The following is a 68,689-nucleotide window of genomic DNA, read 5'->3' as shown; positions in this document are numbered from 1 at the left end:
ACATGCGATAGTTGAACCAATTACCTTAATAGCAACTGGGTTCAAAGAACCCGTTAAAAGATTGTTACATAATCCCTAAGACAAATATTAGCACGCAACTACAAGATTAAACACAATTACACAAACAAAATGTCAAGAACATTTAATTATAGTCTGTGGATCATTCTTTAATGATTTTCGCACGTGATGTTCAGCCAAGACTGAACCAATAGTATGTTAATGTGTGTGTGTTCTTTTTTTCATTCTTTGGGATTGACGGCCTCCTCGACTTTAGTTTTTTTTTTTTTTTTTTTATAAATCCTATCGGCCGATTTGGTTGATTTAGTTAGTATTATCAACAGACAAAGACAAGAAAGCATGTAATGCACGTATTATGGCCCAGGAATAAAGACCCATCCACAATTATATTATGTATTTTAGGTCATACATTACGATGTATGCTGTAATCTAATCTATTAAAACAGATTCCTATTTTGTATCTACTGTTAACAAGTCATACTAAGACCATCTAAAAAAATTACTTAATATGACATATTAGATTATTTCTATTCATAATAAATCAACTACAAATTTTTTTTTTTAATTATAACAAATTCTGTTGAAAAAGAATCTAACAAAATCCTACTAACTTTTTAAATATTTTTATAAAGTAACACTTAATTAATTTCGTAAATAATAATATTATACTATAAATCAATGTTACCTAAAAATTAATTATAAAACAAGAAAATAAAAAATTTATACTATTTCTTATATATTTTTAATTATGTTCTGCATTATATTAAAACATAAGTGCTATATGAATTAAATATGGATAAATTGATCTATTTTATTTTTAAAATAGTTTCATTTAAATAAATTATCACTCTTCATTAAAATGTGTTAAATTCATAAATTATATTATATTTTAAAAAAAAAAAAAATTTCTCAACATAGATTTATTAACATATGTTAAAACTTTATATCTACATCTACATATTATCTTTTTTATTTATTTTGAAACTTTCAAAAATATATTGTTTAAAAATATTTATATACAAAAATATAATAGTTTATAACTAATCTTTAGTTCATATACTATTTAAAAATATGTTATTAGAAAACTATGAAATTTTAATAATTCATTTAAAATATTAATGAAAAATCAAATTTTAATTATAAATTTAATATTTATATTATTATCAAAACATTTCTGAGAAATATATAAAAAATCTTACCAAAATTAAAATTATTTATATAAAATAATGTATTAATTTAGTAACAAAACAAATTCGAAATCATATAATCTTCCACCTCAAATATAGTTGTGTAATTTTCCAAACAATTTTGACAAAACATAAAAAATTAAAATAAATATTTAAACTTTAAATGATAATGTTTCAAAAAATTTAAAAGATAAAATTATAGATAATAAAGAATGACTTCTTGAAATGTAATACGAAAAACAAATTATGTTGTAAAAATTAAAGTAACCTAATATTTTGGGGTCTTAGTTTAATAACAAAAAAAAGAAACTTATCATAACATCCAAAAATATTCTATATCAATAAAATTTACTAGAATAATATGTAGATGCTACTATGTATACAATTTACTAAAACACTAGGTCTATAACATTAAAATTAAAATTATATACTTAAACATTTATAATAATATCAAAAGTATACATTCATAAAATAAAAAATATCTGCACGAATGTGCGGATCAGAATCTAGTATTTATTAAGTAAAGGTATAAAAGCTGATTTAATCGTATCATTAAACCAAGTTTAAGGGGCCTTTTCTGATTTTAGGCTAACCAACGATAATGGAGTTGGATTTTTCCACACTGATTTTAAAGCATAGTCAATAATAATATATTGAGCCATAAAAAAGTAAAAATAAAAATAATAATGAGATAGTAGTAATAGCGGTTTATTTTCGGTGTTAAGTCAAAAATAAGGTGATGATTGTTTGTTGTTTTTACTTTAGTTTTTGGTTTTTGTTTTTGCAAAAACTATTTTTCATTCAATCAAGTTATTGTTTTTATTTTTTGTAAAAACCATTTGAGTTACCAATCAATATTTTTAATAAATAGATTCCCTAAAATTTAGGAAAACTAGTTTTTGAAAAGTGTAACCAATTTACGAAGAAAAACCAAAAACAAACTTTTGTGAGTTTTTATGAAGAAAAACGAATTTTGATTTTTTTTAGGTAGAAACTACTACATTTTAATTAATTAATAATTAAAAAAATAATATTTTCATAAAAATAAAATTATCATATAATTTATTGTACACTAGATATCATTTAAACAATAATGTGAAATATTTTAATTTGTGTTTCATATCTGTAAATAAATTTATATATTTTATAAAGAATATTATTTAATTTTAAAACTTAGTTATTAGTTTCTATAATATAATAATTGAATTATTTATACAATATATTGTATTAATCATGAAAACAAATAGCCATTCAACTTTAAGAAAATATAAATAATTTATATAAGAAAATTTATAATTAGTTTCATAATTTTATGTATTTTTATTTTTGCATAATTTATAATATTTATATAAGAAAACTATTGATATTCAAGTTTTAAAAATTAAAAATAATTTATACAAGAAAAATTTCTAAATAGTTTCAAAATTTGGTATTTTTATTTTGTGTAATTTATATATATATTAAAATTTGTATTTTACAGTAATATATTTTTTTATAAAAATGTAATAATTAAAATGTGTTATTATATTTTATTTTAAAATAATAATCACAGAATTTTGATATATTTTAATTGTAAAAAATAAATATTTATTGCTATTTTGTTGCATTATTTTAAAGTAATATATTAATTATTTTTTGAAAATAAAAAAAAATACAACAAAACCAAAAGCCAAATCTAAATCTAAAAACTAAAATAAAACAACAAAAAATGAAAACCAAAAACCAAAATCTAAAAACCAAAAACTAAAAACCAAAAATTAAAATCTAAAAACCAAAAACTAAAACTAAAAACTACTGAAACAATCATCACCTAAGTAAGACGGAAACGATGTTGTAATAATTCCAGTTTACTTTTGGGCAGAAAAGAGAGATTGTTAATACTCAAGAGAAAATCAAGATCAAAGCTCTCTTTTTGCTTCACTTTATTTTCATTTTGCGGAAATGTGTTCTTTGATTTCGGAAAGTTTGTGGGAGGCCAACCAGAGTAAACATTCATTCTCTCCCATCAGCAATCAACCAATACATCATTATTATCATCATCTCCATAGAACAATAAGTAATATAATGTCACAAAATAATATAGGCATTTGAACTTTCGCAAAAGCATACCCACATGTGAAGGAAAATGTCTAATGCGTGTTAAGGAGTCATGCAAGCAAAAAAGGAATATATATATATATTATATTTGTATAAATAAAATTATACAGACACTAATATTTTATTTTAAGTACTCCGTCTGTTTTTCTAAAATATATACAATCCATAACTAAATTTGATATGAAAAAAAAAGTTTGATCGGTATAAAATGAATTTTCATTGTGATTAAAAACTTATGAAATTTCCAATTTAAAAGGAATATGGGTCATAAATTTTGAATTAACTATAAAGTAGGATATAATCTATTGCATATTATCAACTAAATTTGAATTTCTAGGTATGTAAAGCTTGAAATTGCTTACTTTTTACGATACTCGCGTTAAGGTTGGATAAAAAAGGCTGGATAAATCTATAATATTATGTGAAACGCGTATACTCCCTTTCTTATTAATTGAAAAATATTGGAGAAGAGTAACCTTAATTGTGTACTATATTTACAACACTGTCATTTTGTTGACGTGTCAAGCTTTCAACCTTCCTCAACCAATTTATGTAGAAACCCTTTCATTACTAGAGAATTTACAACTACTGCCACTGGCCTAAATAATTTGGTCCGGCTATATTCCCTAATATGACATTTGACAAAACGACCATTTATTATAACATATAAACTAGATTTTGACCCGCACGCTTGTGCGGGTGTATTTTTTAAAAAAATATAATGTTATTTTCTTTTTATGTCACTATTTAGAGTTGAGCAAAAAACTCGAATTCGAAGAATCAAACCGATCACAATCCGAATAAGTAGTACTAAATCTGAACCGGAATTGATTAAATATCCGAATTATTCAAAATTTTGGTATTTGAAGAACTGGAACCTAATCCGATCCGAACCGAAATATTTTGGGTATCCAAAATAGATTTATATACTTATATATATTAATTATTTTTAGATTTAATGTATATAAAAACATTCAGAATATATATGATACTTTTAAGTTCACATAAATGCTTGAAAATATTTACAAATAGTTAAATGTAAATATCTTAAATAGTTAAAAAAATACTAAAAACTCAAAAAATACTTAAATAATTATTAATTATCTATCCAAATATTTAAACCAAACTTATTTAAATTGGTTATCCAAATCCAAACCAAATCCCAAAAAGACCCGAACTGAATACGAAATCCCAAAAAGACCCGAGAACAAACCCGAACGCCCACCCTTAATCACTATTATATATCCTATATGTGACATCACAGGTTACAAAATATGTGTTATCATATAATTAATTGTATTTTATACGTACCATCAAATAAGTTTTCTTATAATTAATAATATTTTATACGTACAATCATATAAATAATCACATATATTATATTTTAAAATTTAATGTGAAATATAAAAACCATAATTTAAGTTGTTGTTTGAAGTTGAACTTTGTATTGTATTTTTATTATATATATTGAAAACATTTTTATAATAGTTATTGGAAAATATTTTAGTAAAAATCAAATTTTGAATATATATATATATATATATATATATATATATTTATTTATTTTTTTTTGAATGAATTTTTCATATAAATTAATTTTAAATTATTATTTTGATTTGAATATATATATCAAGTAACATAGACCCATTACTTTTTAATATAATGAACTTCCAATTTTTTTAGTAGTATAAGCCCATTTTTTTTTTCTAACTTAGTGCTATCCATGTTTCTAAATAGTACTATTTTTTTTAGCTACTATTCATATTGCCAAACAATCCCAATGTGTACTTCAACTTCAACTTTAATGTTAGCAGGCGCGCGGGTGTATATTTTGAAAAATATGTTGATATTTGTTTTTCATGTAATTATTAGGGTTTTACAAAATGAATCCAAGGAACAGAATCGATACCGATCTGAAAATATAGTACCAAACCCGAACATAAATTGATTAAATATTCAAATTATTCGAAATTTTGTTATTTAGAAAACCAAATCTCATCCGAACCGAAGTATTCGGGTACCCGAATTTATCTAAAAATAGATTTATATACTTATATATATATATATTATTTTTAGATTTAACGTATATAAAACATTAAGAATGATACTTTTAAATTGGTTTAAATACTTGAATATATATATATAGTCAAACGTAAATATCTGCAATAGTTAAAGTATACTCAAATCACCAAAAATACTTAAAATAATTATTGATTTCGTATCCAAAATTTTAAATCAAGCCAATTGATATGTTAAGCTTAGGTATTCTGACATATGTTATTCAAATTTATAGGTAATATATTATTTTATTTATAGATTTTGAGAAATTTAAAATAGATAATGATTTAAAACTTTAAAAATAATTTAAATGGGTTATCCAAACGCGAATCAAACCCGCAAAGATCCGTATCAAACTCAAACCAAAATTTAGAAACATCCTAACAGGGCTTAAATCTTTGACCCTGAAAACCCTAAACACAAACCGATCAGAACCAAACCCGTATTGGTGCCCAAAATCCCATCCCTATTCATTATTATATATCGTATACTGTCATCATATAATTAATCGTATTTTATACGTACCATCATATAAGTAATCATATAATTAATAGTATTTTATACGTACCATCATATAAATAATTACATATATCTATCTTATTAAAACTTAATATGAAATATAAAAACCATAATTTGAGTTGGTATTTCAAATTGGGCTTTGTATTGTATTTTTATTATATATATTGACAACATTTTTTTATAATGGTTATTGAAAAATAGTTTAGTAAAAATCTATTTTTGAATATATGTATTATTTTTTAATCAATTTTTGATATAAATCAAATTTAAATTATTATTTTGATTTGAAATATGTGTATAAATTTTAAATTTTGTTTTATGGTTAGTTTAGAAAAGAAAAAGTTTTAGGCAATTAGATTGACTCATTTTCGTATATTTTAAATCTGGGCCAGATAGATAGTTTCTTATAATATGATGGACTTTTAATTTTTCTTAATAACATAAGCCCATTATTTTTTTTCTTAATACTACTATCTTTGTTTCCAAACAAAATTAATTTTTTAAAAGACTACAATTTATGTTTCCAAACACTCTAAATTTTTTTAATAGTCCTATTCAAGTCTCCAAACACTCCAATTTTGTACTTAAGTTTTAATAAGATAGATTATATTGTCATTTTTATTGAACACACCAACACGTTGACAACGAACGGTTCTTCGGTGCATCCCACATACATTTGTACCTACAAAATGAACATTTTGAGTTATTGTCAATCGTGTTAATTTTCATAATCTAAATGTTTTTATAGGAACATGTTATAAAGCTTGGCCACTCTTTAGAATAACATGTTACAAACTTTACTCGAGTTTCTTTCACCAGTGTTGAGAACAGCCGTGTTATATAACACATTCCACAAAAAAAAAAACTATTGAAAACATATGCCATAGCAAAGGTATATAGGAAACGTATACATTCCTATCAACGATAGTTTCAACATTTTAGATTAGATGTTCAAGTTTTTATTATTGATGTATTACAATGGTGAAACTCGGTTTAATATAATATGGTTTATTCGTGTTGAAAAATGTTTATATACAAAAATATAATAGTTTATAACTAATCTTTAGTTCATATACTATTTAAAAATATGTTATTAGAAAACTATGAAATTTTAATAATTCATTTAAAATATTAATGAAAAATCAAATTTTAATTATAAATTTAATATTTATATTATTATCAAAACATTTCTGAGAAATATATAAAAAATCTTACAAAAATTAAAATTATTTATATAAAATAATATATTAATTTAGTAACAAAACAAATTCGAAATCATATAATCTTCCACCTCAAATATAGTTGTGTAATTTTCCAAACAATTTTGACAAAACATAAAAAATTAAAATAAATATTTAAACTTTAAATGATAATGTTTCAAAAAATTTAAAAGATAAAATTATAGATAATAAAGAATAACTTCTTGAAATGTAATACGAAAAACAAATTATGTTGTAAAAATTAAAGTAACCTAATATTTTGGGGTCTTAGTTTAATAACAAAAAAAAGAAACTTATCATAACATCCAAAAATATTCTATATCAATAAAATTTACTAGAATAATATGTAGATGCTACTATGTATACAATTTACTAAAACACTAGGTCTATAACATTAAAATTAAAATTATATACTTAAACATTTATAATAATATCAAAAGTATACATTCATAAAATAAAAAATATCTGCACGAATGTGCGGATCAGAATCTAGTATTTATTAAGTAAAGGTATAAAAGCTGATTTAATCGTATCATTAAACCAAGTTTAAGGGGCCTTTACTGATTTTAGGCTAACCAACGATAATGGAGTTGGATTTTTCCACACTGATTTTAAAGCATAGTCAATAATAATATATTGAGCCATAAAAAAGTAAAAATAAAAATAATAATGAGATAGTAGTAATAGCGGTTTATTTTCGGTGTTAAGTCAAAAATAAGGTGATGATTGTTTGTTGTTTTTGCTTTAGTTTTTGGTTTTTGTTTTTGCAAAAACTATTTTTCATTCAATCAAGTTATTGTTTTTATTTTTTGTAAAAACCATTTGAGTTACCAATCAATATTTTTAATAAATAGATTCCCTAAAATTTAGGAAAACTAGTTTTTGAAAAGTGTAACCAATTTACGAAGAAAAACCAAAAACAAACTTTTGTGAGTTTTTATGAAGAAAAACGAATTTTGATTTTTTTTAGGTAGAAACTACTACATTTTAATTAATTAATAATTAAAAAATAATATTTTCATAAAAATAAAATTATCATATAATTTATTGTACACTAGATATCATTTAAACAATAATGTGAAATATTTTAATTTGTGTTTCATATCTGTAAATAAATTTATATATTTTATAAAGAATATTATTTAATTTTAAAACTTAGTTATTAGTTTCTATAATATAATAATTGAATTATTTATACAATATATTGTATTAATCATGAAAACAAATAGCCATTCAACTTTAAGAAAATATAAATAATTTATATAAGAAAATTTATAATTAGTTTCATAATTTTATGTATTTTTATTTTTGCATAATTTATAATATTTATATAAGAAAACTATTGATATTCAAGTTTTAAAAATTAAAAATAATTTATACAAGAAAAATTTCTAAATAGTTTCAAAATTTGGTATTTTTATTTTGTGTAATTTATATATATATTAAAATTTGTATTTTACAGTAATATATTTTTTTATAAAAATGTAATAATTAAAATGTGTTATTATATTTTATTTTAAAATAATAATCACAGAATTTTGATATATTTTAATTGTAAAAAATAAATATTTATTGCTATTTTGTTGCATTATTTTAAAGTAATATATTAATTATTTTTTGAAAATAAAAAAAAATACAACAAAACCAAAAGCCAAATCTAAATCTAAAAACTAAAATAAAACAACAAAAAATGAAAACCAAAAACCAAAATCTAAAAACCAAAACTAAAAACCAAAAATTAAAATCTAAAAACCAAAAACTAAAACTAAAAACTACTGAAACAATCATCGCCTAAGTAAGACGGAAACGATGTTGTAATAATTCCAGTTTACTTTTGGGCAGAAAAGAGAGATTGTTAATACTCAAGAGAAAATCAAGATCAAAGCTCTCTTTTTGCTTCACTTTATTTTCATTTTGCGGAAATGTGTTCTTTGATTTCGGAAAGTTTGTGGGAGGCCAACCAGAGTAAACATTCATTCTCTCCCATCAGCAATCAACCAATACATCATTATTATCATCATCTCCATAGAACAATAAGTAATATAATGTCACAAAATAATATAGGCATTTGAACTTTCGCAAAAGCATACCCACATGTGAAGGAAAATGTCTAATGCGTGTTAAGGAGTCATGCAAGCAAAAAAGGAATATATATATATATTATATTTGTATAAATAAAATTATACAGACACTAATATTTTATTTTAAGTACTCCGTCTGTTTTTCTAAAATATATACAATCCATAACTAAATTTGATATGAAAAAAAAAGTTTGATCGGTATAAAATGAATTTTCATTGTGATTAAAAACTTATGAAATTTCCAATTTAAAAGGAATATGGGTCATAAATTTTGAATTAACTATAAAGTAGGATATAATCTATTGCATATTATCAACTAAATTTGAATTTCTAGGTATGTAAAGCTTGAAATTGCTTACTTTTTACGATACTCGCGTTAAGGTTGGATAAAAAAGGCTGGATAAATCTATAATATTATGTGAAACGCGTATACTCCCTTTCTTATTAATTGAAAAATATTGGAGAAGAGTAACCTTAATTGTGTACTATATTTACAACACTGTCATTTTGTTGACGTGTCAAGCTTTCAACCTTCCTCAACCAATTTATGTAGAAACCCTTTCATTACTAGAGAATTTACAACTACTGCCACTGGCCTAAATAATTTGGTCCGGCTATATTCCCTAATATGACATTTGACAAAACGACCATTTATTATAACATATAAATTATATTGTCATTTTTATTGAACACCAACACGTTGACAACGAACGGTTCTTCAATGCATCCCACATACATTTGTACCTACAAAATGAACATTTTGAGTTATTGTCAATCGTGTTAATTTTCATAATCTAAATGTTTTTATAGGAACATGTTATAAAGCTTGGCCACTCTTTAGAATAACATGTTACAAACTTTACTCGAGTTTCTTTCACCAGTGTTGAGAACAGCCGTGTTATATAACACATTCCACAAAAAAAAAACTATTGGAAACATATGCCATAGCAAAGGTATATAGGAAACGTATACATTCCTATCAACGATAGTTTCAACATTTTAGATTAGATGTTCAAGTTTTTATTATTGATGTATTACAATGGTGAAACTCGGTTTAATATAATATGGTTTATTCGTGTTGAAAATTTTACCAAATTCTGGTTTTGATTGATTTGGTTTCTTAATTTTAATTGGCTATTTACTTTGTTTTTACCATGAACTTAGATGATATAACAGCATACATGCAGTTAATATTTATTATTATATATAGGGGGTAAAGGGATTCGTAAATTTCAAAGAAAGGAATGTTAGTATTAATGTTATGGGTGTAGTTTAATGTAATGGGTGTAGTTTAATGTACATTGTTATAACTGGTAATATGAATCAAGAAATTATTCCCCTTTCTACGGTTATAAAACTGAGTAAATTGAGACTTTCTATCGCTTATATATTAAAAGAGGAGCATTACAACATATTTTTGTAGCCATATGTCATCACCACAATCATTCTTAGAATCTTTAGAAAAATATGTTGGTCCATATAAATATATAATAAGCTTTTTATTAAACTAACCATAAATTAATCATGAATGACCTTCATTGTTTCCTTAAATAAAAATCACGTAATTACCTAATGTAGCTAAAGTATATATGACAATTAATGATTCTGAATAATAAAGATATGATAAAAATTAGTCTATTTTCTATCATTTTAAAAAATTTAACTTATTAAAATAAATTAAACAACCACATTAACTATATAATAAAAATTTAAATTTTTTCGTATATGTTATATTTTTAATTTTTTAAAACGACTATAAATGACTAAAGTTGTTAAAAATCTCACATTGAAATTTTTGTGATCCATGGTTTAAAATTTCTGTTATAACAAGATACAAATGATTAGGAAATTACATAAGTAGGAAGTCTCGTTTAATAAATATTATATATATATATATGTATATTGATATTTTTTAAAATAAATTATATACCATATAAAATACATAAGTATTTTAATTTCAAAATTTTCTTTGAATTTTTTTTGATAAATATTTTGAACAAATATTGACAACTTAATATTTAGATTTTAAACTTTGCATTGAATGTTTTTAAAATTATAAATTACTAAAACTATTAAACATCCCAAAAATTTTTTATTGTTATCAGTGATTTAAATTTTTTGTTATAAAGAAATACAAATGATCAAAAATAATATGAGTATAAAATATTTTTTAACAGATATCAATATTAAAAATGCACTATATATCTATGTTAATATCATTTAAACTTAATTTTATACCATATAAAATAGAAAAAATGTTTGTCTACATTAATAAAATTTATTTATGTATTTACACCAATTTAATTATATACGTAATAGTTACTAAATTTTTAATTATTCAATATATATTTATTATTTCATAATATGTAAAAAACATATAATACATAAAATAATTTATATATACTATCTATTCCGCGCAAGGCGCAGATCTTAACCTAGTAGTTATTAATAGAGTAAATTTCCACTTACTATAGTTTTTTTTTTTTTTGACATCAAACAGCCATTTTATTACTTAAGCTTGAGGTTGTCTGGGTAACCAGACCGTAATAGAAGTCCATTTTCACTTACTATAGTTATGTTATCACAAATTGAGCAATTCATATGTAATATCCTACTCAATAATTTTTGAATATATGGTAATGGCATTCACTGAGCACACCATTTATAGTGCCACTACCTATCAGATTTCATTCTACAAACGAAAGCCATATCAACAATTTTGTTTTCATCTCTTATCTTTTTTAACTTTGTTTCCCACTTGAATACATCACAGACACAGCAAGGTCTCAAATATTATTTGGTCTTGCCACACTAGAAATACTTTGGGATCTGATATTAGTTTTAATATATACTAGACCCTGATCTGCGCGCCAGCGCGGATTTGAATTTTCGGTTTTTGGTTATTTATTTAACTAAATAATGTATTTGTAATATTTGATGTATTATATTCACCAAGTAAATATTTTTTTTGCATCTTAAACCATCTATTTACGATGATATTAGATATCATATAAAAAAATTGAACAAATAGACGTAATTAGAGAATTGTAGACGATATATAAAAACAATGGTTATTCATGTAAAAGATGAAGAAATATTATATTATGACTTAGTACGGCATAAAAGATTATAAATTAGTTATACATGTTTAAAGAAAATAAAATAATTTTTAAACTTCTATGAAAAATTTAACATATAAAAAAGGGCGATGAATTAGTCATCAAATTGTAAATAATTTCATAATTTTATTAATAATAAATTATTTATAGTCTTTGTTTTTCGTCAAGATAATTATTAAATGTCCATAACATTAATATGTTAAAAGGCCATATTATGAAAGCCCTTGTTGTAACCGTTTTTTTTCGAGAAGTGTAACAAAAAAAAATTACATTTAACTCTTCGTTTTGTTTAAGTTTGTGTCGGTAAAAGATTAAAAAATTCTCTCTATCTTTTTCAATGTTCAATTTGAAGCTTATTATGCGGAAATCATACGCAAATATAGGCAGTTGGTTGGAATCTCTATATTTTTATATTCTTATAAATTTTAAATTTATTGTTTCCTCTTCTGCAAGCAAATCAATTACCGAAGTAATAGATCAATTGGTTAGAATCAAATCTATTCTTATAATTAGTGTAATTATGATTACAGTTTCTATATTTAATAGGTACATTAAAGATACGACATTGAAGATATTATGTTTTGATTAATAGAAGATATTGGATTTTGAGTTTGTATTTATTGATTTGTTTTTTTATAAAACTTAGAAAATCAATGGGATGATTGGTTGGTTGATACATCCTATAAAGAAAACGAAAACTATAGGTGGTTTGAATATTGTACATCGATCGATGCATGATGTAAGTTGACTATATAAAACTTGAACATGATCATTTCAAACTAAAGTATAGGTAGGTTATATGCATTTGTTATATTGTAGTTAATATATTTTAAATATTACAAAAGTCAAGTGATTCACGTTTTCGTAAAAATAAAATTCAAGTTCATTATTGGGCCGTACTCGTACGTAATAAGCTACGTTAAATATAATGTATTATTAGGTTCATTTAATGACATTAAATTTAAATTTGATTAAGAAAAACTCATTAATTTAACTGAAAAAGACAAGCATTAAAATAGGTAGGTTTATTTAATGACATTAAGTTTAAATTTGATTAAGGAAAACTCATTAATTTAACTGGAAAAGACAAACATTAAAATAGGTAGTTTAATTTAATTCTCAGTGGCATGGAAGTGTAAATAAGTTAGAAAACTTAGGGGTATATTTTAATGTGTACTTCTATTTTAATAATAGAGACTAGCTTCTGATCCGCGTGTCCGCGCGGATGTTTGTTTTTCGATAATTACATATTCAAAACACAACAATTTAATGGTTTCATTTGGTTTGGATCCATTTTCTATTGTTATAAAACCCGAATTGGAACCGAATTATAAATAGATTGAGTTTGGTTAAAGTTTTAAAAACATCTAAAACCTCTAATTAAACCCAAAAAAACTCAGGTAATTGAGGAATTTTGGATATCTTTTACTTATGAATATCCAAAAATCCTGAATTCGGATAATTAATATTTTATCATATTTTTAATATTGAAGTTCCGCTCGGTTTTGGTTTTTCGAATTTAAAGAAATATGAATCAATTGGGTTTGTACATTGGAATCGATTGGGTATTTTTTATGTAGATGATATATAGATGCCGTGAATCATGAATAATACTTCAAACCTATTATGTTAAAGAAAAGTACACAAATTTTTTCATGTGTGATTTTTTAGTTGAATCATTATTTTTAAATTATATTAAATGTATCTAATACTATTAAAACATGAGATATTTTTAAAAATAATATTAAAACAACTTTAAAAAGCGTCCTCCTATCAAAATGCATTTTGAAATGTAAATTAACTAACATTTCAATGTCTAGAATTGTATTTTATTATAATATCAACAAACTTCCTCCTAGCTATCATAATAGATTGTATGACCAAATGTAATACATATAAATTATACATTAACAGAAAGTTATGCATATATCAGTTGAACAACATATATTGCACTACATAAACAAAATTGATTCTTTTTAGGAAAAATCAATAATTTATTCTAATGTATTTTGGTAAAACCGACCTGGTTTATAACTTTATAATAGTTATTTCGTTGGTAGATAAATCAAACCATATCGATCAAAACTAATAGTTTCTAAACATACATATGTGTTGACAAATCCAATGTAGCTTATGGTAAATATGGAGGAGCAATTAATATTTTCTATTAAAAGATAATCCATATACGTTCGGTTCGGTTACCAAACCAGAATTGGTTAATAATTTTATGGATAAAATCAGAAAAAACTAACTACAAAACCGGATGCAAATTAAGAAACCCTATTTAACCGAACTCGTGGCCTTCTCCTAACCAACACAGCCGCAATCTCCTGAGCCACCTCACTCCAGCCAAATCGTGATTCATTCTCAATCGGTCACTCCCGCTGCAACTTACGAAACCACATCGAAGCTTAGTGAAAATCCACTGACGTCTTGACTTGCAATGGAACCCAACCAATCTGAAACCACAAATAACCACGACGGAGAAAGAAATAACTCAATTCCGCAAAACTCCTATCTAGCCTTCTCCTCGACTTGAATCCATCAAACAAAGAGCGTAAAAGAATGAAGAACAAGACTTGGAAGAATGGAGAAAAAAAATGTTCATGGAACAAAAAAAAAAACGGAGAAGAAGACCTTTAAGCCACCGTCTGTAAAACTTATTTAAGGTTAAGTGATGTCAATTAATACAGGGTGGTTAAGGAAAATTTTAAAACGACAATTTATTTAATTCCAGTGGCATAAAATGGTAAATATTGAGTAAAACTCAGGGTTAAATACAAAATGTACTCATGTTTTAATAGTATAAATTTTTTTAAGTGATTTCTGGCACACAGTATTGTTCATTTTTTTCATAGTTGTTGTTTTATAAAATAAACTTTACTGAATCTATACGAACTCTTGAGATTATAGTGTTTTTTTTTTTGAAATCTCTTGAGATTATACGAAGGGATGTGATTTATTGACTTTGTTGTTCCTTCGATTTTTTACAATAGTAAAATGCTCTGTTTGAGTTTGCAGGAGTTGGCCCATCAAAATTTTCAATAGTCTAATTTATATGAATTATAAGTCCAAAAAAAATGTTTTGAAAATCAAACCAGATACCGACTCGGTATAAATAGTGGCTGGACCGGTTTAATCGGTTGAACCAAGATTTCTATTTTATTTTTTTTAAACAAAATATATGTATATATATATATATATGTGTCTAAAGAATATTCCTATAATTCGCTCTCAGTTCTCTTTTCTTAATTAGGAAATAAACAGTAAGCTCTAGCTACATATACAGTAAATAAGTGAATACTATTTAAATTTAATTTAGTAAAATCAAATAATTGACCGTTTAAGTTACCATATTTATTTATTCTTATAACTAAAGTTTTGAATTTTATAAATATAACAAAGTTAGAATAGTATATGAGCCAAAAAGAGATTTTTTACTATGTATTTTTATTTAAAATAAAATTAAAAAGAATCTGAGTTAAATAGTGATACATTAATTATTATAACAACTCAAAATGCATTAATTATATATTGATTTTTTTAGAACAACGTTTTGAAGATGATCCAGATCACCGGTTTTGAACCGGTTTTAGCCGGTTTAACCGATTACTTTCATATCCCGATTTAAACTGAACGGGACTCGGCTTCTTCAACGAGTCATGGTCTGACCTGTTCGATCGACCGGTCCGGTCCGGTTTTCGAAACACTGTCCAAAACAAACGTGAAAATATGAAATGCACCTTCTTTTTAATAGAGATAATTACTATAAATTCTTAACATACATTATCTCATAAATGTTATTTCTTCTATGTATTATGAAAGTAAAATACAAATATGAAATTTATTTTACATCACCGTTACTTAAATTCATCCCGCGTAAAGCGCAAATATTAGCTCAAGTAGATAAAATACAACAACAATCCCTTTTTAATTGTCAACCTTGCGACAGACATCTCATGTTCTTTTATCGTCAGTGACATCTCATGTTTATCCTTGTGTTATAGTCGACTAAACTTTTGATTTACGTAATCTACTTTATAATTTAGTATAAAATTTATTTTAGAAAAAACTTTAAAGTTGTAATTTAAAATGAATAAAACTAGTGGAAACTGGGATGGAATAACTTCTAAGCGAAGAATCACGTCCCGTTCCCCGTTCGCCAAGTGGGTTCTGATATGGAGCCAAATGTCATATTGACAAAGACAACTAATTAAAATATAACACGTGTCTTGCCACGTCATGTTAACGTGCTGTGCAGTTAAGAGAATCCATCTGGTTTGGCACCGTTATAGAAAATCCAACGGAAATTCTTAAGGTTCGAGTGGCAAAACAGTCATTTGAGTAACCTAGCTACAAAGTACCCATCGAAGAAACTAAATAAACGCGCTTTCCACGACGGTAAGCCGTGGTGTGACACCATATCTTCTGGTCAAATTACGGTATTAGGCCTCTCTACTAGTATTCTATATTCAATCTGTTTTTTTTTGTTGTAACGTATTTTTTTATATAATCATTTGAAATCACGAAAAAGTTCAACGTACTCAGAGAAGAGACGCGACTTGTGTGTGTAACCATAAATGGCAAAAAATACAACGGTACAAAAGCTAAACTCGAATCAAAAACGTCTGATACACGTTTTCACATTCAATGCCCCTATTATACACACAAAAGGGATAAAATCAATCATGATGATGAATCTGGGGACCGCAAGTTGAAAGGGTAATCCCGTACACTAAACCAAGACACGTGCCGAGAAGATTACGGTTTTAACCCTATCACGTGTTCAGAGAGTATGTCCCACTAGCGTACTTGCCATTACCCCCGTCGTAGTAGCGCAGATGTAGGCCCACACTCACTCCTCCCTGTACGCTGTATCCAAAGCGCGTGGAGTCCATTTTAAAAGCAGGCGCGTGGAAAGTAGACCTCTCCCCCACCACCACCACTTCATCTTCTTCTCCTACAAAAACCTCTCTCATTCTCTTTCCCTCCTCTGAAACTGGGACCCTTTCGATATCTCTCAATCTCACTACCGAAACTTTACGAAGCAGCCATGGAACCTGCCTGCTTAGTCGACGACGCTGAGTTCTGGCTTCCGACGGAGTTTCTCACTGACGATTTCCTCGTTGAGAAGGAGAACAAAGAGTCGGTGTTCCCGTACGAGCCGAGTCATGGCGACGAAGAGAGCTTCTTAGCCGGATTAAGCCGGAAAATGGTTCAGTCAACTCTTGAAGATGACGACGCCATGGTAACTCTCGACCTTCTATTTCATCATCATCTTCTCTCTGTATCCCTTAGATTTGTGATTTTTAGCTGTTGCTTATGGTGTTTGTTCAGGCGTGGGATATGACTCGGTGTGGAGGTGGATACGGCTGTCAGGCGCGAGTTTCTTCTCAGGCGGCGGCGTGGGATATGTACTGTGCCGCCACAGAGGAACTGGCGATGATGAGTCTGACTGGTTACAACAACCATCATAGTGGCAGAGGACCTCTTGATCATCCCGGAAAACACCCCCTCGCCGCAGCTAAAATCTCTAACCACAACTCCGGCTTCTACAGCCGCCAGTCTCTCCAATACCAGAAGCTTCAAGCTGTTCAAGTAAATCAAATCACATCTCTCTAACCAACGCTTTGTCGACGTTTGTTTTTTATTTTCTGAGTTGATGCTGACTTTTTTTTTTTTTCTCTTCTCGGTGCAGTTTCAGCAGCTGAAGGAGCAGCAGTTGATGAAATACAATCGCCAATTGGCGCAGCAGAGGGTGAATAATCATATAAAAAGTACTGGTCATATGGATTTATCTCCATCTGCATGGTGTACCCAGCCACAGAGGCGTGCTGTTTCCCTCGGTGACCGTACCGGAAAACGTGGTTCAACCGGAACCGGCGTGTTCTTGCCTCGTTCCCCTGTAACCGCCGAGACTCGCAAGAAACCCAGTAAGTTTTACAGACTTTTAATCCTAGCCGTCCAATATTTATTTTGTTTTTGTATATTTTCTGATTGAAATGTTCTCTCTGGGTTTAGCTCTTGGTACGGTTTTGTTTCCGGCTAGAGTGGCGCATGTCCTTAACCTAAACGAATCTGTGGTCCACCAGACACCAGTCCGGTCTTCGGCTAGTTTCAACGGTATAACAAACAAACCCATAATAATTTGGTTTAATACTCTTGCTATTTTAATCAAGTAGTCAAATTTATAATCTATTGTTCCAATTGTTCGGGGTTTAATAAACAGATGCGTCGTGGAGACAGAGGAGTAACAATGGTGGGTACTCGAGCCAGATGATGATAGAGCAGACAGTGAACGAGCCTCGGTTACCTTCGGATTGGGCGTATTGACCACTTTTGGGGGTTTTTAGGGAAAGTTTGAAGAAAAGTGAAAGAGGAATAAAGTTTAAATTTTGAAGACAGGGTGTAGTGAAGTAGCGGCAAAATTAGGGTTATATAGATAAAGGAAGAAGATGTGGACAATTATGACGAGGTTTTGGATCGTTTAACCACCATTGATGATGACTAATAGAAGAACAAAAGGAGCTTTGAGGGAGGATAAGATCTTTTTTTTTTTTTTGTTTTTGGTTTTCTCTGGGAAATTTATTTAATAACTGTCTGTCACTGGGCTGTTGCTTTTCCCCTTCCTCTCTCCCTCCCTTTTGTTCCGACAACCCTTAAGCAATGGAGAAATTACTAGTAAAAATAAAGGATTGTTAAATAATTTTGTTTGCCAATACTATTAGTTGCATTATCTCTATAAAATCTTTGCATGGAGAACCATATTGTTATTTTTAATGTGTGGATAAGAAAAGCTCTCAACGTAAATGTATAAAAGGTATATGCAAACTGTCTTAACATGAGGTTAGACCATCCTAATCATGGCTTACAGTTAGATTCCACACAATAAAATGTATTACTACTAAATTAGCTATGAAAATATCATAAATATAAATATGTTGGTAATAAATAAATTGCCACTTGAGAGACAACTACTGACATAGAGCCAGTAACAGCGGATAAATACAAAAATATGAGAGGCGATTTTATGATGTACAAAAACCTAACTGTTTGGTTCTGGTTAATAACCAGTGGTTATGTTCGCCTAACGAGCCTTTTTATTAGCTCGTGAATAATAATGCCTCCTATCATTGATACTATAGTAGTCGTATTTGGAGAAAGCTGAATTTGTTATGAACAATGTGGATTGGTAGGAACCAAAGGCCAAGACCGAGGCCCATATAAAGAGAGAGAGTCGGCAGCCCAAAGGGAAGAGAGAGTCGGCCGCCCCTTGTCTAGATAATGTTTCCATTTATCTTTCATGTTTATCTTTAGGAGATTTTCTTTTTCACTTTAGGATTATGATTTGGATACTTTCCTTTTATCTATCCCTTGTATCCCCTATATAAGGGAACACTTTGATTCAAAAATAATAAGACAGAGAACACGATTTCATCTCTTGTTCACAACACGTTATCAGCACGATAGCCTCTGAACCCTGAGACCAAAAATCGAAACCAAAAAGTCTAAGCCGGCGATCCAAAACCAAAAACCCTAAACCTAATCTTGTCCCTTGTTCATCAAGAACCCAAAAGATCCATCCTAGCTTCTCAGATCACGTTCCAGATCAGAAGGACCGCAATCCAGCTCGCGATCGAACCCGAACCCCGCGACCGACCCGAGACGATCCAATCCCCGTCCAGCTCGCAGCCGAGACACCTCCAGCCGCGATCGACTCCATCCGCGACCCGATAGGAGGCAGCAGACGTCCGATCATCCCAGCTCAAAGTTCCATCCATTCTCTGGTGGTCCGGTTCATAATCCCCTACGAAACTAAGGTATAAACACAATCTGAGAACCTAGAACAGTAAGAACCCCAATTCCATCATTATGGAAACAATGTCTTGATGAAACCCTAAAAGAAACCATGAGATTAAAATCGACAAGCCTTAGAACTAGAAACATGAATTGATTCCAATTAGAACCTGGTTGTATGTTGATTGATTAAATCTGAAATTGACAAACCCTAATCAAGGAATTGAAAACCCTAAACCCTAAAGGAAACATGTAGCCGATTTTAAGATTGATCTTGATTGCTTGATTTCTGATTGGAATTGAGGTTTAGGATTGTTTAGATTGCTTGAATCAATCTGTCTGAACATACAAATACTTAAGGCCTTGAAACCTTAAACATAAGTTGATAGAACTTTAAAGATTGAAACCCTAGGGATCATAAGAATGTTTTTAAATCGTTTCTGCATGAATCCGAACATGATATTGCATTCACAATTGTTTAAAACAAGATCGGCCAGCATATAGAATCACATGAGCTTAGGTTGTTTGCATTAGAAAACTGACAGGGCCGTGTGGCTCTTGATTGATAGCACCATGGTCGATTAGTATTGCTTGAACATCATAGATGCATAAGATGTGTTGTGGCCGAGCTTGCTTATATCATGCGGCCACGTGATCCCATTATGAATCTAATGTCTTGTGTGATAATGTGGATCAGATGTCAAAAATAGCAAACAGAGACTATGCAGCCCTTAATCTCTCCGGAGACAATTACTTGCAGTGGGCGCTAGACACAAGGATTAGTCTAAAATCCAAGGGACTCGGTGATACTATCATTGAGGACAGTAATGAGAATGAAAAGAATAGATACAGGGCCATATGTTATATGCGCCATCATCTCATAGAAGGTCTTAAGGATCAGTACATGACGATTGAGAATCCATTGGATCTTTGGAATGCTTTAAAGCACAGATATGATCACCAAAAGATGGTGTTACTTCCAAAGGCAAGGCACGATTGGATGCATCTCAGATTCATGGACTTTAAGTCCGTGGATGAGTATAACTCAGCCTTGTTCAAAATCGTCTCAATACTAAGGCTGTGTGGTGAAGAAGTGTCTGATGTGATGATGCTTGAAAAGACCTATACGACTTTCAATCAGTCGAATTCTGTATTGCAGCAGCAATATAGAACAAAAGGTTTTGCCACATACACTGATCTGATCTCCTGTCTACTCTTGGCCGAGGCAAACAATGAGCTTCTCATGAAGAACAGTGGAGCTAGACCGGCCGGGACAGCACCATTACCCGAAGCCCATGATGTTGAAAAGAAAGATCCCAAAGAAACCTACTACGCCCAAGACAACAGGAAACCATACGGTCATGGCCGTGGTGGGTACAGGGGGCGTAGGCGTGACAACCATAACGGTCGAGATAACTACTCAACCGGCCGAAGAGGAAACCACAATAACCGTGGTCGTGGTTCCAATTACGGTCGGGGCCGAGGGAGTTATGGCCGTGGACGAGGTGGCATATCCAAACCATCTTACACGTCCAAGTCATTGTGTCACAGATGCGGGATGGACAATCATTGGGCCAAGAACTGCAGAACTCCAAAGCACTTGTGCGAACTCTATCAAGAGAGTATCAAGAACAAGAACCCGGAGGCAAACATGATCCAAGAGAACGGTCATGACGACAAAGGATATGGATATGATGCTGACGATGAATCCGACAGGGACAACAAAGATGACCAAATGGATTTTGAGACATCTGACTGTCTAAAGGACTAGTTTTTTTCGAATCACATTGTCTTATTGCTTTATGTTTTTTTTTTTGATTTGGTGTTTTTATTTTATGAAATGACATTTATAATAAAAGTTTTAAAGATCTTACAAAGTCTCTAAAGTCTAGTAAATTTTACTTATAGAAATGAATGATGAGATGAGTATACTTGTGGTGGATAGTGGCACAAGTCATACGATCCTTAGAGACAAAAGGTATTTCATGAATCTCACATTGCAAAGTGCAAAGGTACAAACCATTACGGGTGAGGCCAGCCTGATTGAAGGTCACGGCCAGGCCTATGTGATGATGCCCAAGGGCACTCACCTAGAGATCAAAACCGCCTTGTATTCCCCAAGCTCTAGAAGAAGCTTATTGAGTTTCAAGGACATAAGGTTGAACGGTTTCCACCTTGAAACATGGGAAGAAGGAAACAAAGAATTCCTTAACATAACTTTGATCACCAAAGGCAATAAAAAGATCCTAGAGACTATGCCCGCAATGTCCACTGGTCTTTACTATGCACGGATCAGTATGGTCGAGGCAAATGCCTCCGAGCTATTCACTTTATGGCATAACCGGCTTGGCCATCCCGGAACAGGAATGATGCGAAAACTGATGATGAATTCATTAGGGCACACGTTTAAAGGAGTGATCCCACGAAATCTCACATGTGCTGCATGTGCACAAGGGAAACTCATAACTAGGCCATCACCAGCCAAGGTTAATAAAGAAACCTTAAACTTTCTGGAAAGGATCCAAGGGGACATATGTGGACCGATACACCCACCTTGTGGGACGTTTAGATACTTCATGGTCCTCATTGATGCATCGACCAGATGGTCGCATGTATGTCTGTTGTCCACTCGGAACCTAGCCTTTGCATGGCTGCTTGCTCAGATGATAAAGCTGAGAGCACATTTTCCAGACTTTCCACTTAAGACTATACGTCTAGACAATGCTGGTGAGTTCACGTCCCAGGCGTTTAATGAATATTGTATGTCCATGGGGGTAAAAGTAGAACACTCCGTGGCACATGTCCATACACAGAACGGCTTGGCCGAATCTTTCATTAAACGTATCCAGCTGATAGCCCGTCCATTACTTATGAAGTCTAAACTTCCGGTATCAGCATGGGGACATGCGGTTTTACATGCTACGGAACTGATTCGCATCAGGCCATCTAGTGAGCATAGATATTCACCATCCCAATTACTTACGGGTCATGAGCCAGACGTGTCCCACATCAAAACATTTGGATGTGCCGTCTACGTTCCAATCGCTCCACCGCAGAGAACTAAGATGGGACCGCAGAGGAGGATGGGAATATACGTAGGATATGAATCCCCAAGTATTATAAAGTATATTGAGCCAACAACCGGTGATTTGTTTAAGGCCAGATACGAAAACTCACAGTTTGATGAGTCCACATATCCGTCCTTAGGGGGAGATAACAGCCGGTTGATAACAAAAGAATTAGAATGGTTTAGACCATCAACATCTTGGCAAGATCCTCGGACTAAAGATTGTGATTTAGAAGTCCAAAAGATAATACATCTTCAAGAGCTAGCTAATAGACTGCCAGATACATTTGCTGACCCAAATAGAGTGACAATATCACACATCCCGGCTTGTTATGCACCTGTAAGATTAGACGCCCAAGATGGACAATGTCAAGTGGCTACAGAGTCTAAGCAACGTCTAAAACGTGGCAGACCAATTGGTTCCAAAGACAAACAGCCTCGGAAATCCAAGAAAGGTTCTGGATCCGAGAGCATCAAGGAAACCGTCCAGGACATAGATGGATCGGTCGAGCCAACCATGACGGTTGAGCCGAGTGTACCGACCACACCCGATGATCCGGCCGTTCCTCCAAGTGAGGTCTGGGACGCTGGACTTCATGGGACACAAGAGCCGGACAACCAAGAGATCTCTATAGACCATGTAATGTCTGGAAAACAATGGAACAGAAAAGATATCAACGTTGATGATTTATTTGCATACAAGGTAGCACTTGAGATCATGGATAAAGATGAGGATCTAGAACCCACGTCCATACAAGAACGCATGCTAAGATCAGATTTGATCAAATGGAAACAAGCTATAAACGTGGAGTTAGAATCATTGAGAAAGAGAGGCGTTTTTGGCCCTATAATCTTGACACCCAGAGATGTCAAACCAGTGGGATACAAATGGGTCTTTGTAAGGAAGAGAAACGAGAAAGGAGAAGTGGTGAGATACAAAGCACGGCTTGTAGCACAAGGATTCTCACAAAGACCAGGAATAGACTATGAGGAAACTTATTCCCCTGTGGTGGATGCGACTACATTGAGATATTTAATCAGTCTGACCGTGAGAGAAAACATTGATTTGCGCCTAATGGATGTAGTTACAGCATACCTATACGGACCACTGGACAATGAAATACATATGAGAGTTCCAGAGGGTATTGAGCTCAAAGATAAGAAAGGTTCTCGAGAACAACATTGCATTAAGCTGAACAAAGCTTTATATGGTTTAAAGCAGTCAGGTCAAATGTGGTATAACCGGCTATCCGAGTACCTAACCAAAGAGGGTTATAAGAATGATCCAATAAGTCCATGTATATTCATAAAGAAATTCGACAGCAAGGGCTATGTTATAATATCTGTCTATGTGGACGACCTGAACATAATAGGAACCTCTGGAGAGATTTCCCAAACGGTCGAATGTCTAAAGAAAGAATTTGAAATGAAAGACTTAGGGAAAACTAAGTTCTGTTTGGGATTACAGTTTGAGTATAAAGCAAATGGCATCCTTGTGCATCAAGAAACTTATACAGAAAAGATACTCAAGCAATTCAATATGGACCAGACACACCCCTTACCGTGTCCTATGGTCGTAAGGTCCTTAGACCTTGAGAAGGATCCATTCGGACCTAAGAAACCGGACGAGGAAGCACTCGGACCGGAAATGCCTTACTTAAGTGCCATTGGGGCCTTAATGTATTTAGCTAGTCATACTAGACCGGACATAAGCTTTGCCGTGAGCTTACTATCTAGATTTGGTTCATGTCTGACCTTAAGGCATTGGAACGGAGTGAAATATCTGTTCAGGTATCTGCAAGGAACAAAAGACTTTGGTTTATTCTACACCAACCGGCCAGGAGAGAACTTGGTCGGATATGCAGATGCTGGGTACTTATCTGACCCACACCAGGCTAGATCTCAGACAGGATATGTGTTTACACATAGTGGAGCCGCAATATGCTGGCGTTCAACAAAGCAATCCTTAGTTGCAACATCGTCTAATCACGCCGAGATCATAGCAATGTATGAGGCAAGCCGTGAGCTTGTTTGGTTGAGGAACATGACCGGCCATGTCTTGAAAGAGAGTGGTCTGGCCGTGGGACAAGAGAAGGAGGAGCCAATGATCATCTACGAGGACAATGCAGCGTGCATTGCTCAGCTCAAGGAAGGATACATCAAGGGAGACAGGACCAAGCACATCCTGCCCAAGTTCTTTTTCACCCACGACTTGCAGAAGGCAAAGGAGGTTCAAGTGGTCCAAGTCCGATCCAGCGACAACTCAGCCGACCTTTTCACCAAGTCTCTGCCAACCTCAACATTCAGGAAGCTGGTTCATCAGATAGGGATGCGCCGCCTGAAGGATCTGCAGTGATGCCTTCATTAGGGGGAGTGTCATGCGTTGTACTCTTTTTCCTGTCTACTGTTTCCATTTTTTCCCACCTTGGGTTTTTGGTTTTCCTAGAGAGGTTTTAACGAGGCAACATCGTGCATGATACGAGCCCATATGGTTCTAGCATCCAAGGGGGAGTGTTATGAACAATGTGGATTGCTAGGAACCAAATGCCAAGACCGAGGCCCATATAGAGAGAGAGAGTCGGCAGCCCAAAGGGAAGAGAGAGTCGGTCGCCCCTTGTCTAGATAATGTTTCCATTTATCTTTCATGTTTATCTTTAGGAGATTTTTCTTTTCACTCTAGGATTATGATTTGGATACTTTCCTTTTATCTATCCCTTGTATCCCCTATATAAGGGAACACTTTGATTCAGAAATAATAAGACAGAGAACACGATTTCATCTCTTGTTCACAACAGAATTGTTAATAATTCAATTATTGTTTATTATCCTGGAGCGCACGAACAGTTTGGGAACTGGATTTGATTAAATGTTGGGGTGTGCAGACTTTGTCCTAGCCTATTCGCTACTACAAAAATAAACATGTTGTCATCAGGTTAATTATTGCTAATTACTCTGATATCGAAATTTGAGTAATGGCAGCGGTTTTTAATTGTCTTGGTTTTCTCTTTAATGTTGTTTTGTTTTAATGACGAAGTACGAAATCATTATGTCTTACCTTAGTTTTTAAACGTTAAATAACATATGCTTTTCTCGACCTTAATAATGAGTAATATACTTTTTATTGTCTATACTCCAACCGTAGTTTATTTGTGCACATTTTGATGTAGAACGCTTTGACATTATACTCCATGTTATGATTAGCCCAACCAAAACTTTACACATAATATTGGTTAAAAACATATAACATCTGTTACAAAAAAAAACATAGTATAACCTATCGTAACCTTCTCTCTCCCTTCCCAGTTTAACCATCTTTAACCAAATGCAAATGACAGTTAATCTTGCTCTAGTCTTCAATTCAGTACCATCACATAGTCTTGTTATTCCCTCTCAATCTCCGCAGGCATGGCCTAATTAAGCGATTCCGGTCAACGTGTTCGAGCTAAGCCGGTTCGATTAAAGCCGGATTCACATTAGATTAGGAAACGTTTATAGGTTTTACGTTTGTTGTAGGTGGGACCTACATGTTGGATGTTGGTGTTCTGTACGTTGACCGCTCCACGCCGTTCGTTATTTTACTAGTGGTATTGTAACTGTTTGTATACGAGTTAATGAAATTCGCTTGCATTTTCACACGCCTCCGCATTTATGCTACTTGCATCTTTTTTCCCTTCCAGGTATCAAAATTATAAACAATAGTATATGATTGTTTTGAAGAAAATAACGCGCCAATACATGCATGTTTGGTCTATGTATTCACATTTAGATTTTTGGAATTTACAATCTCGAAGTATTCATATGTTTATCTTAAAGTATTCTTTGTATTCTCTACTCCGAAACCACATAAAAAGGTAAAATTAACGAATGGCAATAAATTAACGAATGGCAATAAAATGGCAATAAATGCTAAGATCCAAAAACTCGGTGTATGATAAACAAATCAGTGGTATATGCGCGTTTTAACGAAAATTACGATGTTTGATAACATAGTTTAAGACTATTTTGTACTGAAGACACAGCGGATATGTGAATGATTGATTATAATATAGACAATGAAAAATATAAACGAGTGTGAAGCTGACTTAGTTGTAGATTGCAATGGAATGAATTAGCTAGATTCCAAAATAATCTGATACCTTGAAATGTATCTAACTATTACATACATTTTTTCCTTCTCTTTGAGTCTTCCTATCACTATATTATACTACTGTTCTTGCAGACCAATTTATAAAACAGGTTGACATCGGTTTTGTTTTGGACCTTTTTTAGTTGGTTTTGTGCTGTATTTTTTTAACGCTCAAAGAGAAAAAAGAACAACAATAATTGAGAAACATGGGTTGGGTAAAGGTTCTCACATGTACACATTTTCAACAGTCCAACATGTTTGCTCAACTAACAACCACCAACTTCATCACCAAATCAGTTTTCATGAACCGATCATCATGATATCATCCGGTCTAGTTTCTTGTTAGGTAACAACAAATAATCGTTGAAGATTGAAGCTCACAACAACTATCCTTGTTAGGGTAATGTACAGGTGCATGTAACTGGTTCTTGTTTACCACATTGACCATAATAAAATTGTAACCATTTGCAAAACTGAAGCAAACAAAATAGGTTCATGTATAGGGAATTTATATCGTCCATACTACACGAGTTTATATCGTCCATACTACACGGGCTTTAACTAATACTACGATAAAACCTGCGCTTTGCGCAAAATGAGTTTATTGTATATATTATCGATAAAACTTTTTTTTTAATCATTTTATTTATATATATACAATATTTTTTGTTATTATTATATAATTTCTTTCCTATAGACCGGATCAATTTTTATTAAAAATTGTGGAATTAAACTATAATTAATATATCCTTGATCGGATTTGACATTAAACAAATTACAACACAAAAAAATTATTTTTTTCACCGAACACATTCTTAAAAAAAGTGATCAGTACTGTTTCCACAGTTGAATTATTTTGACATTTATCTTCCATATGGTTTTGAAAGATTTCAGATCAACCATTGAATTGATACATGACATTTTAATGCTTTTAGTCGTATTTTTAAGGAAAACTTACATTTTTGTAATTTAAAGTCATTTTAAAAAATTCAAAATATAACATATAAAAAAAAATCTAACATATAAGAAAAATATAACATATAAGGTTTTCTCATTTTTGTAATTTAAAATCGTTTTAAAAAAAAATTAAATTTAAAATATAAGGTTTCCTCATTTTTGTAATTTAAAGTCATTTTAAAAAATTCAAAATATAACATATAAAAAAAAAATTATTTTTTTTATTATATGGTTAATGTGATTGTTTAATTTTTTAATAATATTAAATTAAACAAAAATGAAGAAAGATGCAAAAATTGTTATCAAATCTTTATTATTCATAGTCATTAATTGTCATATATCTGTTAATTATATTTGGTAATTTCGTAGGTTTTATTCATATAATGGTCTCTTGTAATTGGATTTGGACCAACATTTTTTTCAATTGATTCTTAAACTGACACGTAAGCCAAATTGACATCTTAATTAAGTGACACCTAAGCATGATATTTTTTTTTAATTAGTACAAACTTAAAGTTATAACTTTTTAAATAATCCTCAATTAATATATAGGAGATAACCGGAAGCATGTTCAGCATTAAAGCCCATCAAAAACTTATCAAACAAGACTTATCAATATCCATATTATTTACAAGGTAAACCCGAAAAGCATTTGGTACACTAAGCAAAAACATGGGTTCTACCCGTAATCGCCACAAGAACACTTACCATCTCTAAAGCGATGGAAACGTTTGTTGTCTCTCACAATCAACTCTCTACCAATGATTTTGGACATGATCTTAATAAAGTTGTGACAGTCATTACACACATGGAGCTTGATGACTGCGAGGGACTTCCGAGGGACTTCCGAGACGGTGTGCTTATGATACCATAAGCAATCGCTAACCTCTCACTGTGGTAGAGTAGTGCCTGCTCTTTGCCTCTTAATCGATATCATGCAGAACACACCTTGTGTCCGGAACATAAACCGCTGCTTTCTTCGCAGCCATTTCCCTGGCCTCATCCTTGTAATAACTCAATTTCTAAAACTCAAGGATCCTACTCTTACCAGCTATCATACTTGCATCTCTGTATGATTTGGGTGGATCACCAAGCCAAAACCATCAAACTCGTGGCTTGTGAATAAACTTTTAAAATTGAAAAGTGTGGCTTACCTCCTCATTCGCTTGTGTGTGCAGAATGGGAGAACGTGTAGGTTCTGGACTGACAATTGGAGCCCCTTTGGTTGTCAACGATCATCCTACGAATGGGTGATTAATGGTAAAGCAAGGCCTCGGTTCAATACGGGAGAGGTTTATACTTACTTGTGTGGGAACGTTGCAGTGGAACGTTGGGCTCCCCTAGCTTGGCCATCTAGAGGTATTCCACGTCATAGTTTCTATTGTTGGCTTACACTCAAAGATAGACTTCCAACTCATGATAGACTGCTTCGTTGGGGCTTGCAAATTCAACCCCTCTGCTTACTGTGTAATGCTTTTCCGGAATCCCGTGATTATCTCTACTGGGAATGTGATATGACGTTTCAGCTTTGGTCGCGAGCCTCTTCGAGATGTGGCCTCACTCCTCTCCATAGCTGGGGTCCGGCAATTGATCAACTATTGTCTCTTCCACCACCAAGGTCGACTCGTATACTCATTCTCCTAGCGTGGCAGGCAACTCTCTATCTGATTTGGAATGAGCGAAACGCAAGATTGCATTCAAACACTTTCCGATCATTGGGGTTCTTATCACTAATCACTTGGGTTTCTGTTGGGCCTTGCCTAAAAATGCTTGTAAACATTTTCTTTTTGTGCATTTTTACTAAGAAAGCCTGTTAGGAAAAAAAATGATTTGGGTGGAGGGTTGGGGGATCTGTTGATCACACAGACTTTGAACGGTCAATATCAACCATTAGCTCCTCTGCGTAATCCTCTAAATCAATATCTCCATGTAGCTGACCATAACTCCTCATATACTCCTCAGCTTCAACAAGATAACCACATTTGCCAAGAACATCTAAAACACCCAAGTAATGCTCTGCCCTTGGACTAATCCCAAAATACTCGTTCTGCACCGAATCAAAATGCCAAAAAAACTTCTTTACACCACCCACATTAGCACAAGCCAGGAAAACAACCAGGAAGGTCTCTTAGTTTGGTTTCAACCCATGTCTCATTATCTCCTCCTCCAAACACAACGCATCATCCCCCATCCCGTTATCACAGTACACACACATAATCAAATGCCAAGAATCCATGTTCTTGTCCACCATATGATCAAACACACTCTTAGCATCAGTGACATTCATACACTCCCTAAACATACTGATCTCAAATAAATAGTTATTTCTGTTTTTTTATTTTGTGAAAACCTCTTTATAACCGTTTGGATATGGTGCAAAATACCACAAATATAACCGTGAGACGTAAATTCTCGTAAATTCTCGTTAAGTAATTATTGATGAGAAAAAGACAAAAATAACACTAAATCAAGTTTTTGTTCCCGACTAGCATTTAAAGTCAAAAGTCACAAAAATAGCATTTAATGTTTTATCAAAAGAAATAAATAAATGTTTATACCATTATAGTAAATTAGTGTAGACATTAGGGTTTAGAGTTAAAGGGTGGGGTTTAGGATTTAGGGTTTAGGGTTTAGGGTTTAGAGTTAAAGGGTGAAGTTTAGGATTTAGGGTTTAAGGTTTAGGGTTTAGCGTTTAGGGTTTAGAGTTGAGAATTGAGATTTTGGGGATAAGATTTAAAATTTTGAAAAATAAAAAAATTTTAAACTTTTCAAAAAATAAAATGCTATTTTGGTCATTTTAGTTTTTGAGTGCTATTTTTGTAATATAAACTTAGAAATGTGCTATTTTGGAGATTTGACCATTATTGATTGTAGATTTGTTTTATAATAAAATTCTTATAAATGTTAAAAACATATATATTTTTCTTTATTCGCTGGGATTTAACTCAGGAGTGGTTGAGCTACCCAGAGAGGAAGGTAGAGAGATCAAGCTCAGCCTTGGGTTCTTGCTTCAAACTTCGATTTCGAAGTGTAGATCTTCAACTCTAGGTTAGCGCTCCGGATTTGATCGACGATGGATGCGACTGAGCAGAATCGCTTGCCGAAGAAGAAGAAGTCTGAAACGGAAGACGATAAGAGGTTCGTGTGGTTCTTCTATCTCCTCCGGAAAATATCTGCTCAACTATTCGAGTTCTTAGCTAGGGGTTTAGGAATATGTTTATGAATTTGCTATATCTGAGAATTGGATTTGGAGTAGGAGGAAGAAGATTGTACCAGGGAGCTTGTTGAAAGCTTTGGTGAGACCTGGAGGAGGCGAGTCAAGCCCCGTCGATGGTGATCAGGTACTAAATTCAAAGATCTGGTTAGAGAGAGAGAGAGAGTAAAGAGTAGTCAGTGCTTATGTTTTTTTTTTTTCTTTTCTCTTAGGTTATTTATCATCGTACTGTGAGGACACTTGATGGTGTAGTAGTGGAATCGACGAAGTTAGAATGTGGAGGTGAGGCTGATGAACTTTTTTCAGTTGAATAGAGAGTTACATTGAGCTTTTTTCAGGGACTCATGGAATGAATGTGTTTGATGTTCCGTCAGGGGAGAGGTTTACCGATAAGAGATGTATTGGGGAAGAGCAAAATGATCCTTGGATTGCTCGAAGGGATTCCCACTATGCATAAGGGTGAAATTGCTATGGTATTTTTATTCATCTACTTGTGTACTAACTAAGCTCACGTCTTCTCGCCTCAAAGATAACTTTTATACTAGTGTATATTGCCAAGCTGTCTCTTTACTTGGATTTCGTGGTTTAGTTTATATGCTTGAGTTACCTGAACTTCAGTGTGGAACTGCACCAAATCTTTCATTAAATTTAGATCACTTTCTTGATTCTTCAAGGCTTATGAAATCTTTATCTTTTTTTTTTTTTTTGGTTTCAGTTCAAGATGAAACCTGAAATGCACTATGCAGAGAAGGATTGTCCAGTCTTAGCTCCAGGAGATTTTCCAAAAGATGACGAGCTTCATTTTGAGATTGAATTGCTGGATTTTTGCTAAAGCCAAGGCAAGATCTCATCATGAACTACGATATAGTGTGTGTTACTTTGTCGAAAGACTCTGAAAATTTGCATTTCATATGTTGTGACTTAATCATTCGCTTCCCTTCTGTTAATTGTGCAGATTGCAAGTGATGATCTGGGGGTCGTCAAGAAGGTGAGACCTGATTTTCCATAGTTTTCGACTAATGAAATGGGTCGGGGATGACGTACTTCTTTGGTAGCTTGGAAAGGGTAGTGTAAGGAACAATAGGCAGAGGAACTAGGAAGAATGACATGATCCAAATATTTCTTGTTCTTCTTGATGGCTTACATGTTGCTTTCCTTTTATATGAAAGATTCTAAATGAAGGTGAGGGCTGGGAATCTCCCAGAGAACCCTATGAAGTAAAAGCCAGGTAACGAAGTGTTTGATCATTTTGGGTCCAAAAATCATTTGACCTTGTTTTCTCTTGTGGGCTGAAACATTGGTTGAAGTTTTAATGCATACTTATGGTGTCTATTAGGATATCGGCTATATCCGGTGGTGGACAAGTGATCTTGTCTCGAAAAGAAGAACCTTATTTCTTCACGTTTGGAAAATCTGAGGTGATTGTTAAGTTCATTGGCATCTTCATGTTTTACTCTCTGTCCTTGCATATCATTTGTGGTGAAATCATTGATGACTATCGCTTATCAATTCGGCAGGTGCCTGAAGGTCTTGAAATTGGAATTGGAACAATGGCTCGGAAAGAGAAGGCAGTGATATATGTTCGCAGGCAGTACTTGACTGAATCCCCTTTGATGGATATAGCTCAAGACCTTGAGGAAGTTCATTTTGAGGTTGAACTTGTGCATTTCATTCAGGTATAAGAAAGACAAAATTTGTATAGTCCTGTTTACGTATGTAGTATTTTGAGACTCAGTATCTGGGAACCGAGCGATTGACATTCAAGTTCTCACTTTGAAGGTGCGAGACATGCTTGGAGATGGACGTCTCATAAAACGTCGAATTCAAGATGGAAGGGGTATGTTTCACACTTTCTTTCTAATGGTTTCTTACCTGTTTACATGATGTGAGTTTTTGTTTTTATACATCTTGCTGGGCCATTTGCTAGACTTCACGCTCTTGTTTTCTAAATATTTTGTTTTATTCGTTAGACTATTCTGATCTGCAATGTTTCATCAACTTATTAGGAGAATTCCCAATGGATTGTCCTCTCCAAGACAGTCGGTTAAGCGTTCACTACAAGGGCATGCTTCTCAATGAAGAGAAGACGGTCTTCTATGATAGTAGGATTGAAAATAATGATCACCCATTGGAGTTCAGTTCGGGGGAAGGACTGGTCAGTTACTCCAACGTCTAAAACATCCCTGGTGGAGTTATTTATGCTTAACGTTTTATTGTTGTATGGGCAGGTGCCTGAGGGATTTGAGATGTGTACTCGTTTGATGCTACCTGGGGAGATTGCTCTTGTTACATGTCCCCCTGATTATGCATATGACAAATTTCCAAGGTAGACATGTAACTGTGTAAATCACTCTGATCTTGATGGGAATAGATTCTTCGTGGAGAAACAGAGGCATTTTGAGGTTTTATTTCTTGATAGGCCGCCTGGCGTTCCTGAAGGTGCACATGTTCGGTGGGAGATTGAACTCCTTAGTTTCGAAACCCCTAGAGTAAGTTGGTCTAGCATTGATACTTACCATAGAAATTATAAACAGCTTCCGTTTCTTATGATTCCAGAGAATCTTGTGACAGGACTGGACTGGGTTGGACTTCCAGAGCATCATGAACGAGGCAGAAAATATCAGAAGCACGGTATGGATCAAAACTTGTTAAAATGTAACACTACAGAGTTAGCAAATCTTGTGTGGGAATCAGGTCACACCAGATCCTTGTAACTTATGGCTCTTCTCTGCTTTTGGTTATATTTTAAACTCCAGGGTAACAGGCTTTTTAAAGAAGGAAAATTCGAGCTCGCAAAAGCTAAGTACGAAAAGGTAATAGAGCCTAAAACAAATGAAACCAAATTTCCTCCCTTTATATGTAAGTCTAGTAGTAACATTTACTGAGCTGTGGACCTAAACTTAGGTGCTCCGGGAATTTAATCATGTAAATCCACAAGATGACGAGGAAGGAAAAGTTTTTGGTGACGCAAGGGTGAGTTTATCTTCTCACTGAAGCTTGTAGTTATAGGTAGGTATAGATTTTATTAACTTGCTCTGATAATATTTGAAGAATATGTTACATCTGAATGTTGCGGCTTGCTTGCTTAAAATGGGAGAGTGGAGGAAATCTCTAGAGACATGTAATAAGGTAACATTCAATGAACAGAGGCTTAAGGGCTTATTCTTGAATCATAAGTTGCTATTTTCTGAGACCTTTGTACCCTCAATTTTCCAAACAGGTCCTAGAAGCAAAGCCTGGACATGTGAAGGGTCTGTACCGCCGTGGAATGGCTTACATGGCAGGAGGAGAGTATGAAGACGCTAGAAATGACTTCAATATGGTATGTTATCCTAAAAACTGCTTGTTATAATCCAGTCCTTGGAGATGGAAATGACTTTTGTGGATATGTGTTAGATGGTCAAAGTTGATAAATCATCAGAAGCTGACGCGACAGCTGCACTTTTGAAACTGAAGCAGAAGGAGCAGGTCAGTAGAGTTCGAGTCCAAAAGGATATTTATGATTTCAACATGTTCTGCTGATCTTTCTTGTTTAATAATCTCATCTCTTTGGACCTCACAGGAAGCAGAGAGCAAAGCTAGGAAACAGTTCAAAGGATTATTCGACAAGAAACCAGGGGAGATAACTGAAGTGGGGTCAGAAATAAGAGAGGAGACCAAAACTATAGAAGAAATAGATGAGACAAAAGATGATGAAATAGAGGAAGAAGAAGAAAGAACAAGGACGGTGGTGAGCACGGAGAGGAAGAGGAAATGGTCGGAGAAAGCGTGGCCGATTACGAAGAATGTGATGGTTCAGATAGGAATCCAGGTCGGTGTAGCTTTGTTAGGTGTTTTGATTTTCCAGTTTGTCAGCTCCAGATTTACATGAGAGAGAGAGAGCTTATGAAAACCAACGGTACTCACCTTCTCCCATCAAACGGGGGTCTATCAGTACTCTCTGATACTCCGAAAAATATTAAATCAGTGGATTATATTAAATGCAAACATTAACCTGAGTAATTTGTTTGCTTTATTTGGATTTGATATATAATAGTGTTCAATGTGTGAAAACAAAATAAATACATGAAACTCCAAAAATTTTAGAAAACGATTTAACATCCAACTTAAAAAAAACGTAGAGAGTAAATTAATATAAAACTGTAAAAGTTAAAAAAAAAAAAAAAAGAAAAAGAAAAGTCGCCATTTTATAATTTAAAATAATGTTTGAACCGTTTCCTCGTGTGGAACTCGCGTTTAATCCAAAACGATGCTTATAAACGCTGATTGAAATAGCAAGTTAGGGCTTTTTGTTGGTGATCATCGTTGTCTCAGATCCTCTCCTTTTTCTACATTTAAAAGCTTTTCTGTTCTTTGATTCTTCTTCTCCCTCTCTCGTTCTTTCCCCTTTTGGTGTCACCGTTATTCTCGTTTCAGCTTTCCTGATCTCCGATCAAAGGTTTGAGTCAAAAGCGACCTTTACCCCGACTTGGTTTCGGAGAATTCACCACCTCTTCTTCTTCCCCGGTTAAAAGCTCTCTCTGTTCCATAAATAAATTTGAAAATTGTGGAATTTGTTTGATGATGTTGATCCAAACTATTGGGGTATGTTTGGAGTAGTATGGAAGTGGAAGAACATCAATAATAAATAAAAAGAATGACGCTTTACATTCGCCGCGAAGCTTCTAAGGTCTTTCTTTTTTTTTCTTTTTTTTTTTTGTTTTCCAATTTTGAATTCTTCAAATTATTATGGGTAATTATTAGTAGCTGATTTGGTAATTAAATATAGCTATGGAAGAGAGTTTGTTCGGAAATAGCGACGGAGATTGGTCTTCTCGCCGACAACTGGAAATACCTTCTTGCTGGTCTTCTCTGTCAGGTTTTCATTTCTTATCTTCTGCTTTCTGATAACTTCAATACTAGTGCTGAGTAGATAAGATCCAATGACTTCTCCTTGGAAACTTTTTTGCTCTTATTTTTGGGGTTTCTTTTAGCTTAGGAAAACGTAGGATACAGTAAAAAGTAATGAACACGGTTTGTTCAACCTGTATTTAACTTGAAGCATAAGACCCCTTTTGTCTGTTTGTTTGTTTATTTATTTACTACTTACCATTATGCCTTTCTGTCTCTTGGTTTACTTTAGTTTCACACTTCTATGAATGCTTGTGGTATTTGCAGTATATTCACGGTTTAGCTGCTAGGGGAGTTCATTATATTCATCGGCCAGGACCTACGCTTCAAGATCTTGGATACATTCTTCTTCCGGTTCGTCTCCAAGCTCTCAGCTCTATGTCTCTTGGTTTTTCTCTTCAGTATAGATGTCATATTCAAGCTCTCTCTCTCTGTTTTTAGGAGCTTGGTCAAGATAAAAGCTACATAAGTGAAACTGTCTTCACTTGTGTTTTTCTTTCGTTTGTCCTGGTGAGTTTCCTCAGCATTCAATGTCTGGTTCTGTTCATAACAAGAAGAAGTCATATAAATGGTATGTTTTGCCTTTTTAAAATTTGCAGTGGACTTTCCATCCTTTCATCATAAAAAGCAAGAAGATATACACTGTGTTGATATGGTGCAGGGTTCTCGCCTTCTTAGTTGTTAGTACCATCTTCACTTTTCTACATAAAAAAAAAATGCAAATTCAAAGCTTGCTCCTATTTGAATATTTTGTTCCATTAACAGGCTTGTCAGTTTCTCCGAGTCATAACGTTCTATTCCACTCAGCTCCCTGGCCCTAACTATCACTGTCGAGAGGTAAAACTCTACACAAGTGGCGTGTCATCTATATTCATGTCCTTATTCTGGTTGTGTTACTTAATAGGGTTCTGAGCTAGCTAGGTTGCCACGGCCACATAGCGTTCTTGAAGTTCTCTTGCTTAACTGTGAGTTTTTTTTATTTTTTTAACATTTTCCTTTTCCCTCTACACATTTTCTGATGTGATAATACTCTGATCTTATCAGTTCCTCGTGGGGTGATATACGGATGTGGAGATTTGATTTTCTCATCGCATATGATATTCACACTTGTCTTTGTCCTCACTTACCAGAAGTACGGTTCTAAAAGGTACAAACAAAGTTCCTCTAGAAATGTCAATGTCATCTCTTTGTTAGCTTACACATTGTCTCTCTCTCTCTCTCTCTCTCTTTTAGGTTCATAAAGCTGTTAGGTTGGGTCATTGCCATCTTGCAGAGCCTCTTGATTATCGCGTCACGCAAACATTACACAGTCGATGTTGTCGTTGCTTGGTATACAGTGAACTTGGTTGTGTTCTTCCTCGACAAGAAACTACCAGGTCTGATCCTTTTGCTTCCGATTTTACTTTCAGAGGAGGTGCCCAGATTCTGATATGATTTTGTTTTTAAAACAGAGTTGCCTGATAGGACAACTGTGTTGCTTCCTGTAAGCTCTAAAGACAGAACTAAAGAAGAGAATCACAAACTCTTGAACGGGAACGGTGTTGATCCTGCAGATAGGGTACACTTTCTAAATTATTTTTTTTCTCAGTGACAAATCTGATTGAATACTTACTTGATCTTAATGTATAGAAGATCCTTTTGGTTTCTCAGAGACCGAGGGCTCAAGTGAATGGCAATGGAGGTCACACCGATAACGCTACCAATGGCGCATGAGAACTCGAAGGTTAGTTTTTGGATCGTTGGTTTTTGATAAATATGATTATAGGTTCAGAAAAGAGGAAAAAACAAAAAAAGACAAGAGTCAGCTTGTACATTTTCAGTTTCTTGCTTCTCAAGTACGTTGATGTTTGTAACACGAAACAAATCCCATATACATATTAACCAAACTCATTTTCGTGTTCATAATCAATCAAATACTCTTTAACACCATGATGCAACATTTTCCCAAAACTTTTATATATTTTTGAGAGCATGATAAACTTTTAAATGAATGAATTTTTATCTTGCAATTCAAGCGGTTTGCTACCGGTCATTTCATTTTATTCGAATAACCCTTAATCATGGCCGAATTTGAGATTTGGGAGACCAAAAACATTTCTAAGTTCAATTTATTTTTCATAATCTAAACCGTAACATATGTATAACAAATATTTAAAATTTGAGAGCTAGAACGAATGTTTAATCCAGTTGTGCCCAATAACCTACCCTGCCTTTATTCAATAACTGCACCACCTAAAGTTTTTGTTCACTAACAAAAATATTACCATCTAGGAAAAGCTATATGCCCATGAGACTTTGGAGATCAATATAATGGGGCTGAAGCTTAACAACAGAAACATATGCGGTGAAATATAGGAAACAAATAAAATGAAAATGTTGTTACTACTATGAAGACGGAACGTGGCATGTGCTGTCGGTAAGGAATGTGGTCAAAGGCACATCCCATGTGGGCTCACATGTTTTACATCTTCTCAGGACACAACTTTGTCACCAATCTCTGTCTTTTTTTTTCTTTCCCTTTCACATTTTCGGTGCTCATTGCACTCACAAATCTGTAAGATATATACAATACATATATACTAGTCTAATGTAGCATATGTACATAAGAGTCTTGACCATGTTCTTATATGGATGACATGAATTGGAAGAGATCGCTAATTGATGTAAACACAGCATGCTAGATTTAATTTTTGTTTATTTTTTTGTTTTTTGACATGCTAGATTTGTTGTTTCGTATAGATTAATTGAAAAGGTTATGCCTTATGAATACTCTATTAGTTCTTTGAGGCATCAGATGATAACTGTTATGCATTACCGATCGAATCTAATATTTTGGACCCATTACTTGGATGCAAATATTTGATAAAGTAATGATGTCTTCTTTTTTTTTTTTTTGTGGTTGTTAAAATTGTTTCTTATGATTCGATGTCACATTCTTAAGATTATTTGATGAATACCTAATATTCGATTAGAATTAGCAAAAGCTACAAAACATAGTTAAACAGAGATATAGAAGCTACAAAACATAGTTAAACAGAGATAATAACGAGTTCGCCCTAGCCGCTTTCTCCCAGGCACGATTATCGAGGTTACTCGGTTCCCACTCCTCTCCGGCGCCGGAGGAGCTCGTGCTCGCCGGCGTCGGGACCTCTTGTCACATCTCAGCTCTATTTTCGTCAATCTCATGTTATGTCTTTTTCTTCTGTTCCGTCCTGCTTGGCGTGACTCCATGGTGTCTCGACGGAGCTACAGTTTGATAGAGCTTTTCTCGGCATGGCTCTTCCTCCTGTGGCTGAACTCGCTGATTACTTCAGACACCGCCGCTCGCCGTTTCCAGGTTTCAAGCCCCGCTGCCAGCTTCACAAGAAAGACTCACCGGTCTTCACCAGCCACGATGGAGATGGTCCGTTCCGTCAATGCTGCTCCTCCCATCACCACCGCGGGATCTGCTCAATCTGAGTGCAAGCTCACCGGATCTACAAGACTATCCACTGCCACTAACCATCCGCTTCCTTGGTTCAGCATTTCTCACCCGGTTCGTGTCAAACCCGAACGAGATGACCTTCCACCGCAACACTTTGCGTCTTATTCAGACGAAAGACCAGAAGCGGAGCTTCACTGTCTCACTACCGCACCCTCACCGACCAGTCTATGCAGCTCCGCCGCCGTTTCTGAGCTTGATCCCAACAGATCTCTTGATGTGAGCTTTCATTGTGTTGTTATGGACTTGCGGCCTAGCTCAGGTTTGGACGAGAGCTATGGATCCCGATACGGTAATATCGGAGTTCTTTTTCTCAGTTGGATCTCAGTTTATGCCCCTTTATGGATAATAGTCAAGAGAATCGTCTCACCTCTGCGTCGTCTCTACTATACACCCGACATCGCGGCAGCCCCATCTCACCAAGGTTTCTATGGAGCTAAGCTACATTGGTTAAATCTCTGTCTCCAAGTGACCGCCGGACCTATTGTGCAAGAGTGTTGGTTCGCCAGAGTTGCTCATGACTATGTCACCGCTGCGTCTCTATCACACTATGCCGTCTCAAGCATCGACGGTTCTTCACAAAGCCGGAGTAGCTTTCCCAATCTCCTCGTCGCTGGAACTATTGTGCAAGAGTGTGGACTCGCCAGAATTACTAATTACATCATGCGAGTCCATCACATTACGCCGTCTCAAACATCGACGGTTCTTCACAGAGTCTACTATACCTCTTATCCGCTATTTGCTCACACATGTTGGGGTTAGACGAGTGTAATGACTGTATGCTTAGGTCTCTTTCGGTTACAAATTATTGGGCTCGACACGGTAATGTCGAATTCCGAGGTTTGGAACCACTTATATCAACATCTATGTCATCAAACTTCATCCTTAGCGCCTCTTTGGAGGTAGGACTTCGGACTGTCAATGTTGCCTACGGTTCTAGAGCTTCTCACCTAAAGTTCTTGCCACTCAACATTCCAACTACTTATAGGTGTATCAACGTCGTTTTCGACTATCAATTGTTCTTTCGAACAATCGTCATGGGAACAAAAGTGGAGTTTTCTTTTGGGTTTCTTCATTTCGCTGAGCATGACTCGCCCCTCGATGGTTCTATCTTTAGTTGTTTTGTACTATTTTCTAACTTCATTCTACCGTCGAGCGTGTTTCCGAGATCTTCTGGTTCAGTTGTAAACTTTGATGCTTTTGCTCTTTGAGCTTTAATATAAGTTTGGTGTTACAAAAAAAAAAAAAAAAAAAGTTATTGTTGGTGAAATGATATTGATTATCATTTTTCACATATGATAATGATCAGTGTTTTTTCTTTCTTTCTTTGTGGTTTAGATATTGTTTCTTAGGATTCGATGTCACGTTCTGAATATTATTGGCGTTTTTATGAATAGCTAATATTCGATTAGAGTCAGCAAAAGCTACAAACATAGTTAAAGAGAGGTACTTATTGTTGGTGAAGTGATAATGATGATTGTTTTTTTCACATATGATAAATGATCATTGTTTCATGTCCTCTTTTTTTTTCTTTGTGGTTAAATATTCTTTCTTAAGATTCGTTGTCACGTTCTGAAGATTATTGGCGTTTTGATGAAATAGCTAATATTCGATTAGAATCAGCAAAGGCTACAAACATAGTTAAACATAGATATACTTATTGTTGGTGAAATGATAATGGTTTTTTGACAATGAAAGGAATTATGATCATTGTTTCATGTCGTCACGCTAAAGAGCAATTTCGTTTTTCATGATCATGATGCCATTTCTTTCATTTTTAATTTTTACTTGAAACTATATTTCTATGTTACTATATATTTTGTTTTGTCGACTTCTTATTATTGTTGTTGTTGTAGTGTTTAGTGATAATGAGAAAGATGGTCCTATGTGGTACCATAAACGGGTAGTATAATCATTAATTTAAATGCAGAAAGAAAGAAAACATTATCATTATGCCATCTGTCCTGATATGGTGTGTTTTATGAAGTTCTTGATTTCAACTTTGTTTTTATTTATTTATGAGATATTTTTTTCTTTTGCAATATCTTTCATACTTGAGAGGACCATATATATTTTATAGAAAAAAAGTAACTTTTAACCGGGCCTCGTGGTCTGGTGGTAAAGGAACTTCGCCGTCACGAGTTCGAGCCCCGGCCACAGCGGATTTAACATGGTTTCCGTTTGGCTTCCAGGACCTTCTTCGCCAGTTCCGGTTGGACGCGGTGGGATAGTCAGACTAAGTGAGAGGTCCGGATACTTGGATTATAAAAAAAAAAAAAGAAAAAAAAAGTAACTTTTTATGAGTGATATTATCAGTTGTGATCGGGGGAAAACATTCTATACGTTTGTCTTTGGACAAGGATGGCGGTACATATCAGAAAAATGGGCCTACAGATAATTCTTTGTATCTTTAATTTGAAATGAAACAGAAGAAAATATTACAAAAGTGTTGTAATTGGAAGGTTAAAGACTGAATATTTCCGTGTTATTATTTCATAATATGAGGTTCTTTATATAAGGATTACGAGAAGAGATAAATAGAAATAGTATAAATCCTAATCTTACTAGATTTAGGATAACTACTAAATAAATAAATGGAAAGATTATATCTATTAAGAAAAGAAAAATGGTTTCTTTTTCTCTAAGCTTGTGGCCGTCTCTCTCTCTTTTCTAGGACATGCGGCTGCTCTCTCTTCTCTTTCTAGGGTTTCGGTTATCTCTCTTGGTATGGACCGGTTTATGGACCGGACCGGTTTATGGACCGGACCGGTTTATGGACCGGGTCGGTTATGGACACTCCCCCTTGGATGCCATAACCATACATGATTCGTAATATGCTTCACGTTGCCTCATTAAAACCTTATCAGGAAAACCCAGTGGGATAAAACCATGATGAAGGAAAAAGAGTACAACACGCACTACTCCCCCTGATGTGAACCTCAGTGGAAGTTCTTTAGTCTACGCATCTGATGCGTGAATTGTCCTGAACATGCAGGTGGGGAATTCGGCCAGTTTCATTACTAAGACGTAACTAGACCACTTCAACCTCTTAGGTCGTTTCTCATGTCCTTTGACATCGAGTGTCCCGGTAAAGCATGTGTGCTAAACAATGTGAACCACATTGTCCTCGGAGATCACTGTTGGGTCTTTGCAAATCGTGTTTGCATGTGTCCATGGTCTAGACGTGATCGTCTACTGTCAACTGCTCTTTACTTTGGTCGGACAAACTAAGTACTTATGGACAATATACTAAACATGGTTATCATGAACCTATGTCTCGGTGTATCTTCTATACACAGATGTATATCAATGGCTTTATAATTTTATCATACTATGGCTTATTGGCCAGAATATACTCATGGGCCCATACATATGGTCATCGATCTTTCTTGTCTTAGGCAATACCATATATATATATCTATCTCGGACATTGCAGTCCTTTATCCATCTCTTGATGGCGTCCTATGACCTATCTTTCCATTGGACCATACCACGCACTGGTATATATCTATTAGGTCATGGATCTCGATTGTACATTCTTATGGACTGCAACCTATTGGTATCCGATCGAGAGGGATAGATTTAAACGTCTTCTCTCGGCCTCACGGCAATGTCACGTGAGTGTAACAGCAGTAGCAAACTATTCTGCTATGCCGGATCCTTACTAAAGGATCTGATGTCGGATTGGTCAATCCGGAGATCATGCTATTGAGATAGTAAGCTGAGGCAATCACCTTTCTTTAGGCTGATCTTTCTTTTCTACTAGCCCGTACTATGATCTAGTCGGTTCATGCTAGGGTTACAGATTAATAGATAATCTGTATAAACCTCTCTTTAGGTTGGTTTAGTATAAACACAAGGGATTTCAAATTTCTTCTCATAAGGACTGAATTTGATCGTTCTTATAGAACTCCCTTTCATAATATATGCAGCTGCTTTATGTTTCAGTCCATGAACAGGTTAGGAACAATGCTGTTCTTTCATCCAGTGATCTATACGCTGCTTACTACATCTTTATATGTGAATCTAATTCTTTCATATGACCAGACCATTGTCAATTTCGAAATTTGTAGCAGCACCCACCACATAGGAGTTTATCTCCTTATAATCTGTTCCATGGTCTCTGTGAGTATCCTTGTGTAACAAGCTATGATCGAATGCTATTAGTAGGAATATAATCTGTTCCATGGTCTCTGTGAGTATCCTTGTGTAACAAGCTATGATCGAATGCTATTAGTAGGAAACATGAACACCTTTAAACCTCGTGATCATGTATCATATCTCACGGTTTCTTTTCCCTCACAAGACCCATCTATTTCACTGGTTTATATCAGATGGCGTTTCTATGGCCAATACGCCTATCTCTTCTATAGATACTTTAAACCCCACGTTTATCTTTTCTTTAATCTTTATGAGTACTCTTTCGTGGGCTCATGATCCTCGCTTATATCTTTACATTCAAGTGCTATTCTCTTTATGTATTTCTATACAAATATCTTTAATGTGTCGACACTTATATATGTATGTGGTTCCATTATGTTCCAGACATGATTTAATAGATTTGAGATCTTATTATCCAGGACATTTGTTACCTAGTAGCTTGGCGTCCCAAGCTACATGGTTTGATACCTTAGATGTGTAGTTGCGCAGCCTTTTCTCAATGTCTAGTATGGTTTCCTTATAACCTCAGATTGTCATTCTATGCACCATTCTTTCTTTTCTGAGGTTCCTTATCTTATGGAACACTTGGTCTATCTTGTATAGACTATAGCAACTTGACTGTGTCTCTTTCAAGGACATCAAATTTCGTTTGGTGCTAAGTTGGTTATGACTTAGTCATTCTGTTCTTTTCGGGTCAGTGTCTGGCATCTCGATTAGCTAGGCTTTTATAACCTTTTCTTTGGACGTCTACAGTTCTAATCCGAGGATCTTGCCAAGACCATGATGGTTGATACCATTCATTCTTATCATTCTTTCTTTGCTCTTTATACCAGCTTATAACTTTCTCTTCATAATGTTGGATAGCCGGTCCATTTGGTCATACAATCCGTACCTGGCCACTATTTGATCACCCATGTTTTTGGCTCACGGTCTCTTTGAATTCGTGGAGAAAGTCATACTCTTATCCAACATATATTCCCAATCCTTTTCTGAGATTCCATCTTAGACGGCACACATATGTATGTGGTGGTTTATTCAAAATCTCTTAAGATGGTGTATGTCTGGTTTATGACCCGTATTCAATCTGAGATGAGAATATCTATGCTCACTTATATGGCCTGATGTAATTGAACTTTTTATACATGTAAATCCATAATGTCCCTAAGCTCTAGGATGGATGTCCGAACCTTTATAGGTAATGGACTGTGCGGCCAAGCCTGCACAACACGGCCAAGCCATTTATATCATGGTTCTAGACCATGTTTCACGAATTTGTACTGTGATCATGGATTTAGGGTTTTTTATCCTCTCTCCCCCTCATGAACATACTATAATTTCGTGGTGCTTAGGATAATAATACCTTAATGAGTTTTCCTTTGTGTACATGTTTCACAACGTGAGTTCTAATGGGAATATCTCTTTGTGCCTTTCAAATTTCAACCTTTTCATCAGTTGGGGACCAAGATGGCTAATCCGGTCTTTGCCATATAGTGTATAAAATTTCGTGGGATATATATGAGTATAGTCACCACGGCTCTTGCCTCTTATTCATACTGATCTGTAGCATAGTTTTGATCAGTAGAGTACACATGTATAGTCTTGACCACTTTCTTATGAGGTCTTAGGCGATTTTTCTTTCAAAATCTGAAGGAACTTGTTTCCTTTTGTTTGCCCATTGTTTCTATTTAGAAACCATATTATCATAACACAATGGGTCACATATTATTGGGTGTATATAATGCCTTGGCCATAGTTTCTTACTAGGCTACTATACCCGTACTATAATGCCCTTCAGGCAATTCTTTGTATCAATAAAATCATTCACATTATCAAACAAACTCAGACAAGATATAATAGCAATAAAATCAAAGAAATTCATAAAACAATAAGACAAGATGTCGATTTTAGTCTTTGAGACAATCAGAAGTCTCAAAATCCAAGAGGTCGTCCCTTTCAAGGTGGGAATCATCATCAACATCATACCCGGTATCATGAACCATATGGACTTCCGGGTTCTTGTTCTTAAGGCTCTCTTGATAGAGCTCACATAAATGTTTAGGGGTTCTACAATTCTTTGCCCAATGGTTTTCCATCCCGCATCTGTGACAAGCTGATTTGGTCGAGTAAGACGGTTTGGATATGCCACCTCGACCACGGCCATAATTGTCTCGGCCGCGGCTGGAACCACGACCACGATTATTGTGGTTTCCTTGCCGGCCATAGCTATCACGGCCACGTCCCTTGAATCTACTACGGCCTTTGCCGTGTGACTTCTTATTATCATGGACGTGGTTGCATTCTTTGGGATCTTTCTTTTCAGCCTCATTGGCTTCTGGTAATGCTGATGTTCCGATGGGTCTCATCTCACTGTTTTTCATCAGGAGTTCATTATTAGCCTCGGCCAGGAGCAGGCACGAGATCAGATCAGTGTATGAGGCGAAGCCTCTCTCTCTATACTGCTGTTGCAGCAACACGTTCGTCGAATGGAACGTGGAGAATGTTTTATCAAGCAACTCTTTCTCGGTTACTTCCTCACCACATAATCTCATCATTGAGACTATCTTAAACAATACTGAATTGTATTCATCCACAGACTTATAGTCCATGAATATGAGATTCTTCCACTCATGTCTAGCCTTTGGTAATAGCACTGTTTTCTGGTGATCATATCTACGCTGTAAAGCGGTCCAAAGGTCTAGTGGATTCTCCATGGTGAGGTACTGATCTTTTAGACCCTCAATGAGATGGTGGCGTATAATACTTATAGCCCTGTACCGATTCTTATCAGTCTCATTGTTACCCTTGATGATAGTATCACCTAGTTCCTTTGACCTCATGTTAATCTTTGTGTCAAGTGCCCATTGCAAATAGTTGTCTCTGGAGAGATTAAGGGCAGCATAGTCTAGGTTTGAGATTTTCGACATCTGAATCACATTGTCATTCGAAATTTAGGGTTTCACAATGTGATCATGTGGCCGCAAGTCAATCAAATAAAATCGGCCACAATCAAGTCTTATTACAATCATGTTTCAATCAATCTAATCGACCATGGTGCGGATCAAACATAGTAACAAATAGATCAAGTCACACGGCCATACAATTTTGTGATGCAAACAATTCAAGTTTGTAAAATCTATATGCTGGCCGATATTTAGAAACAAGACGAATGCAATTCAAATTCAGTTTCATAACTTATGCAAACAACCTCAGCCAATTCGATTTCTTATTTATGAAATTAGGGTTTTGATATAAACAATGCTAGGAGTTGATTTTAGCAATATGTGATCAAGGTTTCAAGGCCTTTAGGATTCAAATTCAAGATTCAGATTATACAATCAATCTATCAATCCTATAACCTCAGATCATCAATCAAACAATCAAAACAAGAACCATTAAAATTGAATTCAAGTTTCTAGGCTTTATGGTTTCGATTCCAATATTAGGGTTTCATAACTTCAGATTAGAAACAAATAAACAATCAAACATGTTCTAGTTGGAATCGATTCAATTGCTAGTTATGAGATTGTTGTTTTTAGGTTATACTGACTTTAGGGTTTGATCAAGATCATAGAATTCCATTATAATGGATTAGGGTTTTAGGGTTTGATCATAACGTTCTCAGATTAACGGTATACCTTAGTCTTTGTAGGGTTGAGCCGGACCACCTAGGGAGAACGGATGGACCTCAGATGCAAGACGGATGCTGTCTGATCGCTGATCGTCCGAGAACGTTCGCCGGCTGCACTCGTCTGCGAGCTGAAGCTGATTGTCGTCTGGTGCGAGCTGGTTGATCACGAACACGAGCTGGCTGAGGACGTCAGGACACGAGCAGGGAACGCCAAGGAGTTGAGCTGATCGTCGAGGTCTGAGACGGACAGGAAACGCCTTAGGGTTTAGGGTGGTCGCCGGCTGAGTTAGGGATTTTAGGGTTTTAGGTTTTTAGCTTAGATTGCAGAGAACAATCGTGCTGATAACGTGATGTAATTAGAAGGTTAAAGACTGAATATTTCTGTGTTATTATTTCATAATATGAGGTTCTTTATATAAGGATTACAAGAAGAGATAAATAGAAATAGTACAAATCCTAATCTTACTAGATTTAGGATAACTACTAAATACATAAATGGAAAGATTACATCTACTAGGAAAAGAAAAAAGGTTTCTTTTTCTCTAAGCTTGTGGCCGCATCTCTCTCTCCTCTAGGACATGCGGCTGCTCTCTCTCCTCTCTCTAGGGTTTTGGTTATCTCTCTTGGTATGAGTCGGTTTATGGACCGAGCCGGTTATGGACATTCATTACTTGATTTATAACAAAAAGACGAAAGAAAGAAAAAAACACAATTAAGACAACCAATGAAAAGCGTGAGTAACGGACAAGTGATTTAACAGCGACTCTTAACTTTTTAACACAGCCATTCAGTAGCGAGCACTAACATACTGACTATATACTTCACCATTTAGATGAAAACTCATATGTGTTCATAAGGTAAATGATTATGAGATTTTGTATCGTGATGCATTACAAAATATGTACGTACTGAACGTAAGCACCGATCGATACATGCCGATTTTGCCGAGGCGAAAGTGCATTTTCATACTGATTTTATTATTTACATTAGAGATGGAGATTCAGATTATCGTTCGGGTTCGATTCGGATCTATTAAGATTTCGGGTTTTCGAGGTTAAAGATTCAAGTCTATTCGGATACTTATAAATTTCGCAAGGCTGAGGAAAAACCTGAACCGAATTCGGTCCAAAAAATAATATCTAACCTGAACTGAAATTGATTAAATATCCAAACAAGTTCAAAAATTTGATATCTAGAAAACCGGAACCAATCCGATCTGAATTGAATATATAATAGTTAGATTTATATACTTAAATATATATATATATATATATATATTTTAGATTTCATATCCAAAATATATAAAATACTTTGAATTTGTCCAAAATACTCGAAAATATATACAAATACTCAAAAGTAAATAGCTCAAATAGTTAAATAATACTCAAAAAATAAAACTTACAATATCTATTGATTTTCCATCAAAATATTCAAGCTAAACCAACTTTTATGTTAAGTTTAAGTGTTTTGACATACATTATTCAAAATGATATGTTATATATTGTTTATGTTTCTAGATTTTTAGAAAATTTTAAAATATATGAATTTTAAATTTTCAAAAATAATTTAAACGAATTATCCAAACCTGAACTAAATCCGCAAAAATCCGAACCAAACCTGAACCAAAATTTATAAATACCGAATGAGTCTGAAATTTTTAACCCCGAAAATCTAAAACCCGAATATACAAATTATTTAAATGATGTAAACAAATTAAAAATCCCAACATACCTTAAAATCCTTAAAATTAAAAAGATAAAAAAGAATGTACATCATATAAATTTGAATAATATATGCTAATATCTAAATTTAACATGAAAATTGGTTCAATTATATATTTGGATGGAAAACTAATAGACATTTAAGGTACCTTCGTGTTTTGAGTATTTTTATATATTTACTTTTAGTTAGTTTCAAGTCTTTTGGATCAATCTGAGTAATTTTGAGTATTTTAAATATTTTTGGATATTAAATTTAAAAAAAATTAATATATTTAAAGATATTAATTGTGATTCAAATATTTTCGAGTATCCAAAACATTTCAGATTAGACCGGGTTTAGGTTTAATTCTTTAGATATGTAAATTTTTAATTCGTTCGGATATCTTATTAGTCTCAGTCTAGTTTGGTAAAAAAAATTTGGGTAAGGTTCGATTAGGCTTTTCCGATTCAAGTATTTTTCTCAGCCCTGATTTACATCTTACGTACCTCATCATTGCTAGGACTCCTCAATATAAGTTGTCAAAGGAAAATCCTCTATGATATGATGCTCCATCTTACATTTCCAATATTTTACTGTCAAAATATTTTTTCTCTAAGTTATAGAAATAAGAAATTAATCTTACATTCGTGAATGTTGAAGCGGGTTTTACATTCGAAACTTGAAATTTAAGATTTATAATATTACTATTACAATTTACAAGTGTGAATATAAAGAAAAAAACATAAAGTTAGCGGAAAAAATACATATAAAAGTCAATCGGCAACAAATGGTGTAATAGTGATGAAGCTGACGCGGTTTCAACTTTCAAGATGTAAAAAGTGTTTCTGCTTTTTGCGTCTTCTACTTTCACTGGTTCAAAATAATAATTCACTATAAAAATTTGTCCACCCTAATGATTTTACCTCTTTAATACTTTCCATAACTTTCATTTTCATGTCGGCATATTAATACATACTTTCACAAAACTGTTATTATATATATGTATAGATATCGTGTGAAGCACATTATATCATGAGTAAAAAATTTCCTCCATTTTAGAATTGGTTTATAATTCAATTAAAAAAATAAATATCTAAACAATTATTTTAAAAACATTTTGTCTACCAAAAAAAAGAAGAAGAATTTCAAAAAGTTTTTAAAAGGGAGAGGCGGAAAGTTTTGTGGCAAAAACAACTTTCGGATAAAAAGAAATTTAAATATTATTAAAAAAGACAACGAAAACAAACAGTCTCCTCCTTCTTGAGGGACGTCTGAAAAGCCGAGAAGAAAAAGAAGAAGAAGACAAGTGTTGTTGTGATAGTTTGATTCATCCTCCTAAAAAATCCGATCACCTCAACTCGACGTTTAAGTCATCATCATCATCATCATCATCAAATGGGAGCTCATTGCTCTAAGTTCTCTTCTTGTTTGTTCCATTCCAACATCAAATCCTCTTCAGTCCTCGAATCTCCCGATCTTGGTCTGCGCTTCTCTCTTCCTTATCTCTGTCTGGTTCCAAATCGTAGATTTTTCTGACATTTTTTTTTTAATTGTGTGAAAGAAAATGGAGGGAAACAGATGTGGCCGAGTTTCAAAGAATTCAGATTAGAGCAGCTGAAATCTGCGACCGGCGGTTTCTCCTCAGACAACATTGTGTCGGAACACGGCGAGAAAGCTCCCAACATCGTTTACAGAGGCAGACTTGACGATGGACGTTTAATCGCAGTCAAACGCTTTAACCGCCTCGCCTGGGCCGATCACCGACAGTTTCTGGTAATAATCTTTTTCTCTTGTATTCGAATATTTTATGATTTGATTGTTTTTTGGAGTCTAGATCCTGAAAATGTTTGTGGTTCATCGTTAGGATGAAGCGAAAGCTGTTGGGAGCTTGAGGAGCGATCGACTTGCGAATCTGATAGGATGCTGTTACGAAGGCGAGGAGAGGTTACTCGTTGCCGAGTTTATGCCTCATGAAACTCTTGCAAAGCATCTTTTTCACTGTACTTCCTTACTTTTTTTCTCCTCCTGTTAATAGCTATGATTCCAATCAAAGAGCATCTCCAATGTATTATTATTATTTTTTTTTTCTCATATAGACTAGTTTCATACTCTCGTTTTGGATCGAAAATAGGACAATGAGAATAAAATAAAATAAAATAAAATACTCTAATTTATTAATACTCTAGTTTTGGAGTAGTCTCATTTGTATATTTATATAAAGGGATTTGCGAAGATTTTATTCTAAACTCTGTTTTAAAATAAAAAATTGAGTGGAGTTGGCGATGCACTGGATGGTTAGTGAGAGACAAGACAGTGATTGTAGTGTTTGTTCAATAGGTTTTGTAGTTCTTCCTGCTGCAAATTTTATTAAACGATGATTATTCGTTTTTTTATTGTTTCAGGGGAGAATCATCCGATGAAATGGGCGATGAGACTAAGAGTTGCTTTGTGTTTAGCGCAAGCATTGGAGTACTGTTGTGATAAAGGGAGAGCTTTGTATCATGATCTCAATGCTTACAGGGTTTTGTTTGACAAGGTGAATTTTTCTTTTATTGATTCTTTGCTTATTCTTCTGAGTGATTTGTATTTTATCTTCCTTTTAAGTGTTTTTATTTGATCATTTGTGGTTAACAGGATGGGAATCCGAGGTTGTCTTGCTTTGGTCTCATGAAAAATAGCAGAGATGGCAAGAGTTATAGCACAAACTTGGCATTTACTCCTCCAGAGTATCTACGAACTGGTAAGACCCTGTCTTGTCTTCTTCATGTTTATACATGTCTCCTTAGCTCCCTATATGAATATATGTGTTTTGAATGTCGTGTGTCAGGTAGAGTGACACCAGAAAGTGTAGTGTTCAGTTTTGGAACTGTTTTGCTTGATCTCATGAGTGGTAAACATATTCCACCAAGCCATGTAAGTCCTCTCGTGATATTATATATACAATGTTAGATGTAATGTTGGGACCTGTCTCATTGTATCCGGCTAGATAGTTCTTACTAAGTTTTGATAATTCATCATGTTTTTTAACCTTGCTTGTTATACAGGCGCTTGACCTGATCAAGGGAAAGAACTGTGCAATGCTAATGGATTCTGCTCTCGAGGGTCACTTCTCAAACGAAGATGGAACTGAGCTAGTACGGTTAGCCACACGTTGTCTACAGTACGAAGCTCGAGAAAGGCCAAATGTGAAGTCTCTCCTCACTTCACTCACCCCACTCCAGAAGGAAACTGACGTACCTTCATATGATCTTATGGGCATACCACATGAAACCGAGGACGAGGAAGAGCAGCAGCTTTCACTGACTCCCTTTGGTGACGCGTGCTTGAGAGTAGACCTTACGGCTATACACGAAATACTTAGTAAGATGGGATACAAGGATGATGAAGGAATCGCTAACGAGGTCTGAACTTGTTCTTACCTTTTACTCACTGCTTAGTCTTTTCTTTGCTCTGTATAATTTGATCATTTGTCATATGTATCTTCTTCTGCAGCTCTCGTTTCAAATGTGGACCAACCAGATGCAAGAATCTCTCAACTCGAAGAAGCAAGGCGACGTAGCTTTCCGTTCCAAAGATTATACTACCGCAGTCCATTGCTATACTCAGGTAATATGAACATGGCCGGTCCTGAAATTTTGGGGGTTATAAATAATATAGCAAGGATTTGAATAAATATATTTTTAACAATTTTAGAATACTGTGTTTAGGGAAATTATCTCTAAAAGCCAAAGTTTCACTTGCCTATACCCAAAGATGGACTCTAAATATAAAACTATACAATATAATTTTCCATTTTTCTTTCTTTTTCAGTCTATAAAACTGAAAATGGCTGGTTTGTTTTGTGTGTATTAGTTCATAGATGGAGGAACAATGGTGTCACCAACTGTTCACGCAAGGCGTTGCCTGTCGTATCTGATGAACGAGAACGCACGAGAGGCTCTGACCGATGCATTGCAAGCACAGGTTGTGTCTCCAGAATGGCCAACCGCGTTGTATCTACAAGCGGCTTGCTTGTTCAAGCTCGGCATGGAAACCGATGCCCAGCAAGCTCTTAAAGACGGTACTACATTGGAAGCCAAGAAGACCAATAGACGTTGATAAAATGTTTTCAAAAAGAGCTTTTGTATAGGCTTATTTTGTTTCCTCTCTCTCTCTCTCTTTCTCTCTCTCACTCATCTCTCTCCATCTATATGCATATTCTTCTTCTTCTTCTTTGTATTTATTATGAATTATGATGTTAATGATTGTGGTTTCTGGTTTGTCTCATGTGAAAATGTTCTTCTGTCATTAAAAAGAGATGTACTAAAACCTAAGAGTTCAAGACACAACAAAACCAATTAAAAACAGAACACAAAAACAAAGTCTCACGAGGCCCTAAAGACATTCCATAAGCTTAACATCCTCTAAATAATCTTGAAAGGTGTACACTCTAGGCCTCAGACGTTTAAACTTTTGAAACCCTTGTATTTCAACTCTTGTCAAAGCCTTCCTCTCCACATTATAGTAAAAAACATAAAAAGGGTCTAACAAATGGTGTGGCTGTTGACATGAAGCAGAATTAAGCAGCTAGACTTGAGAATTAAGCAGTCAAACTTGAGAATTAAGCTGTCAGACTTGAGAATTAAGCTGCCAGACTTTATAAGGTTTTATAAGGCTTTATAAGGGTTTTATAAGCTCGATTTTATTGAAGAGAAGAAGAAGCGAAAAAAGATATTTTATTATATTGTGTACTGAGGTCACTTGTCTTTAAATACTTGTACCCAGATCCACAATTAAATTAAAGAAACTATTCTCTCCTTCTTTCTCTTACATTTTGAGATCTACTTTCTCTCTCTCTATGTTCTTCATGTTCTTCATTCTCCATAAATAAACTCTCAATAATTCTCTCATTCTAACATGGTATCAGAGCATTAAGCTCCTGAAACTCACAAAAGCTTCCGCAAATTTCTTTCTTTCCTTCTCAGATTATCTTCAAAATCTGTTGGATACATCCTTTTATCCACTGGTCCAAAGGTCTTTCAAAAGGGAAAAACCTCACCAGAACTCAAGATAGAGGAGTACCCTATTCTCTGGAACTCAAGAAAGCTTCAACCATATCAGGAAAAGCTTCTTCAAAGTCCAGTTTATCTCAAAATCAGTAGGGACAATCTATTGTCCACTGGTCCATATCTCTCCATGAGGGAGAACTCCAACATGGTGTTGTTTACAGAGTACAAGAAGGCTAAGGAACAACATAAGAACCACAATATGCCAAGAAGAATTGACTTGAATCAAGCCAGGAATGTAATCAAAGAGTTTGAGCATCCATCGATTCAAGGTCGAACCATGTATTCATCTGTCATTGGTGGTTCAAATGAAGAAGGAACATGGAGAAGTACTGATAGTGCAGCCAACACTGATGGTCCAACAACCATGAGTGACCTACATTCCCTTATCCAAGCCTTTATCTCATTCAAGAAGGCTGGTACACACTCTCTTGACCCTAAACCTATCATTATAGATTCAGGAGCAAGCCATCACATGATTAGTGATAGAAACTTGATGAGTGATGTCCAGCCTGCCTCAGGGTATATTCAAATAGCAAATGGTGATAAGATTAAGATAGAAGGGATAGGGAACCTGAGGTTGTTTGATAGGGAATCTACTGCCTTGTATATGCCTCAGTTTACATCAAACTTGCTATCTGTGAGAAAGGCTACTGTTGATCTGAGTTGTCAGGTTGTCTTCAGACCAGATGAGGTTGAATTTCAAGACTTAAAGACACGCCAAGTGATTGGAAAGGGGCACGTTCACAATGAACTATATCATCTTCAGAAGACAGAGATGTCTAGACCATCCACTTCTCAGTGTTTGGCTAGTACATCCAGCGGGGTTGATAGCACACTATGGCATGCTAGGTTGGGACATCCTCATACAAGAGCCCTAAACTTGATGCTTCCAGGTGTGGTCTTCAAGAATGATGATTGTGAAGCTTGCATATTGGGGAAGCATTGTAGAACAGTCTTCTCACAGTCTAGCACCATCTATGAAAGATGTTTTGACCTAGTTCACTCTGATGTATGGACTGCTCCATGTGTGTCCAGAGAGAACCACAAATACTTTGTCACCTTCACTGATGAGAAATCCAAATACACTTGGGTGACACTGATTCCGTCTAAGGACAGGGTGTTGGATGCTTTCAAGAATTTCCAGACCTATATCTGCAACCATTTCAATGCCAAGATGAAAATTCTAAGGTCAGATAATGGTGGAGAGTATACAAGTCATGCATTTAAGCAATATCTTTCTCAACATGGGATTACTCACCAGACAAGCTGTCCTTACACTCCTCAACAGAATGGAGTTGCTGAGAGAAAGAACAGACATTTGATGGAAGTAGCAAGATCAATGATGTTCCACACCAATGTTCCAAAAAGATTCTGGAGTGATGCTGTGATGTCTGCTACTTATCTGATCAATAGAACTCCAACTAAAGTCCTCAACGACATGTCTCCTTTTGAGGTTCTAAATAAGACCAAACCATCTTTGGACCATTTGCGTGTGTTTGGATGCCTCTGTTTTGTGATGATACCTGGGGAATTGAGGAACAAGCTTGATGTTAAAAGCTCAAAAGCTATGTTCATTGGTTACTCTCCAACTCAGAAGGGGTATAAGTGCTATGATCTAGAGTCAAGAAGGGTTCTTGTCTCGAGGGATGTGAAGTTTGCAGAATCTAGAGGCTATTATGATGGAAAGAGTTGGGATGAGCTCAAAGATCTTTCTCAATCAACCTCAGATAGAGCAAATAACCTTAGGGGAGTAATGGAGAGCCTGGTAATCAGTATGCCCTCTTTACCAAGTGTGGAACCTGTCCCTGAAAATTTATCATCTACTGCAGCTGATAGTGTTGAGAGCACTCATCCTAATCATGAGGGGGGCAGTAGAAATGTTGAGCAGTCTACACAAGCTCAACCTGAAGAGAGCTCTGTAGCTCATGATCAAGATGAGATGCCATCAGAATCAGATGTCGAGACTCAAGTAGAGGCGCCAAGTGAAGGAAATAAAGCAGAACCTGAGCAAATACAACTTTTGAGAAGGAGTACAAGGATCAGGAAACCCTCACAGTGGATCAACACAGAAGTTTACTTCAATGCTGAAGCTGTAGCTCACCCAATAATTGCAGTATGCTCCCTTGCTCAATATCCAGAAGATCATCAAGTTTTCATCAGTGAATTGGATCAGGAATACATTCCAAGAACATATGAAGAAGCTATGCAACACAAGGAGTGGAGAGAATCTGTTGGAGATGAGATGATAGCCATGATCAAGAATGATACATGGTTTGAGACTGAACTTCCAAAAGGAAAGAAGGCAGTGACAAGCCGGCTTCTCTACACTATCAAGTATGGAGCCAATGGAAAACCAGAAAGAAAGAAGACAAGACTGGTTGCAAGGGGATATACTCAAGTGTATGGTGAAGATTATCTAGACACTTTTGCACCAGTGGCCAAGCTTCACACTATAAGGATTCTCTTATCTCTTGCTGTCAATCTTGAGTGGGATTTATGGCAGATGGATGTGAAAAATGCCTTTTTTCAAGGAGAATTGGAGGATGAAGTCTACATGAGACCACCTCCTGGTCTTGAGAACATGGTGAAGCCAGGAAATGTTCTCAGATTAAAGAAGGCAATTTATGGCTTGAAGCAATCTCCAAGGGCTTGGTACCATAAGTTGAGCACCACCCTCAATGGAAGAGGCTTTGTCAAGTCTGAAGCTGATCATACCCTATTCACCCTCACTAGCCAGCAAGGAATCATTGTCATTCTCATCTATGTTGATGACATTATCATCACAGGCAGTGACAAAGAAGGGATCATCTCGACCAAAGCGTTCCTTAAAGCTTCATTTGATATCAAGGACTTGGAAGAGCTCAAATACATCCTAGGGATCGAGATGTGTAGGTCTAAGGAAGGGTTGTTTCTATCTTAAAGGAAATACACCCTTGACTTACTAAATGAGGCTGGAGATCTTGGTGGAAGAGCTGCCAAAACACCTCTAGAGGAAGGATACAAAGTGATGCGTGAGGGGGAGATTGAAGACAAGTCATATGAAGATGTAAAGCATTATAGGAGAATGGTGGGAAAACTCATTTATCTTACCATTACCCGACCAGATGTATGATTTGCAGTAAACCAAGTAAGCCAACACATGCAAGCTCCCAAGGTACACCACTGAAACATGGTTGAGAGGATTCTCAGGTACGTAAGAGAGGCACCAGGCCAAGGAGTATGGATGGGATGCAATAGAAGCACTGAGATTGTTGGGTACTGTGATGCGGATTGGGCAGGAGATCGAGTTGATAGGAGATCAACTACTGGATATTGTACCTTCATTGGAGGCAATTTGGTAACATGGAAGAGCAAGAAGCAGAAGGTGGTGTCTTGTTCAAGTGCTGAGGCAGAATATAGAGCTATGAGGAAGCTCACAAGCGAGTTGATTTGGATCAAGGGACTTCTTAAGGACTTGGGAATTGAAGTTACAATGCCAATCACGATGCATTGTGATAACCAGGCTGCTATACACATTGCTAGCAATTCAGTCTTCCATGAAAAGACCAAACATATAGAGGTAGATTGCCATAAAGTGAGACAAGCCGTGGAGCAGAAGATCATATTGCCGTGCTACACAAGGAGTGAAGATCAGCTAGCTGATATCTTCACCAAGGCAGCAAGCACTAAGGTATGTGAGTTCATTCATCCGAAATTGGGACTCATAGACCTATCATGTCAATGATCTCTCCTTCATGAAATGTTCTACTCTTTTTCCTTGACTTGGGTTTTCTCCCAAAGGGTTTTACCTAGTTGAGGTTTTAATGAGGGAATACTTCATGGCTTCCAAGCTTGACTTGTTCCACATGGTCAAGCTTGAGGGGGAGTGTTGACATGAAGCAGAATTAAGCAGCTAGACTTGAGAATTAAACAGCCAGACTTGAGAATTAAGCTGCCAGACTTGAGAATTAAGCTGCCAGACTTTATAAGGTTTTATAAGGCTTTATAAGGGTTTTATAAGCTCGATTTTATTGAAGAGAAGAAGAAGAGAGAAAAAGATATTTTATTATATTGTGTACTGAGATCACTTGTCTTTAAATACTTGTACCCAGATCCACAATTAAATTAAGGAAACTATTATCTCCTTCTTTCTCTTACATTTTGAGATCTACTTTCTCTCTCTCTATGTTCTTCATGTTCTTCATTCTCCATAAATAAACTATCAATAATTCTCTCATTCTAACAGTGGCGACAACACAATATCACTTGCACCAGTCATTCCAACAATGTAAAAATTGGCCAACGAAAGAGGCAGTTCATAGATATTTGATGACCATTTATATTTGCCAGCATGATCTTGTTCTACCAACCACAACCGGAGATTTCTTCTATCGATATCTGTAAACTCAACTCCACCTAGTTTACCCTCGTAGTTGATCAAAGTACAAGCTCCTCCGGTCGTGCTTTCATCATCGATTTTGATATAGCTAAACTTCTCAGACCTAACATTAAAGCAAACTATCATATAATCCACTTCTGAAGCAGCAAGGTAATACAAAACCCCATCTATACAAATCCCACGAGAGACTATAGGATAATGGGGCGTGCATTCAATCATTCTCCATAAATGTTTTCCAGTCTATAGTGTCAAAACATGAGCCCTGGTGGAGTTAGACGAGACACATAACACTTTGAACTGTTTGTCGGTAGGATCATACCCGTAATAAGTTGTTGGACCTTGTAAGGTTGCTTTCATTTTGGGTAATGTAATAAACTCTCCAGTTACGGGATTGCACACCATCGGCGTCATCGTATAGTCTCTTCTCCAGTATTGAAAACATACCAGTCCTTGGAGCAAATACCTTGTTTCACTGAAACCTTTCAAGGTAAGCGTATGGTAACTGGTGGCTACAAGAGAAGAGTAGGCTACTGTGTTTTGAGTCTGAGGGGCAGAGAAGAAATATAACTTTCCATCATCTACAAAGTTGAACAAGAGCTGTGGATGATTCAGAGACTTCCTCAGAAACAACTCAGTGAAATATGGAAGGCGAAGTATGTTAGCCCATGATTTCGAGACGCACCGACACCAAGCTATGGACTTCGATGGGACTCTCAACAATATATCGATAAGGAGATCAACTGGGATTAGTTCTGTGTATTGTCTTTCTACGGTTGAAGGTTGTATACTGCGTCTGGAGATGGTTAGTTTATCCGCTGATACAATCTGCTTCAATTTTTTCATGGTGGGGATCACAGAGCGATAAAACCTAGCTAGAGTCCCTTTTAGGTTATGGACGAACAAAAGTGTTTTTGGCTGTGCTCTTTCTTAATATACAAGTTTTCATATGCAACGATCCTTAAGATGGGCTTATGATGGGCCTACAATCCATTTACCAATTCTGTCCAATAACTCAAAATTGTTTACAAAAAGTTGATTGTATAGATATCTGTTCTAATATCCTTTAGCTTTTTTTTTTTTTTTGTAAAAAAAAGGTTAAATCGGGATCTATTAAAGACACAAACCTAACCCCGGGTGGAGGTACAGCCCACGGATAGACCCTCTTCTGGGCATTCAAATGAACCGAAAGCAATAGCCCATATCCATGTGGCCAGCGGGATTCGAACCAGGGTTCGCCGTATTGAGTTTATTCCCTCAGGCGCCACTGGACTACCACCACTGGTTCTAATATCCTTAGCTAGACACATGAATCTATGTGTGTTTGATTGTCGTGCGTCAGGTAGAGTGACACCGGATAATGCACCCTTCATTTTTGGAACTGTTATATTTGATCTAATGAGTGGTAAACACATTCCACCAAGCCATGTAAGTCCTCTCATAGTATATGATATACTAGGCATGGGCGTCTGGCTGCTCCGCCGGATTCGGTTTGGCTTTTTCAATTTTCGGTATTATCCTCATAAGTCTCACTCGGGTTTTACTAGTTTGTGGATCGGTCCATTGCTACACTCAGGTAATATAAAGATGGCCGGTCCTGAAATTTTGAGGATTATAGATAATTTAGCTAGGATTTGAATAAAATATATTTTTAACAATTTTGAAAGCCGGAAATTATCTCTAAAAATTTGAGGATCATAAGTCAATGTTTCACTTTCCTATACCCAAAGTCTACAATTTAATTTTCTGTTTTTCTTTTTCAATCAATAAAACTGAAAATGGCTGGTTTGTATTGTGTGTATTTCATAGATGGAGGAACAATGGTGTCACGAACTGTTGACTCAAGGCGTTGCCTGACATATCTGATGAATGAGAATGCAGAAGAGGCTCTAACTGATGCATTACAAGCACAGGTTGTGTCTCCAGAATGGCCAACCGCATTGTATCTACAAGTGTATCTACAAGCGGCTTGCTTGTTCAAGCTCGGCATGGAAACCGATGCACAGCAAGCTTTTAAGGACGGTACTACATTGGAAGCCAAGAAGACCAATAGACGCTGATAAAGTGTTTTCAAAAAGAGCTTTGTATAGGCTTGTTTTGTCTCCTCTATTTCTTATCTCTCCATCTATATGCACATACACATGGTGTATCTATATATATATTTGCTCTTCTTTGTATTATTACGAATGATGATTGTAATTCTGGTTTGTTTCATGTGATATCTTTTTCTGTCTTTAAAACGAGAATGTACTAACACCTCCAAGTTCAAGACACAAAACCAATAAAAAAGAACATAAAAACATAAGTCTCAAAATGAAATTAAACAATTAGCAAATACAAATACCTAAAGACATTTTCAACTTTAAAGTTGATGGCAAGTTATATTTCTTCTCTGCCCTCAGACTCAAAACACAGATGACAACTCTTCTTTTGTAGCCACTCATTACCATACGCATTCCTTCAACCATATAAATGGAATCAGCTACTTGCTCCACAGGCTGGTATGTAGTCAATACTGGAGAGAAGACTATACAATGACTCCAGTGATGTGTAATCCCGCCAGTGGAGAGTTTATTACATTACCCGAAGTGAAAGAAATCTTACCCTATCCAAAAACTTATTGCGGGTATGATCCTACCGACAAACAATTCAAAGTGTTGTGTGTATCCGCTAACTCTGCCTCCACCAGGGCTCATGTTTTGACACTAAAGACTGGAAAATATTTATGGAGAATGATTGAATGCACGCCCCATCATACTGTTGTCTCTCGTGGGATTTGTATAGATGGGGTTTTCTATGACCATGCTTATTCAGCAGTGGATTATATGATAGTTTGCTTTAATGTTAGGTCTGAGAAGTTTAGCTATATCAAAATAGATGATGAAAGCATAAACGGAGCTTGTACTTTGATTAACTACAAGGGCAAACTAAGGGAGTTCAGTTTACAGATACCGGTAAAAGAAATCTCCGGTTGTGGTTGGTAGAACAAGATCATGCTGGCAAATATAAATGGTTATCGAGTATCTATGAACTGCCTCTTTCGTTTGCCAATTTTTACATTGTTTGAATGACTGGTACAAGTGATATTGTATTGTCGCTGTACTATTTGTCAGACCTTTTTTATGTTTTTTACTACAATGTGGAGAGGAAGGCTTTGACAAGAGTTGAAATACAAGGGTTTCAAGAGGTTAAACGTCTGAGGCCTAGAGTGTACACCTTTCAAGATTATGCAGAGGATGTTAAGCTTATGAAGAGCCGTGGATGATTCAAAGACTTCTTCACAGACAACTCAGTGAAATATGGAAGGCGAAGTATGTTAGCCCATGATTTTGATAAACAGCGAAACCTAGCTATGGACTCTGAAGAGTATATCGATAATGAGATCAACTGGGAGTAGTTCTACTTCTGTGTATTGTCTTTCTACGGTTGAAGATTGTGTACTGCGTGTGGAGATTGTTAGGTTATCCGCTGATACAAGCTTCTTCAACTTTTTCATGGTGGGGATCACAGCGTTAAACACTAGATAGAGTCCCTTTTAGGTTATGGACGAACAAAAATGTTCTCGGCTGTGCTCTTCTTCCTTAATATGAAAGTTCATATGCAACGATCCTTAAGATGGGTTTATGATGGGCCTACAATCCACTTACCAACTTCGGTCCAATAACTCAAAAGTGTTTACAAAAAGTTAACCGTACGAGAGCATGATTAGGAGACCGGAGTTCTTAACTCATGATTAGATATTTTTTGTTTTTTTTTACACTTTTATGCTAAAAAACGGCTCTTATATCTCTTATTTAATAGACAGTTCTTAACTTTTCTTTGGTAAAATCTAAGAAAAGTTAAGAACCGTCTCTTGGCCGAATCTAAGAACCCCAGCTAAGAGACTCATGTGCCTATTCTAATATCCTTAGCTAGATACTCATATGAATCTATGTGTTTTGAACGACTTGTGTCAAGTAAAGTGAAACCATGTAGTGTAGTGTTCAGTTATGGAATTGTTTTACTTGATCACATGAACGGCAAATATATCCCACCAAGCCAGGTAAGTTTTCTCATTATATAACATATACAAGGTTAGATGTAATGTTGGGACCTGAATAGTAGAACTTACGGCCATACACGAAATACTTAGTAAGATGGGGTACAAGGATGATGAAGGAATTGCTAACCAGGTCTAAATATATTCATACTTTGGCTCACTGCTTAGTCTTGTCTATGCTCTGAATAAGGCACTTGTTATGCGTATGTTTTAATCATTTTTCATATGTATCTTTTTCTGCAGCTCTCGTTTCAAATGTGGACCAACCAGATGCAGGAATCTCTCAATTATAAGAAGAAAGGCGACGTAGCTTTCCGTTCCAAAGATTATACAACCGCAGTCCATTGCTACAGTCAGATAATATCTGCATACCAACAAGGAGTCGAGTTAGTGACTAAAACTCTTAGATTAAGTAGTACAGGTCTAAAAGATCATAGATTCGCTTTTTGTTGGGAGAGATCGACTCTTCTAAAAAGAGTTAATTTAACATGGTCTTGGCATCGCCCTACGGGGATAGACGGACCTGGGGCATAAAACTGTTGGAATTCATATCGGTTTATAACAATTTATAAATCAACCAATGAATTCATATGCCTAGAATCTCATGCAAATACTGAAAATAAATCTAGATCTTAGGGTTCCGAATATACCTGGTTATTCGCAGCAGAAAGATGAATAAACCAAATCGATATGTCTAGCACTCCAAACGTTGTGCCTCTACCGGTATCCACACATACACAAACTGGATCAGAACAGGATGCTAGTGCCGTCGAGATCAAATCTAAGACAAACTTTTTGTCTCTTAGTTTTTAGGGTTTCACGTGAGATTGCTCTACTCAACAATAGTCACGTCCTCCTTTTTTTATAATCATCATTATAAACATAATTAGGTTAATGTGGGCTAAGCCCATATCCTTATTATTAAGGGGAGTGCACACACGTTCATTAACGTGTACGTATGTCATATATTTATATTATATACATTATATAATATAACATATAAAACCCAAATATATTTATAGTTACGATCCAGTTTGTTTAGGTGTGTGGACCCTGTAGGATCATATAATATTAGTAATGAATTCTCAATTCATGGATTATAAGCAGTTTCTACCAAAACATTATAACCACCTAATATTATACGATTGTCAATCTCGACACTACGACTTTAACAAGAGTAAGTACAAATGATTTTATGACATTCCCAACAATCTCCCACTTGTACTAGAATCATCTATTCTCATAATCCTTTTGTCTCTATATCTCAATCTCAGCATAAGGCAAGAACTAGTGTCATCCTTATTAAGCTAGATCACGTTTATCGAACTCTGATTTATACTGATAAAACAAACGACTGACAATCACCTCGTTTGATCACGGCCATGCATTTTTCAGTATCAAATCTTCGATAGGCCCAAATATATTTATCTCCCGTTATATGGGAGGGACAAATCCCACCTTGTTCCATCCCTGTTCCTTAACAGACTTCATAGAACATCTAATCAATGACTTTAATCACCAGTTACGGCTGACGTTTGACAAGGTCAAAGTGAAATAATCCATAAATAAAGAATCATGACGAACTCAGGTCTAAGGACTATATACTCTATAGTCGTAATGAGAAACTCTCATGACACTCATATAACAATCTTGTAGAGTTCTCATAGCGGGTCAGTCCGATCATGTGTTCTCTAACACATATCCATGTGATTGACTTCAATACCACATATTGAATGACTCCATGAAACTTAGTCATCAATCACCTCACATACTAGCCATTCGTGGTCATTAATGTCCCAATTTAACAACCTTGACTAGGGACCTCAGTAATTTATAGCATCTTTCACTTATAGGTTTCATGATCAAGTCACGTACTTGATCACCTATAAGAATGATATAAATCATTTTGGGACTTTTATTTAATTATCCAATAATAAAATAAATCTGAAACAATTTCTTTAATTTTAAAACATAGCAAAATGTATGTAAACCTGAACATCATATCATAAAAAAAAAATCTCCCACTAGAATAAAGATCACATCTTAAGAAACTTTATGCCTATAGCAGTAGTATGACTCTCATGCTTAGGTTGTGGAAGAGGTTTAGTCAATGGATCAGCAACATTTGCATCCGTTGAGACTCTGCTAATCTTCACATCTCCTCTATCGAAGATATCACGAATGAGATGATATCTCCTTTGAATGTGTTTGGATTTTTGGTGAGATCTAGGGTCCTTCGCCTGTGTGATGGCTCCATTGTTGTCACAATAGAGATTCACTGGGTTAGAAATACTCGGAACCACACCCAGTTCAGCAATGAACTTTCGAATCCAAACAACTTCCTTTGCTGCTTCAGAAGCATCAATGTATTCAGCTTCAGTTGTTGAGTCTGCTACGGTGCTCTGCTTGGAACTCTTCCAACTCATTGCTCCTCAATTAAGACAAAAGATGAAACCAGATTGTGACAGGAAATCATCTTTGTCCGTCTGAAAGCTGACATCAGTGTAACCACTCACAACAAGTTCATCACTTCCTCCATAGACCAAGAACTTATCCTTAGTATTTCTCAAATACTTGAGGATAGTCTTGACTGCTGTCCAGTGACTTTCACCTGGATCAGATTGGTATCGACTTGTCATGCTCAAAGCACATGCAACATCTGGACGAGTACAAAGCATGTCATACATGATAGATCCTAGAGCAAAAGCATATGGGATTCTACTCATGCGCTCTCGCTCATCATGTGTCGACGGACACTGAGTCTTGCTGAGAGTTATGCCATGAGACATCGGCAAGAAGCCTTTCTTGGAATCATGCATCTTGAATCTATGCAAAACCTTATCGATATAAGTATCTTGACATAATCCAATAGTATTATTTAATCTATCTCTATAGATTCTTATTCCAAGAATAAGAATATATGCAGCTTCTCCCATGTCTTACATTGAGAAACAACCTCCAAGCCAAGTCTTTACAGAATAGAAACGTCATTTCCAATGAGAAGTATGTCATCTACATACAACACTAAGAAAACAACTGCGCTCCCACTAGTCTTCTTGTAAACACAAGGTTCTTCTTCATTTCTAATGAAATCAAACTCTTTGATTACCTCATTAAAACGAAGATTCCAGCTCTAAGAAGCTTGCTTCAAACCATAAATGGAACGTTGAAGCTTGCATACTTTCCCAACACTTCCAGGGACTGTGAAACCTTCAGGTTGTGTCATGTACACATCCTCTTCGAGATTTCCATTAAGGAAAGCTGTTTTCACATCCATTTGCCAAATCTCATAGTCATAATGAGCAGCAATTGCTAGGAGAATCCGAATGGACTTAAGCATTGCAACTGGTGAATAGGTTTCATCATAGTCAATACCATGAACTTGTTTGTAACCTTTAGCCACCAATCTAGCTTTGTATATCTGTATATTACCGTCCATGTCAGTTTTCTTCTTGAAAATCCATTTACACTGAATGGTTTTAACACCATCAGGTAAATCAACCAAAGTCCACACTTTGTTTACTGACATGGAGTCCATTTTGGATTCTGCGGCTTCTCGCCATTTATCGGAGTCTGGGCCCATCATAGCTTCCTCAAAGGACGTAGGTTCATCACTCTCTATTATCAATAGATCATGATGATCTGTCACCCAAACCCCATATCTAACAGGTTCGTGACGTGTCCTTTCGGGCCTACGTACCTCAGGTTCCACATGTGTAGATTCTACGACTCTTCGTAAATCTAATTGATCATCTTCCTGAGAGGATGAAACATTTTCCTGTGTTTCTCGAACTTCTTAGAGTTGTACTTTACTCTCACTGTTCTTCTTAGAAAGAAACTCTTTCTCAAGAAAAACGCCACTACGAGCAACAAACACTTTGTTCTCAGTGGAGTTGTAAAAGTAATAACCTTTGGTTTCTTTGGGATAACCAACGAAGAAGCATTTATCATATTTTGGTCCAAGCTTATCTGTAAATATACGTTTGACATAAGCATCAGAACCCCAAATTTTCAGAAAAGACAAATTTGGAACCTTTCCAGTCCATATCTCATATGAAGTCTTTTCAACTGATTTTGATGGACATCTATTCAGCGTAAACGCATACGTTTCTAGAGTGTATCCCCAAAAGGATGGTGGAAGATCTGCATGACTCATCATGGATCAAACCATATCCAATAAAGTTCTATTTCTCCTTTCGGACACACCATTCCATTGTGGTGTTCCTGGAGGAGTGAGTTGTGAAACAATTCCACATTCTCTCAGATGATCATTAAACGCTTGACTCAAATATTCTCCACCTCGATCAGATCGAAGAGCTTTTATTTTCTTGTCAAGCTGATTTTACACTTCATTCTGAAATTCTTTGAACTTTTCAAAAGATTCAGACTTATGTTTCATTATATAAACATAACCATATCTACTGAAGTCATCAGTAAATGTAATGAAGTATCCTCTAGCATGTATACTCATTGGTCCACATACATCAGTATGTATAAGTTCCAACAAGTCTTTGCCTCTTTCACCGTGTCCAGTAAAAGGAGCCTTAGTCATTTTACCCAATAAACAAGATTCACATTTTTCATATGATTCAGAATCAAATGAGCTCAAAAGTCCATCACTATGAAGCTTTTGAATGCGTTTCTCATTTATGTAGCCCAAACGACAATGCCAAAGAAAAGTTTGATTCGTGTTGTTAGACTTGAATCTTTTGGTACTGATATTATAGACAGGCACACTTTGGTCTAGAATATAAAGTCCATTCTCTAATGGACCGGTACCATAAAAGATATCATTACGATCAAAGGAACAACACTTATTTTTGATCGAAAACTGAAATCCTTCCAAATCCAAACAAGGAATGAAAATAATATTCCTACTTATAGCAGGTACATAGTAGCAATTCTTAAGTTCTAAAACCAAGCGTAAGGTAAATACCAGTGAATTGTTCCCACAGCTAATGCAGCAACTCTTGCTCCATTTCCCACTCGTAGGTCCACTTGACATTTCTCCAAAATTCTACTGTTGCTTAGGCCATTCATATTCGTACAAATATGAGCACCACAGCCGGTATCCAATACCCATGAAGTAGAACCAGAAGTAGTAACATTTACTTCTATAACATAAATACCCCTAGACGATGTTTCAAAAGTCTTTTTCTTTTTCAGATCTTCCAAGTAGGGTTTAAACTCTTGTTTGAGAACAATTCTCGGGTTTCGATACCATTGGAGGAAATTTGATCCATTCAATTTGTCCTTCTTAAGGGCATATTGGAATGAAAATGGGTTGTGAGGAGTTAACATTGCTGGAATAGAAGAATAGCGAATATTAATATGATGTTCAGGAATTAGAGAAATCTCAACAATTAAGAAAACTCATATTATATTCAAACAATTTCCTCAAATGAATATAATAATCCAAGATCCATATTTCACTAAAATTCGAGTGAGCTTTGGCTCATCGCCCGAATGTTTAGCTATTTAGGTAAGCAACACTTTGCTAATTATATCAAATATAATTCTTGGTTGTCAGACGACATCTTATGTCTTATCTAACCTATGTCTCTAAGCCCAAAACCGTTTTGATAGTCTAGTCAAGTAAACTAGTTTATATTCATATGGTAACCGTTACCATCTACCTCACTTATGTAATTGCAGACACCTTGCTTTGGCAAGCCCATCTTACAGCGAAACAAGCCTTGATAGTTGATAAGATTGGGTAGACATCAAAACTACTTGAAATTAATTGATGAACAAATTTTAATTCAATTTGAACTTATATTTAAAATTTATATCTAATATAAATATAAATATAACTAATACATATCTTATATGAATTTTAATTGAATTATAAATAATTTAATTAATTTAATCTAATTAAAATAATTAATCATTTATATATTTGATTT

General features: G+C 34.9%; 5 protein-coding genes and 1 pseudogene across 10 annotated transcripts; 5 read left to right on the top strand and 1 right to left on the bottom strand.

Moving 5' to 3' along the window:
* The first annotated feature begins 17,233 nt into the window (after positions 1 to 17,233).
* LOC125585584 lies at positions 17,234 to 19,090 on the top strand. Its single transcript, XM_048754911.1, has 5 exons — positions 17,234 to 17,547; positions 17,637 to 17,897; positions 17,998 to 18,232; positions 18,321 to 18,422; positions 18,529 to 19,090. Exons 1-5 carry the CDS (start codon positions 17,353 to 17,355, stop codon positions 18,630 to 18,632), a joined length of 897 nt encoding a protein of 298 aa, XP_048610868.1. The 5' UTR covers positions 17,234 to 17,352; the 3' UTR covers positions 18,633 to 19,090.
* A 1,871-nt stretch (positions 19,091 to 20,961) lies between these two features.
* On the top strand, positions 20,962 to 21,867 carry LOC125586046. Its single transcript, XM_048755833.1, has 2 exons — positions 20,962 to 21,698; positions 21,813 to 21,867. Exons 1-2 carry the CDS (start codon positions 20,962 to 20,964, stop codon positions 21,865 to 21,867), a joined length of 792 nt encoding a protein of 263 aa, XP_048611790.1.
* Positions 21,868 to 31,152: 9,285 nt separating this feature from the next.
* LOC125585582 lies at positions 31,153 to 35,462 on the top strand (annotated as a pseudogene).
* Positions 35,463 to 35,887: 425 nt separating this feature from the next.
* Positions 35,888 to 39,113, top strand: LOC125585583 (phosphatidylinositol:ceramide inositolphosphotransferase 1). 6 transcript variants are annotated; one of them, XM_048754909.1, is made up of 12 exons: positions 35,888 to 36,129; positions 36,229 to 36,318; positions 36,618 to 36,704; positions 36,792 to 36,860; positions 36,950 to 37,030; positions 37,116 to 37,187; positions 37,255 to 37,315; positions 37,395 to 37,497; positions 37,584 to 37,726; positions 37,802 to 37,908; positions 38,001 to 38,073; positions 38,622 to 39,113. In XM_048754909.1, the coding sequence occupies exons 1-11, from the start codon at positions 36,097 to 36,099 to the stop codon at positions 38,061 to 38,063; spliced, it is 909 nt and encodes a 302-aa protein (XP_048610866.1). In that variant the 5' UTR covers positions 35,888 to 36,096; the 3' UTR covers positions 38,064 to 38,073; positions 38,622 to 39,113. The 6 variants fall into 6 exon arrangements, with proteins under 6 accessions (XP_048610866.1, XP_048610864.1, XP_048610867.1 ...); XM_048754907.1 differs by having other exon boundaries at positions 37,983 to 38,073; XM_048754910.1 differs by having other exon boundaries at positions 38,628 to 39,018.
* Positions 39,114 to 45,896: 6,783 nt separating this feature from the next.
* On the bottom strand, positions 45,897 to 46,916 carry LOC125586045. The gene is made up of 3 exons (XM_048755832.1): positions 46,450 to 46,916; positions 46,139 to 46,359; positions 45,897 to 46,024 (listed from the first exon to the last, which is right to left on the bottom strand). The coding sequence occupies exons 1-3, from the start codon at positions 46,914 to 46,916 to the stop codon at positions 45,897 to 45,899; spliced, it is 816 nt and encodes a 271-aa protein (XP_048611789.1).
* A 3,303-nt stretch (positions 46,917 to 50,219) lies between these two features.
* LOC125585581 (serine/threonine-protein kinase BSK6-like) lies at positions 50,220 to 53,587 on the top strand. The gene is made up of 9 exons (XM_048754904.1): positions 50,220 to 50,801; positions 50,883 to 51,094; positions 51,186 to 51,321; positions 51,724 to 51,857; positions 51,956 to 52,061; positions 52,149 to 52,234; positions 52,366 to 52,722; positions 52,814 to 52,927; positions 53,174 to 53,587. The coding sequence occupies exons 1-9, from the start codon at positions 50,717 to 50,719 to the stop codon at positions 53,417 to 53,419; spliced, it is 1,476 nt and encodes a 491-aa protein (XP_048610861.1). The 5' UTR covers positions 50,220 to 50,716; the 3' UTR covers positions 53,420 to 53,587.
* Positions 53,588 to 68,689: the final 15,102 nt, after the last annotated feature.

This window comes from Brassica napus, chromosome C4 (assembly GCF_020379485.1).
Source record: "Brassica napus cultivar Da-Ae chromosome C4, Da-Ae, whole genome shotgun sequence".
Classification (NCBI taxonomy): domain Eukaryota; kingdom Viridiplantae; phylum Streptophyta; class Magnoliopsida; order Brassicales; family Brassicaceae; genus Brassica; species Brassica napus.
Note: the sequence above shows the minus strand (reverse complement) of the source record. Positions and strands in the feature narration are given on the sequence as shown.

What these genes read in the sequence shown, in the direction of transcription:
- LOC125585584 (XM_048754911.1), top strand. Translation starts at nt 17,353, where the DNA reads ATGGAACCTGCCTGCTTAGTCGACGACGCTGAGTTCTGGCTTCCGACG. An exon ending in AGAAGCTTCAAGCTGTTCAA is followed by an intron (nt 17,898 to 17,997) that starts GTAAATCAAATC and finishes TTCTCGGTGCAG; the next exon opens with TTTCAGCAGCTGAAGGAGCA. An exon ending in CGAGACTCGCAAGAAACCCA is followed by an intron (nt 18,233 to 18,320) that starts GTAAGTTTTACA and finishes CTCTGGGTTTAG; the next exon opens with CTCTTGGTACGGTTTTGTTT.
- LOC125586046 (XM_048755833.1), top strand. Translation starts at nt 20,962, where the DNA reads ATGCGCCATCATCTCATAGAAGGTCTTAAGGATCAGTACATGACGATT. An exon ending in TGCAGAACTCCAAAGCACTT is followed by an intron (nt 21,699 to 21,812) that starts GTGCGAACTCTA and finishes TGAATCCGACAG; the next exon opens with GGACAACAAAGATGACCAAA.
- LOC125585583 (XM_048754906.1), top strand. Translation starts at nt 36,097, where the DNA reads ATGACGCTTTACATTCGCCGCGAAGCTTCTAAG. An exon ending in TTTTTCTTTCGTTTGTCCTG is followed by an intron (nt 36,861 to 36,949) that starts GTGAGTTTCCTC and finishes TAAAATTTGCAG; the next exon opens with TGGACTTTCCATCCTTTCAT. An exon ending in CCTCGACAAGAAACTACCAG is followed by an intron (nt 37,727 to 37,801) that starts GTCTGATCCTTT and finishes TTTTTAAAACAG; the next exon opens with AGTTGCCTGATAGGACAACT.
- LOC125586045 (XM_048755832.1), bottom strand. Translation starts at nt 46,916, where the DNA reads ATGTCGAAAATCTCAAACCTAGACTATGCTGCCCTTAATCTCTCCAGA. An exon ending in AACGTGTTGCTGCAACAGCA is followed by an intron (nt 46,360 to 46,449) that starts GTATAGAGAGAG and finishes GATGAAAAACAG; the next exon opens with TGAGATGAGACCCATCGGAA. An exon ending in CAATTATGGCCGTGGTCGAG is followed by an intron (nt 46,025 to 46,138) that starts GTGGCATATCCA and finishes AGCTCTATCAAG; the next exon opens with AGAGCCTTAAGAACAAGAAC.
- LOC125585581 (XM_048754904.1), top strand. Translation starts at nt 50,717, where the DNA reads ATGGGAGCTCATTGCTCTAAGTTCTCTTCTTGTTTGTTCCATTCCAAC. An exon ending in ACAGGGTTTTGTTTGACAAG is followed by an intron (nt 51,858 to 51,955) that starts GTGAATTTTTCT and finishes TGTGGTTAACAG; the next exon opens with GATGGGAATCCGAGGTTGTC. An exon ending in ATGAAGGAATCGCTAACGAG is followed by an intron (nt 52,723 to 52,813) that starts GTCTGAACTTGT and finishes CTTCTTCTGCAG; the next exon opens with CTCTCGTTTCAAATGTGGAC.